Genomic DNA, 72,089 nt, shown 5'->3' on the forward strand with positions numbered 1-72,089 from the left:
TTTTGTGAATCTAGATGATTTTTAATCATTGTTTCATGGCAGTATATATTATGTTAGGACTATTGGCTTTTGTTTGCTCTTCCAATGGCCTTTTCATGTTCCATGCCATTAGAGTAGCAGTTTTGCTGAGAGGCAACCTCAAACCCTCAACATCAAGAATTGATTTCTTCATATAGTTTCAAGGAATCAAAACAACAAGCATATAAGCATTTTGGGGAGCTCTCTGTTGAATTTTGCAGGTAACGCAACGCATTTGCCTTTGTCCCACTGTCCATGTTGGGCAATCCCTACAATCCCTGATGTCCATGAGACGCCGTCCAATTGAGACATTTTGTCAAACAATTGGCGTGCATCTTTCAAACTATTGTATTTGGCATACATATTGATAAGGTTGTTGAAAAGAAACATGTTTAACTGGTATACAAACTTGATAAGGTGGGCGTGAATTAGATTCCCTAGTTTTATATCTCTGTTTTCAATGCATCTTTTCAGCAAGCCAATGTACTTATTACTGTCCATCAGCAACTCAATACGTTTTATCAGAAACGTTGAACAGAAGCAATATCAGTATGTCATAACATTGCAGCCAAAGTGAAAACATTTTGAGTCAATTCCAACAACTAGCTAAAGGCTAGGTCTGATCTCCACATAGGTGTTTTTGTATAATTTTAGTGCAATTGTTTTTAAAATAGGTCATATTTATAGGAACATGGTCATATTTGTGGGAACTTGTTTTATTTACAACTTTTAAACAATAGCTTTAATTGTGTCATTTTTTTCTTTTCAAAAGTTTATGTTTTGACATTTTTTACATATTTGGGTCTATTTTCATTGTAAAACACACTAAATTATAAAATTATAAAATGTTAAAATTAAGGAAAACTAATGTAAGTAGTAAGTTAACATGTGATAAGCATCCAACATAGCCTACCTTTGATCTTTTTTTTTTTTTCTTCATTTGCTAACATATTGATCTTGAAAGAGCTTTTAACCTCATTTGTAATGTTCCTTGAAATTTTTTCAATACATCAAAACATACTAACATAAGGTAAGAACAATCCGAATGCTAGATTTTAAGGAAGAATTACCCTTTCTTTCTTTTTCCAAATTTTTTCATACATTTGAAATAATGCGATTATAAATTTGTAACCATTTTTGAGTGAACAGAGTTGGACTTGACCACATAAGCTTAGTGTTTTCTAGGTTCTTTGTGATTGACATGAGTAGAACACGATTATCTAATTTATCTATTTGTCATTTTTTTAGAGCAAAAGTCAATGCTTCTAATTATACAAAAGAATTTTAATCACTAAATACTCCAACAAAGTGTCCACTGAAATTGTATTGTGTGCCACTTGTCATCCTTTGATTGCTTCCTTTTCTCTTCAAAATGCCTATTTTACATTTGAAATAATGTGATTATAAATTTGTAACCATTTTTGAGTGAATAGAGTTGGCCCTGATCACATAAGCTTAGTGTTTTCTAGGTTCTTTGTGACTGACATGAGTAGAACATGATTATCTAATTTATCTATTTGTCATTTTGTTAAAGCAAAAGTCAATGTTTCTAATTGTGCAAAAGAATTCCAAAGCATTAAATACTCCAACAAAGTGTCCACTAAAATTCTATTGTGTGCCACTTGTCATCCTTAGATTGCTTCTTTTTCTCTTCAAAATGCCTATTTTTATATAAATGACATAAGATCCTTTTTAACTTGTGGCTTTGAGTATGTCTTTGCTCCAAACATAAGAGTTTTTTTTTTTTTGCTTGTCCTTCTTATTTATATTGCAAGCATACCTATAAGTTTCTCATAAATAAGGGAGATGACATAAATAGTAGTGAATTTTGGTGTACCCCATACTTCAAAATAAGCTTTGGCTTTAAATCTTCATGTAAAGACAAAATATGAAATACATCCGTATTTTAGAGCTTGATAATGTTAGAAAAAGTCAATATATTGGTCATGTTGATTTTCAACATGTTAATAGGTAATTTTTTGGCTTCACAAAACCATTCCAGGTTTCTACGGAAATATGATCATCTGTACGCAAAGTGTAATAGTTATTCCACAAGTTTTTTAAAGGAAAGGAAACTCACAAAGTATCAATATTACATTTTTTCTTGGTTTTAAAATGAATTGATAGTAAATTAAGCAAATTATCTAGAACATCAACATCTATTGCCTTCAAATATAAAATGTCCAATTTTGCTTGTACCTTATTTCATTTTTGGCCTCCAAGAAGCTTTTTGGTTCATAATGTTGATAGGTTCTAAGAGGATTCTCCTGGTATATGTTAAGGTGAGTAATCAACAATCCTAACTTTTTTCAATGGATAGATATGCCCCGAGTTGGACCAATATTCATATAGTCGGACCTTGTGTGAGAGGGAATACAAAATGAAAATACAATTTAGATGAAAGATTACAACGTTACTTGGTACAAAAAAGAACTAAAATTCTGAAATTTTATGTGTAGCAACAATTGAAAAAATTTTGACAAAGAAAATATAGAATGTAAAACACCATGTTGATGTTTCAATGTTAGATTGCATCATGCAAAGTTGTGTACAACAATTTGTGAATCAAATGTTCTATTGAAGAGATGTCATACCCTCAACTATTTTAAAGTGTGTCCAAAGAAAAACTGTGTTACATTAAAAAATGAGGGAGAAGTAGAATTGACAAGATACTTACAAAAAAGTCAACAACTCACTTTCTATTCGTTAAATTTCTTTGTTTTGACACTTTTTGCATACTATAGATCTACAACACCAAAACTAGCAAATAGTATCGAGATATAAAGCATCAAACAAAATTAGGGCTTCATAGTATGTCTTAGATCTTGTTTTAGGATAACCTCAAAATTTGTAGCAAAGATAAGTCTAGTCCAAAGCACCATTGTTGTACCATAAAAGAATCAAAGTCCTAGCTCATCCTAGATGAATTCCATGGACAGACTAAATTTCTATATTATTCCAATATATAGAAATGAAAATACATGTTTGATTTGTCTTATTATCTGCCAACAATGAATTATACATTTTCTCTACAAGTTGGATAAGAAGCCCCATGATATAGCAAGGCCATCAATACTTGCTTACAAAACAAAATTATATTGACTTCAAACAGAATCAACTATTTTTCCATTATATATTGTGATATTTTTACACAAAATCTAGATTTTTTTTTTTTTTTTTTCGATCGGTAATTGATACTTTATATTGATATGTCAAAAAGTTATAGTCTTCTACATTCGGATTTACAACAAAACAAAATAAATCCACCATCCCTCCAACCACCAAAAAACTAAGGACAAAATAAGTTTGATAATTACATACATAGTCTGCTGAAGAAAACAAAAAACATCATATCAGAAGTCTATTGTGGTGCACTAGCCACCACAATCTCCTTGCCTTTCTCGCATCCATCCAGAGTGCGCTCATGCTGATCCTCTTCATTGACATGGTCATCGTGGGCTTCTGGGGGGAAGCCAATCCACAACGACCTACCACCCATGGTATTCTTGGATCCCCGAGGCCTTCCACGCTTCTTCTTTCGAGAGGAGCCCGAGCTAGAATCCCCACCCACTCTCCTTGCGGTGGAGGGGTTCCATTTCTCCAACTCCATGCGAATTTCCACTCTTTCCCATGCTCGGATGTATTCCTACACTCCATGCATTCCAATTTGGTTTGAAGTCCTACAAACTTCCTTGTTGCAATTCACGCTCCATAAAAGAAAGGGGCGCAAAGGGGGCTGAAATCACTCGAATGCAACCACACACCATTCGGGCACACAAAGCCTTCACCATCCCACACCATCTGAATGAAGCTCTCCAAGTTGCCCCTCCAGTCCTCCTTAACACTGCTCGACACCAACCAGTGAACTCTATCCACCCCAACCAACTCAAAAGCCCATGTAGCAAACATTGACACGATATCCACATTAGTGCGATATTTGAATCCCCCCCGCATGTATTCATCTCCAAGCACAATATTTACTCTATTGAGAAAGTCATGGTCTTCAAACCTGAAGACATTAGAGAGTCGCTCATAAGAAATGGTGCCCCAAAAGGCCACCATAGTGATAAAATCTGAAAAGATTATAAACCCAGAAAACTAGTGCAAATGAATAGATATCTAAACTATGAATGCAAATAATATGAAATCAAAGTAGCAACATAGAGTTAGTCTCCAAGAGAGTAATGCAAATGCTAGAAGCAAAATAACATTAAGAGGATGCAAAATCAAGAGATGCCAAATACAAGCCAGGTAGCATGCTTTTATAGACCAGGGAGAGGGAAGAGGTGGCAATACCGACCAATCAAGAGCAACCATCTCTCGGACTAAAGATAGCAAATATCTTCCCAAGATAGAAAATGGATGCACACATGTAGGAAGGTGACACCTCATAACCACTCACCTAATTAAGCATGATTTATTAACCTAAGAAAGATTAAAAGAAGTGTAGAAAAAACCTAGGAATATAGGGAAAAAATAAATAACCCACTAGGAAATAAAAACCTACACTAACACCCCCCCATAAGCGAAGCTTAGGTGGATGTAGAAATGGGTCCCGACAAATCAAGCCTGATGAGGTACCCATTTACATAAAATTCCCCCAAAAAGAGAGAGAAAAGAGACCCCCCAAGAGTAGAGAGAGTCAGGACTTCAAATGAGAGGAAGAAGCCCCCCCAAAAGATGGAGCATCCCGCACCCCCAGCAAAGCTCGCAAATGAAGGAACTTGCTCTCGGTGAAGGGTTTGGTGAAGATATCAGCAACCTGCTCGGAAGTCAAACAATAGCGAAGGTCGATGATGTGGCCATGGATGAGCTCTCGGATGTAGTGCATGTGGATCTCGATGTGTTTGGTCCACTGATGATGGACTGGATTCCGTGAGATCTGAATGGCACTTTGGTTGTCACAAAATATGATTGATGGCTGTCTGATCTAGATACCAAACTCAGTGAGGAGATTTTGATGCCAAATGGCCTCAATGGTGGCATTCATAGCCCCCCTATACTCGACCTCAATAAAAGATAGAGCAATAGCAGACTGCTTCTTGCTCGACCAACAAACAGGACTTGAACCAAGTGAGAATCTGTAACTTGAAGTAGACTTGTGATCTTGAGAATCGCCCGCCCAATCTGAATCTGTGTAGCCCACCAAGTCAAGCTCAATGCCCGTTGCGTAGTGAATCCTAAAACTGTGAGTACCCTGAATGTAGTGAAGGATTCTCTTGGCTGCTTTCCAGTGCAACTCATGAGGCTCCTGCATGAATCGAGAGACCATGCCTACAACATATGAAATGTCAGGTCTCGTACGAGTCAGATAAATGAGACTCCCAACAAGCTGTCGGTACAAAGTGCCATCAACAAGTGGAGAAGAACACTGAGCCTCAAGTTTGACTCTAGAAAGAAAGGGAGTCGGAGCAGGCTTACAATTAGCCATATGAAACCTCGAGAGAAAATCTAAAGCATACTTGGACTGGTTGATGGTGATCCCAGAAGAAGACTGGTAGATCTCAATCCCGAGAAAGTAATGCAACAAGCCCAAGTCAATCATCAAAAACCTGTCATGAAGGGCAGTTTTGACAGCCCCAATAGTGGATGGAGAACTCCCTGTGATCAACAAGTCATCAACATATAGAACCAAAAATAGGAGTGAATCATCCTGTTGCAAAATGTAGACATTGGGATCAGAATGGCACTGAGTGAACCCAACTGATAGAAGGATGGAGTCCATCTTGGCATACCAGGCCCGAGGAGCCTGTTTGAGGCCATAGAGAGACTTCCGAAGACGACACACAAGTGAAGAACCCTAAAGGAACCCCTGTGACTACTCCATGTAGATCTCCTCCTGAAGGTCATCGTGAAGAAAAGCACTCTTTACATCCATATGGTGCACTTCCCAACGATTAGCTACAACAATGGCAAGAACAAGTTAGATGGAATTCATTCGAGCAACTGGCGCAAAAGTCTTAGAGTAGTCAATCCCAGGAACCTGGGAGAATCCTTTGGCAACCAAGCGAGCCTTATACTTGTCAACCGACCCATCTGTTACAAATTTTGTCCGATAGATCCACTTACATCGAACAAGTTTTCTTCCCTTAGGAAGAGGGACGAGATCCCAAGTGTGGTTCCTCATTAAGGAACTATACTCCTCCTGCATAGTTGTATCCCACTCAAGAATACCAGAAGCCTCATGAAAAGACTGTGGATCTGAGGCAGTAGCAATGAAGACATGCAGAGCACCCTGGAACTGTGAACGAGTCCGCCTGGTGTCTAATGGATCCCCAAACCAAATACCTGTAGATTGCAAGGTCTGTCTAGCCCAAAGTGGACCAAAAGATGGAGAGGAGATCTAATGGACTAAATGATGACTAGGAGAGGAAGGAGGTGAATCCTCTGAATCGCTCTCTGCATCAAAAGTGGAGGTAGAAGACTGCTCAGGTGAATTTGACTCAGAATTGCTCTCTACATCAGAGGAGCTGTCATGTATCCCAAGTGACTCCAATGTCAAAGTAGAAGGAGTTGGAGAAGTGGTAGAAAGTGAGCTCGAGGAGCCCTCCTCAAACTGAACACTCCTCTCAATGAACAACTCATGTGTAGTAGGGTGGAGCAATCGATAACCCTTCACACCATCAGGATAACCTACAAATATGCAAGGTCTGCTCTACGGATCCAAGGCCTTTCGTTTCTCTACAGGAATGTGGGCCCATGCAGGAGAACCAAAAACTCGGAAGTGCTTAATTGATGGTTTCTGACCGCTCCAAGCTTCAAAAGGAGTGACTCCCTTCAAGGCTCGGTGAGGAACACGGTTTTGGATATAACAAGCACAATTAATGGCCTCTGCCCAATACTGTGGTGCAAGAGATCTGGAGTGAATCATGCAATTCGCCATTTCGTTCAAGGACCTATTCTTCCATCCTGCCACACCGTTCTGCTGAGGATTGTATGGAACTGAATGCTGCAAATCAATTCCCTCTGAAGTGCAAAAGCTCTCAACTCGATGGTTGACATACTCACCACCATTGTCAGTGCACACAAATTTGATGGCTTTCCCGGATTGCTTCTCTACAAAAGTTTTGAAGTCCTGAAACTGATCAAATACCTCAGACTTCTGTTTGAGAAAGTACACCCAAGTATATCGAGAAAAGTCATCAATGAATGTGAGGACATATCTGGCCTTGCTGAATGAAGGATGCTAAAATGGACCAGTCAAATCATTGTGAACTAACTCCAGTATCTGTGAAGCTCTCCATGCCTTTACTTTATCAAAACTTTTCCTTGGGATGCTTACCAAGTATGCAACCTTGGCAAACACCACTTGAAAACTGAACTGAAGGCAACCCTGTGACCATACTCTGTTGGTTGAGCTGCTGTAAGTAGTGGAAGTTAAGATGGCCAAACCGCTCATGCCATAATCTACTCACATCATTGGAATGAGTGAGTAAAACAGTTGAAGGAGGATTAGGAGCAAAGTGAGAAAACAAATAGAGTCGCGACTGATGATCTGCTCTCCCAACTGCAACTGTAGAATCATTGTGCAACTCATGAATCTCCACTAAATCAGGAGTGAATTCAACCCTCTTGCCTGAACCTGTGTGAGTGATCTGGTATACTGATAGGAGATTAGTTGATAATGAGGGCACACAAAGAACATCATCAAATGTGCCATCCCTCACATCAATAGACCCTCTCCCACACACCTCAATAGGAGTGTCATCACCCATCAAAATAGAAGGCATAGTACACGGCTCCAAAGATGCAAATTCTTCCTTAGATGAAGCCATGTGGTGTGAAGCACCCGAATCAAGAACCCAAGTGGATGGTGAAGAAGAAAATGCAACAAGGGCCTTGCCCTTTCCTTTCCCCTTGCTATTTTCTGTTGCCTTGTTAGACCCCTCACTAGAACTCTGTTTAATTGATTCAGGAACACTGATATTATTCTTCTCAAGAATGTGTGTCAAGTGATCAATTTGTTTCTTCAGACATTTATGTTCATCATGACCAGGTCTTTTACAATAGGCACATTGGACCCTCTCCTTCTTAGGCTTGTCGTCCTTGGAAGATTGGGTCGCATTAGTTGCTTAAAGCAAGTGATATCTGATCCTTCTTCTCCTTGCTATTATTTTGTTTCTTATCCTTACTATTGTTATTACTACTTTGTCCTTTCTGTTCTTTTGTGCCTTGGTTGGCAGCCAGGGCATGTGACTTAGAGGACTTAAGAGTGCCCATCTGAATTAGCTTATCCTGTTCCCGAGTGAGAGAGATAGCAAAATCATCTAGAGATGGCATGGTAAATTGTGTACCAAGTGCACCCTTAGTAGCATAGAAGGTAGAAACAAACCCAGAATATTCTGAATTTAGCTTAGAGAGAATACTAAGAATCAATTGTTCATATTTATTTTCAATTCCACATTGTTTTAACTGCAACCTTAGTGATTTCAATTTAGTGAAGAAATATTGGATTGTGTTGAAATTGCCTGGACTTAAACTAATTAGTTCATTTTCCAACATATGACCCCTCATTGAATCTTGTGTGCCAAATAGTGTTTCTAACTTTTTCCAGATTTCATTTGGCGAATTTAAAGACTCAATATGAAAGAGAAAGTTAGGAGAAATAGACAAACACAATGTTCCATATGCCTCATCACATTTGTTAAACCACTTAGGCTTATCTTCATCTTTAGCAGGTTCAGTTTCAAGCCCCATAGTTATCCTATGTAATCTAGCTTTCCTTAAGTAGATTGTCATGCATGATTTCCACTCAAAGTAGTTATATGGAGTTAGGATAGGCACTATTGTCTGATCCATGATGAAGAAGTGCAAAAAAAAAAATGCCGAAAGGAAGAGAACACAATCAAGACAACCCTGCCCTTTTCACTCAATCAAAGACCCCCCCCCAAAAAATAATGATTTGGCACTTTATATTAGTGCGTTTATAACTACCACTAGCAATAAATACTAAGTGGTCTTGATTTCAATGCATTACAAAATCCTCATGAAAAGCATATGTTGAGAATGAACTTTTGGCACAATATCCAAAAAATAATAAATAGCACCACTGCAATCTACACGAAAAATCATGCACTTTCAAAAAAATAATCACCTCGATACGAGGTCATATGTGAAAGTTATGATCCTTCAAATTTCACAAAACGAGAACTATGCAGTGTTAGGACTGAGAATTTGCAATTTCGGAAAAATCTCTACATCAAAATAAAAAAATGGCTGCACTAGTGCATAGAGCACAAAAAAATATCTAGAATAAAAAAAAATTCATGGAAAATGGAGTCCGTATGAGCAAGAACGAAGTATTTGAAAACAACCTTCAAAAATGCAACAGCCAACGGAGAGGGGCCTTGCTATAACTTTCTGATTGCATTTTTGCAAAATATACAATCTGCATGCAAAAAATAAAGGATACCCAGATGGTTTTTTGGTGCTGCGAACAAAACCCAGAAGACATTGTTCTTTTTGATGTATAGAAGATGTAGATCCAGTGTAAATAGAACGACTTTAGATATAAAAAATGACCCCAACAACCAAAAAATGGCATGCAAAGGCTGAATCAGCTACCAAAGTCAAGAGAAGGAATGTTGGAACCTGCAATATTGATTGAAAACACCAAATATGCAAGATGGTTGTCAGATTTGATCTTGAAACCCTAGTTTTGCAACTGTGTATGATAATCTCTGATTTCGGTGAAACAAAAGCCAGATTTTGACTTTCTCAAGCCTCCTGGACGCGTTGGAACAACCACAGATGCTTCCAGTATAATCAGAAATGCTGCAATCACCCAGATTTCATAAAACACATGTGCAAACCCCAACGATAAAAAAATTCTGTCAAACTTTTCTGATTCTCAAGATCATCCAAAGATGTAAGAGAAGAGCATACTGGGTTTTTCAAACAACTATAATAATATTTATTAGCCCCCCCCAAATCTCTCAAATATGGAAACTAAAATCTACTCTTGCACATAGAAATGCTCTGATACCATGATAAAATTTGAAAAGATTATAAACCCAGAAAACTAGTGCAAATGAATAGATATCTAAACTATGAATGCAAATAATACAAAATCAAAGTAGCAACATAGAGTTAGTCTCCAAGAGAGTAATGCAAATGCTAGAAGCAAAATAGCATTAAGAGGATGCAAAATCAAAAGATGTCAAATACAAGCCAGGTAGCATGCTTTTATAGACCAAGGACAGGGAAGAGATGGCAATACCGACCAATCAAGAGCAACCATCTCTTGGACTAAAGATAGCAAATATCTTCCCAAGATAGAAAATGGATGCACACATGTAGGAAGGTGACACCTCATAACCACTCACCTAATTAAGCATGATTTATTAACCTAAGCAAGATTAAAAGAAGTGTAGAAAAAACCTAGGAATATAGGGAAAAAACAAATAACCCACTAGGAAATAAAAACCTACACTAACACATAGGACGCGTCGCCTTGAGGGAGAAATTAGGCTCCATAACAACACAAAGAAACTAAAACCTTCACTACCAACTCTCCCTGAATTGCCTTTCAACTTGCACACTACGCTACGCCCGATAACCAAGACCAAACTTTGCTTCCCTGACACGATATCACCCTCCTTAAATCCATATCTTCCTCCGATATACTTTGAAGCATACCCCGACTGCACATCATAAATGCATGTACCATCCTTCAAATTTGCTTCACATTTGGCCAACTCTCAACTCTGCCACCTACCATCCTTCAAATTTGCTTCACATTTGGCCAACTCTCAACTCTGCCACCCTGCCCAAGAAAGCTACCTGCAACACGGTGGAAGGCCGAAACCGTAGACTAACACCCCGTACCACTGCCAAGTTCACTCAACCACCAACATTAAATGCTCATCACCTCAAGGATAACGGATATCTTCTGACAAAATTATGCCCACTGAAGCCACTCCTAATCAAACACTGTTAATCTCATCGCACCAACCTCCAAGACCATCACCTCATTTGCACATCTATTTGCCTCCATATTTCCACCTCGGAAGATGTGAGATATCTTGAAATCTTCAAAATATTTCAAGATCGACGTGATCATATCAATATCACGATTAATTTTCCAACTAAGCGAGAAGCCACAAATGATTGCATTGACTATCACTTGGGAATCCCCTTCCAAATGGAGCTTGGTCACCCCTAATCTTCATGCAAGAAGCAAAGAAAGTATGACCGCTTTGGCCTCAACTTCATTGTTAGGGCCATTTGGCAACCTTTGCCAACTTGCACCCACTTTGACATCTAGGGAGTTCTTCGCCACACACCGACAGTCCCGGGTTACCCCTAGATGCACCATCGAGATTGATCTTTGTCCATCCACATTCTGGGGGGTCCCACTCAACCACTCTCTCCCCTTTGTCAACCGGATTAACCTGATCAAGCCCATTAACGAACAAAAATCTAGATGTTTTCTCATAGTAATAGTTCTAGATGTTTTTCAAACATGTATAGAAGTAGCCCTTCCTACAAGATGAATCAATTTAGTTATACAAGACAATGCTTACGATTTTTTTAGTTTGAAAATAAATTGAATGTTGTACTCCAAACATACATTTTGAAGGCATTAGGTAAAAGAATAATCTAGGGAGCATATACCTCATACAATAAGAATATTGTAAAACCTAAATAAAAAATTTCAAATTTGGCTCTAGTAGAACTATCTAATTTTTTTTTATCCTTGAAGAACTTTCACCCTCACTTAGAATCAAATCTTTAATCCATGCAGAGATTTAAAAACTAAAGTTCACTGAGACTGTGTCAAGTAACATTCCTCAAGATTTAGCACAAATTGTGCCCTACTATCAATGATGTTGATGAGAAAATTGGATAGAGTTAGCAAGAAAAAATAAGGAAACCCTACCACAATATAATATTTTTAAATGAGATAACTAAAGTAAATCTTTGTAGAGATGTTGCTTCAATAGATTCATAGTAAATGAAAAGTGGATCTAAAAATAATGGTTTTTAGGGCTATCATATTTTTCATGATTGAAATACAATTTTCTTCAAATAACTACATTAAAAGAAAAAAATATTTTCAAGTGTGTAATTCCAAGCACGTAGAAACTTCAAAACATAAAACTCATTGAGATCATGACAAGAAACTAACCTCAAGATTCTGCACAATTTGTTGATGATAAAAATGGGTAGAGTTTGCAGAAAAAATTCAGATTCCTTACCATAGCAAGAGACGAACCAAAACTAATCTCCATATAACCGTTCTTCAATCATTTCATAGTAAATGAAAAGTTCATCTAAATTATTGGGGTTTAAGGGCTAAGACTTCATGACCAAAATCTAATTTGTTGTAGAGATCTATACAAAATGTGAGTCACAATTGTTTTAAGGCATGAGGGGGTGAATGTTTCAAATGGTTGGAGCACCCTAAACCATGACCACAAAATCATTTACTAACAACCTATTTTTAGGTGTGAAATAGGTTTGAGGTGAAAACCCCACACAATATAGCCTATCAACCAAATTTTTTTTCTTGCCTTTCACAAAATTTCAAACCAAATCTTGAAGACACTGAGAATATGGTTAGGAACAACATAACCAATCATTTGAAACTATTTGGATTAAATGCAAAATTGGCTAACAATGGGCCTCATGAATCCTTAAATTAATTACCCTCTCTCCTTGTTAAAACCCCTTGTCATGCTAAATTAATTGATTATATAAAAAATAATAGTTATTTTTCTTAGGATAATGTACATGCCTTTAATTTTTCTATCATTACTTAATAAGGGTTTAAATACTAATAGGTTGGTATGAAAGCAAACATGTTTAAAAAAAATAAAACATATAGATATAATTATGCCGAGAGGCATCTACAATGGCATCAAAATGTCCATAAAAAAAAATTAATTTTGAAATAACTTGACATGCAAATGACGGGTAAAAGCATGAAATATGCCATCTTTTGGTTTTTGTGGAGGTGTTATTTTAATACTCCAAATAAAATAAAACCCTCGCCACTTGTCTCTAACTATATGAAAATGTTACATTCAAATGATAGTGGAAGAGTACCATACTATTTAAAAGGGAACAATCAATAAAATCAAGTATCATTGAGATGTTAGTGGAGGAGTGAGCTTGCAATCATAGATTCCTTTCTATTATAAGATATCTCTCGGCATAATTTACCTATATTTCTTAAATATAGATATACTAGTAAATTATATCTAGACTGCCATAAAAGGTTCATTTGGAAGGATCATGCAAGTTTAGAGGAGCTTGCTCCTATTTTGATGCATCTCCCATAAATAGTGCACCCTGTCACTTCTTCGTGGGAAGATAGTAACACATCATGTCTTAGTTTCGTTAATGTCAAAGAGAAAAACTAAGTGGAGAATATAATCCCATTAAGGGTCAATTTCAAAATAGTTTCCTTCTTGTATGACCATTACATGCTCTATAGACTATTCCATTGATAATGTTTTAAATATTTCTATTAAAATAATTTAAAGGCAAGCATGCATGATTGACCCAATACTAGTAATTAGGTCTTTTTATAATATTTTAAGTGGGATGTGATATGTATATATAGACACTCTCACACACATCAAAATTAATGTTAGATGGAGAATATAACGAAAGTTTAATTTGTTTTTATCATCTTTCTAAAAATATAAGAAAACAAAAACCATAAAAATCTTATAGAGAAGAAACAAAAGACCCTCAATCAATTTTACTTTGAAACATGGTGGATATACATTTTGGAAAGATCTATTATGAAATAATTTTTACATTCTAGTAAACAATCTGTAAAACAGTATATTCATTTACAAATCAAAATTTCCTCTACACACTAAGACACTACACTTATGCAAATAATTTTTTTTGTCCAAAATAGTACTCCCAGAATCTCTCTAAAAAATGAATGGAGAATACACTTAAATAACTAAAGAAGATCTAAAGTTATTCTAAAAGAGACACTTGGCATCTTTAACACCCTTGATATGCATCCACTAGCATAAAGGCATATTTTATCTTCACACCACATTACCTTTCATCTACTTTCATTCGTAGTTGAAAATTTGTCTTCAGCCCTTCAGTCTTCATTCCTCTACATATCTTCACTTGAGTGTAGAAATACTTTATACTGCTACATCATTGCTATGTTTGAAATTTTGTCATACATTTGACATGAGGGCATTTTCTGCAGCATACATTATTTTCTCATGCTTTGCAATTTGCTTGTTAAAATATCATCTCTACAACATCCACTTTAAGTTCATGTAATTTGAACACCTGTCCTAGTTCCATCTACCAAGTCCCTCACTAAACTAATCTCTTCCCTTATTTATTGCATTAGAAGATTTTAATACAATAATATGTTTTAATTGGGATCGAGGTTGTGAAGTGAACTCTAGATCTCTAACAATGCTGACTCTGCCTTTATCGATCAAAAAAAAAAAAAAAGTAAATTATGCCGAGAGATATCTTATAATAGAAAGGAATCTGATGATTGCAACAATATTAGTAGTATACAAGAGTTTCAAAAATATGGATAATAATAGAGTTGATTATTCCCTTTTAAATATTATGGCACTCTTCCACTATCATTTGAATGCAATGGTTTCATATAGTTGGAGACAAGTGGTGATGGTTCAAATTTATTTGGAGTAATAAAATAACACCTCCACAAAAACCAAAAGATGACATATTTCATGCATTTACCTGTCATTTGCATGTCAAATTGTTTCAAAATTGAATTTTTGTTTACGTACATTTTGATGTCATTGTAGATACCTCTCGACATAAAAACAAAGAAATTCTCCAAAATTCTCAAGATTCATATCATTTGTAATCCAATTATTATCCCAGACTATGCAATGAGTTCCTTTCTAATGCCAATAGTGATTATAATATAAAAATCTAACTTTCTGCCATAACTGGCACATCTTTTGACCACATTACAATCACATTCATCTCCACAATGACTAACCCTACAACCAATCCAAGCAGCCCAAATCTACATGTGTTTCAACTTCTAGTTAGTTTGATCCATCTCTAATTTGATACCAACTCCTCTGAAAATGCTTTCGATCTATTAGTTACCATATATGGTGTTGCAAAGCTTGCACACTCTTCATCCCATGCTTCAAACTAAACAATACCTGTACCAAGCATTTAAGGAAACTGCAAATCGGCATTGGTTTCCTTCCAAAAGTGGACCTCGGCGCTAAACTTTTCTCATGCTTGCCATGTTTGACTATCTGCCTTAAGCATCAATCTCTTTCCACGCTGCAAAAGAAAAACACCAAATATCTAAATTGTATGCAAGAAAAGAGATGCATGAATCACATCTTTAACCCTTTTGCATTGCTCTTCCTTAATTTGACCAAAAACATAAATTCATTCCATAAAAGGTTATCATTTCACAATGTTTTTTTAAAAGAGACTTCGTTCATATATACCCATTAGAACCCACAATAACATATTTAAACTATTTTTAAACGATTTAAATAGCTTTGCACTAATCCTAAAACAAAGAAATCGGTGATCATTTATTCCTTATTACTGAAATGGTGAAGCCCTTATTATTAGGGCCATGGCTAAACTCGCTTCAAAAAGTCATGAAAAGTTAATAACATGAAATTTGTCAAAAATTATAGATTGTTGATCATAATCAGCAGAATTAGCTATGACTTTGATTTTTCGAAAAAGTCAATAACACGAAGTTTATTACCACTTTTTGGAGCCAGTTTAGTCGCATCCGTTCTGAGGTGAAATGGTATAAAAACAAAACAAAAAAAATCGGAACCCTAGAGGGTCTAACATGCATAAGGGGTTGTCATAGTTTGACCCATCAAATGGAAAAATTTGAGTAACGAGTTTTAACAAAACTCTCATGTTCCTCTGTAGGGGTTTGTACAACCTCTAGCTTACTGGCTCCAAAAAGTGGTGATAAACTTCGTGTTATTTACTTATGGATCAAACTATGAGGACTCCTTATGCATGTTGGAACCACTAGAGCTCTGATTTTTTTGTTTTGTTTTTATACCAACCTCAGAACCGCCACAAAATTGGAATTGCACTTAGGACCCCCAAAAAATAAGGTCACCTTTAGAATTGAGAGATTTGAAACTTTTTCTAGCTTACACATAATTGGAAATGCATTAAAAAATGTGTTAGGGGACCACAAAATTGAATTATCTTACTAACATTTGTACAATTTTGTATGATGATGTATGAGTTATGAAATTTTAATCATCAAAGTGTTGGCATATGCACACTCCAATGAGACATTGTAGGTGATTGAAGGTTTTGCCATTGATGGCAACCTTACAATCCTATGACACCGGCAAGGCAATCCATCGGCACTAGCAAGTTCAGACTCTACACCGACACTCAGACCACCGGCACCGACAGTGAAAGGAAGCATACCGGCACAAAGGCCGACAAGATTTTTGTTATAATATATTTTGTTTATTATTGTAAAATCATCTTAGGCTGACTTGGTAACATTGTAAAATGACTCATATATATAAGAGATCATTGTAGAACATTTAGGTATGGATGGAAGAATGTAATTAGGCGAAATAAGACATACCTATTATGCAAATTATAGGTCAAGGGTTTATGTAAGAAGCAGATCAGAAACCGGTACTAGATCTAGCATTATAGATGCTATTTTGAAGCAGTACAAGACACTAGATTTATATAATCCATTTTGTAAGTCAGTGAGACTTCCCATTTTGTAATTGAGCAGTGAGCTCTAGGCACTTGGCCTTCCTGCATGTGCAGGCCCTCTTGTAGCAGTAATATTCTCTTATTGGCCAGTAAGTGAATATTGTGGGTCACAAATCCCACCGAGGTTTTTCCCACACCGGGTTTCCTCGTTAAATCTTTGTGTTATGGTGTGTTTTTCATGCGGTTGATTTTATCTTTGATTATTGCATTACTTTATGTTTATCGGTATACTGCATTAATATGTTCTACATGTTTTAAGTTAAGAAAATCTTATTACCAGTTAGATACTGATTCACCCCCCCCACCTCTCAGTATTTGTGGGAATCCTAACACAAAGTTGGAGTTTTATGTAGATATGAAATGGCCTATACACTGATTTGCATTAAGAACTTGGGAACTTCCAATACTGCAAACATGCCAATTTTGTTGGTGCCAACATGAGATTTAAAATTGTGTAAATGTGGCTATAGGTTAGTGGTTGAAGTTTCAATAGCAACATGTTAATTTATTTCTGTAAAAAATATTAAAAACGAAAAGACAAAATGATGTAGGAGCATCCTCGGTTCTTGGCAATCTTGCATCAACCAAAAAATATTTCTTTCTGTTTTTCTTTTTTGTTTGCAGTTTCAGCACATCTTTCTATACTTTCCACATTTGGCTCAATGAAACCCATGGAGTTGGATTTTGCGTGAAGACTTGATCATCTTCCTTTTTCCCAAACCGCAGAACATTTGGATCATTTTTCAACAAGTTATAGCTACTTGTTTCCAAGATAGTTTTCTGTTACCAGTTGCCTGGACCTAATTACATTTGTGATCTACCAGATCCTTTTCATAGCTTGCAAAGCCTTTAGCATTGATTCCATTGTTCCTTGGTGTGTGGTCGACCTTCCCTTTGATCCTCACTTCACCCTTTAGATTTTCTGGAGGAATTTCTTTGGTGGAGGCTGACCTTATTGATTTTACACGTTAGGTCTTGTTCTTCGGGTTTTGATCCCTTTTTAGGCTGATCGGATTCCCTTGGATTGTATAAATCATTGTAATAGAGCATTATAATGTATCTAAGGAGTCAGACAGAACATAGAAGCTAAATCTTAAGTTTGAGGTCCTAGTTGTGACTTGTTCTATATTTTGAGTATGTTTTAGCAGGCCTGTGAGCTGGTTTCCATAACCCGGTTGTTACCGGTTGGTTGTAATCAGTTTTCATGATATAATTCAATATGTTTTTCATTGCCTCCATCATATCCTCGTGTTTTCGTTGTGTTTACTCTTACCGACCAGTCCAGACTAATCTCTTTGAGGTTCCTCCTATCCGGTGACTGCACCAAGTGGTATCAGAGCGATTTCGTTCTGGAGATTGCATTGTCCTAAGAAATCTTGTTGTGAGGTGGCAGATTGTGGATCCGACCTGCAGTTGCAGAGAACTGGCATGAAGATGGCGCGAAGAGGAAATAGGAATGGTGGTGTGCGTGGGAATGCAGACCATGTTGTGATAGAAATGTTGAGAGGAATTGCAGCCCGATTGGAAGTACAACTCAAAGAAGAGGCCAACATATTGAAGATGTGAGTGAAGATGAAGGAGAGGAAGCCCTGATAGAACAAGCAAATCCACCACGATCGATCTCGATGAAGAAAGGTTTTTGAGGGTTTTGAGTAGGGCGAATACTAAACCACATTTTACCCCACCAGAATATGATGGGAATTTGGATTCAGATGAGTTGATGGATTGGATCTTGGAGATGGAGAAATATTTTGATTTTGAGAACACCACAAAAGAAAGGAAAGTGAAGTATGCTTGTACCCGTTGAAAGGTCATGCATCTCTTTGGTGAGAACATTTGTAGGTTGATAGATACAGGAGAGGTAAAGAGAAGATCAAAACATGGGATTAGATGGTTGCGAAGTTAAAATCCAAGTTTATGCCAGTTGATTATCAAGTGAATCTATTTTGGAAGTTGCAAAATTTGAAGCAGAAGGAATCTAGTGTGAAGGAGTACACCGAAGAATTTTACAAGTTGAATATCAGATCCGAACATGTTGATGATGAAGTTGAACAAGTTCCCAAATATTTGAATGGATTACAGATGTCTATACAAGATGAACTTAGTTTGATCAAGTTGCAGAGTGTTGAAGAAGCTTATCAATATGCCTTAAAAGCAGAAGATAAGCTGAACAAAAGGTATGGACAAAGGCATAGAGGTAGAGGTGGAATGTTTCCAGGAGGAAGATTTCAAGGAGGAAGAGGATATATTGTAGGAAGAGGTACCTGTACAATCAGAACAAGGACAAGGAAATAAACAAAGATGGTAGTTCATAGCGGAAGGATGAAAGAACTTTCTACTAGAGAAGAGAACCTGATGGTTACCAGAATGAGAATTTTGGAAAAGATGACAGAAGACAAGACAAGAGAGTGTTTAGAGGTACTTTCTTTAAGTGTGGAGGGGAAGGACATCGTGCTTTTGAGTGTAAGAAGAAAAAGAATACTGGGAGAACAACTTTGGTGGAAGAAAGTCCCACCGGATCAGCTAACAAACTAGAAGATGGAGAATTGTTGATGATGAGGAGAGTTTTGTGTCATACCAAAGAAGATGAAGAGCCCTTGCAGAGGAGAAATTTGGTCAAGACCAGATGTAAGGTATCTGGTAAGTGTCGTAAAGTTGTTATTGATAATGGTAGTTCAGATAACCTTGTTTCAGAAGAGTTGGTGAATAAGTTGAATTTGGAAAGATTGAAACACCCCAAGCCTTATCAGATAGCATGGATTCAAGATGAACATAAGTTGTTAGTAAGTGAGCAATGTTTGATAAAATAAAAATTGGGAATTATCATGATGAAGTCTTGAGTGATATTATGTCTATGGGTATTTGTCGCCTTTTGTCAGGTAGACCTTGGCAGTTTGATAGATAGGCAATACATGATGGGAGGAAGAACATATACACTATTCTGGCAAATGGGATGAGGCAAATCTTGTTACCCTTGGAGGAGTCTTTGAAGACTGAGGTCTATACGAATGCTAGGAAGGAAATTCCTGGATGGAATGAGACATGAGAATGTATGTTTTTCCTTAGTTCCTAAGGAGACTGAGAACCCAAAACCTGAAGAAGAACAACCGGAGGAGATAGAGAAGTTGTTGGCAGAATATGAAGACATCATTTCAGAGAATGTGCCTGATGGATTACCACCGGTAAGAAGTATCAGTCATTGTATGGACCTGATTCCTAGAGCTAGTTTGCCTAACAAAGCTGCACACCAGATGACACTGACAGAGAATGAAGAGTTGAATAGACAAGTTCAGGAGTTGCTGAAGAAAGGTTTGATAAGAGAAATTCTGAGTTCCTGTGCAGTACTAGCAGTGTTAGCACCTAAGAAGAATGGAGAATTGAGGATGTGTATCGATTCCATAGCAATAAACAAGATCACAGTGAAATACCAGTTTCCTTTTCCTAGGATGGATGACATAATGGATTGTTTGAGTGGAGCCAAAGACTATACAAAAATAGATTTGAAGAGTGGATATCATCAGATCAGGATCAGAGAAGGTGATGTGTGGAAGACAACATTTAAGACAAACGAAGGACAACATGAATGGTTGGTGATGCCTTTTGGGAAAACTAATGCACCGAGTGCTTTCATGAGGTTAATGAAAGAGGTATTGAAGAAATTCTTGGGTAAATTTGTTATTGTCTATTTGGATGACATTATGATTTTTAGTAAGACAAAAGAAGAGAATTTGTTGCATTTGAGACAAGTTCTACAAAGGCTGAGAGAACAAAAGTTATTGATAAATCTTAATGAGTGTACTTTCATGAAGGAAGAGTTAGTCTATTTGGGATTTGTGATATCTGCTAATAGACTGAAGATGGACACTGAGAAAGTAAAAACAATTGTTGAATGCCTTACATTGGAAAGCATTGGAGAGGTAAGATCATTTCATGGATTAGCTAGTTTCTACCGAAAGTTTACCAGAAATTTCAATTTTGTTTGTAGCCCTATGACTGAGACAATGAGAGGGGATAAGAAGGAATTCAAGTGGACCACCAGAACAAACAAAAGTTTTGAACTATTGAAGCATAAAGTGACTGAGTAGTCTGTATTGCCTTTACCAGATTTCAACAAAGTATTTCAAGTAGATTGTGATGCAAATGGAACAACAATTGGAGTAGTCTTGAGTCAAGAAGGGAGAGCAATAACTTATTTCAGTGAGAAGTTGAATGATGCCTAGAGGAGATATTCAGTGTATGATCAAGAATTCTATGCCATAGTTCAAGCCTTGAAGAAGTGGAGACATTACTTGTTTCCTAAGGAGTTTGTGTTGTGTACGGATCATCAGGCCTTGCAGTATTTGAACAGTCAGAGTAAGTTGAATCAGAGACATATGAGATGGGTAGAATTTTTGCAGAGTTACACCTTTGTGTTGAAGCATGGAATTGGTAAATCTAACAAAGTTGCTAATGCATTGATTAGAAGAAAGAATTTGTTGACAGAGATGAGAGTGACATTATTAGGATTTGAGGAATTGAAGACCTTGTATGATAATGACCCAGATTTTGCAGAACCTTGGAAAGCATGTGAAGAACCGGCTATGGCAGATAGGAGTAAGTGGTTGGATTATTTCATTCAGGATGGGATATTATTTAGAGGAGTTCAATTGCGTATACCTAAGAGTTTTATGAGGAAAATTTTGATAAAGGAGAAGCATAGTGGAGGACTAGTCAAACACTTTGGTGTTGACAAAACAACAACATTGGTAAGTGAGCATTACTTCTGGCCCCATATTCATAAAGATGTTAGGAAATTTGTGTAGAATTGTAGGATTTGTCAAGTTGCAAAAGGGAGTAGTCAGAATGTGGGATTGTACAAACCTTTGACAATACTGGTAAGACCTTGGGAGGATATAAACGTGGATTTCATACTTGGATTGCCTAAAACACATAGAGGAAATGATTCAATATTTGTGGTTGTGGATAGATTCTCGAAGATGGCTCATTTCATACCTTGTAGAAAGACATCAGATTCAGTACATGTAGCAGACCTATTTTTCAAAGAAGTGGTGAGATAGCATGGATTGCCTAAGAGCATAGTTTCAGACAGAGCTACTAAGTTCATTAGTTATTTTTTGAGAACACTTTGGAAGAAGATGAAGATAGATTTGGGATTCAGTTCTCCTTTTCACCCGCAGACTGATGGACAAACAAAGGTAGTTAATAAGATCTTGGGAAATTTATTGGATGTTTAGTTGGAGACAAAACTAGAAGTTGGGATTTGATCTTTGCACAAGCAGAGTTTGCTTACAATAATTCAGTGAACAAAAGTACTAGAAGAACACCCTTTGAGATAGTTATCAGAGCACACCCTAGAGGTATATCAGAGTTATGAGATATCAACAATGAGGATAAGAGAAGTGCAGAAGCAAAAGACTTTGCTAATCGCATGGCAGCCTTGCATATTCGGGTTAAGCAACATTTGGAGGACATAAAAAACACGTATAAGGAGAAAGCAGTTGAGAAGACAAGACATAAGGAATTTGAAGTTGACGATAAAGTGATGGTGTATCTAAGAAAAGAGAGATTCCCGGTTGGAACCTATAACAAGTTGTAGATAAGGAAGTTTGGACCTTGTAAGATCTTGGGGAAATTCAGTTCCCGAAATACATATGAAGTGGAGTTACTGGATGATTTGAGTATTTCATCTATATTCAATATTGCAGACCTACACCAGTATCATGACCTAGAATTAAGTGAAAACGGTATTGCAGACTTGGAGAAACAACTGCCCCAGAAGGAACTGGATCAAATTGAAGACATTTTGAATAGTAGGATTGTGCGTTGTACTCGGAGCAATCAGTATAAGGAGTATCTTGTAAAGTGGAAAGGCAGACCAGTTGAAGACTCATCTTGTATTTCTCAGGCAGAGGTAGACCGCCTTGGTTTTCCTTTGACCCCAGCAAAGTGAGAGACTCACTTTTTCAACAACCCCAGATGTCTGATGCAAGAGCATCCTTGGTTCTTGGCAATCTTGTATCAACCAAAAAATATTTCTCTGTTTTTCTTTTCTGTTTGCAGTTTCAACATTTGTTTCTGTACTTCTCGGATTTGGCTCACCGGAACCCGTGGAGTTAGATTTTTCTTGAAGACTTGATCATCTTCCCTTTTCCCAAACTGCAGAGCATTTGGATCATTTTCAAATTTTCTAGCAAGTTATCACTACCGATTTCTGAGACAATTTTCTGTTACTGGTTGCCTCGACCCATTTATATTGGTGATCTACCAGATCCTTTATGTAGCTTGTAGAGCCCTGAACATTGATTTCGTTGTTCCTTGGCATGTGGCCAACCTTCCCTTTGATCCTCACTTCACCGTTTGGATTTTCTAGAGGAATTTATTTGGTGGAGGCCGACCTTGTTGGTTTTACATGTTAGGTCTTGATCTTCAGGTTTTGATCCCATTTTGGGCCAACTTGATTCCCTTGGATCGTATAAATCATTGTAATAGAGCATTAGAATGTATCTAAGGAGTAAGGTAGAACATAGAAGCTAAATCTTAAGTTTGAGGTCCTGGTTGTGTCCTGTTTTGTAATTTGAGTATGTTTTAGCAAGCCTATGAGTCAGTTTCCGTAACCCGGTTGTTACCGGTTGGTTGTAATCAATTTTCATGATATAATTCAGTCTGTTCTACATTGCCTCCATCATATCCTTCCATTTCCATTATGTTTATTCTTGTTGACCGGTCTAGACGGATCTCTTTGAGGTCCCTCCTAACTTGTGACTGCACCAAGTGGTATCAAAGCTCAAAGAGATCAGTCTGGACTGGTCAGCAAGAGTAAACACAACAGAAGCACAAGGATATGGTGGAGGCAATGCAAAAAGATTGAATTATATCATGAAAACTGATTACAACCAACTGGTAACAATCGACTCACTGGCCTGCTAAAACATACTCAAAATACAGAACAGGTCACAATCAGGACCTCAAACTTAATATTTAGCTTCTATGTTCTATCTGACTCCTTAGATACATTCTAATGCTCTATTACAATTATTTATACAATCCAAGAGAATTTGATCAGCCCGAAAAGGGATCAAAACTAGAAGAACAAGACTTGACATGTAAAACCAACAAGGTCAGCCTCTGCCAAAGAAATTCCTCCAGAAAATCCAAAGGGTGAAGTGAGGATCAAAGGGAAGGTCGGTGACATGCCAAGGAACAATGGAATCAATGCTCAGGGCTCCGCAAGCTACAGAAAGGACCTGGTAGATCACCAATGTAAATAGGTCCAAACAACTGGTAACAAAAAACTGTCGTGGAAATCAACAACGATAACTTGTTGGAATATTATCCAAATGCTTTGCGGTTTGGGAAAAAAGGAAGATGATCAAGTCTTCAAGAAAAATCCAACTCCACAGGTTCCGGTGAGCTAAATCCAGGAAGTACAGAAAGAAATACAGAAACTACAAACAGAAAAGAAAAAGAAAAACAAATATTTTTCGATTGATGCAAGATTGCCAAGAATTGGGGATGCTCCTATTTAAAAGCACAAAACTGTTTCACATTTCAAGCTAACTTATCGGCACAAGTGAATTTAAGTAATTCTAACTAAAAAATATTTTTAGTCAAACATACGGTCTATATAGATTCATTATATTTAAGTTATATATGGGCCACAACTTTTCCAATTGGAAGTGTCTACTAAATGTATATTTTATACTACTTTTGGTCTAATTACAAAAAAACAAAAAATTTGATGTTTCAACAACTCCCACTCTTATAAATAATAGTTTTTTTGAAATGTAAAAATACCCTTTTGTAGATCTATAAGTGAATTTTCCAAAAAATATATATCTTTTAATATTTTAATTAGTTTTTTATATTTTATATTTTATTTTATTGAAAGTAGGTCATCAACACTAAAATATAAAGTTGATTATCTTGTCAAGGAAAAATAATAAAATTTATTAAAAAAATTTGAAAAAAATATGACACAGTAGAGAAAAGAATCTATATCAAGATGATATAATTCTTTTCTAATTTGGATAAATAATTAAGAAAAAAGGCGGTGGGAATTGGAAAGAGTTATATTTCAGCACATGCAACTTTTCAAACTGATTGAAAAATATATATTTATAAAAAAATAGTAAAAAATATATCCATGCACTAAAGTTTCAAGTTATCAATATACAAAAAAAAATTCAAGAAAAAAAGATAAAATTTACTAAATAAAGTGTGGTGGTTTGTGTAAATTCTATTTAAGCATTTATTCAGCAACTAAATTATAGTATTTACTTTATAAAAAACTACATTCAAATAATTTTTTAAATTTTTGTTAAAATTACAAACACAAAATAGACATAAGAATATAAATTTTATTAGTTTACATCATTTCAAAATTCAAAACATATATTTCACTTTCTATTGATTAAATTTAAAAAGTTGAATCAACATTGATCATTTCCTTTATAAAAGTGTGACACAACTTTGTACTGCATCACAAAAATATTAGAAATCATAAACATTCTTTAATTTTTTTTACATTTGGTTTTGTTTCACTAAAAAGATTAAAATATTAATATAAAAATTTATTTTAATAGTATAGACAAGTTTTTTTATGGATTTTATAGTTGGATAGATGCCTAAGTTTATTTTGAGTAATTTCTTTCTAAGTGATTCTATAGTTTAAATTTAATTTTATTAAAATAATACTTCTATTTCATAGTGTAGACACCTAAAATTGTCCTTTAATTAAATAAATATTTATTATTTATTTCATTGTTCTATCCTAAGGTCTTCTATTAATTAAAAAATATAAATAAATATTTTCGACTATTTAATTAATTTACCAAGCCTCTTTTTTCTAGTTTAAATAAATATTTATATTTATTTAATCCTTCCACCTCTTTTCCAACTTAAATAAATAGTTTATTTTTATTTATGTGGCTTTTATTCTATTAATTAATTAAATATTTCTATTTAATTAATTAATTAATTTAGCTTTTTCTTCTTATCCACATGACAACACTTCTTCCTAAATCACTTACTCCTCAATATTAGCCCCTTATTTCAATTTAACCTCTTAATCCTATTTACCCTCATCCTTCACCACCTCTTAATCCTATTTACCCTTATCCTTCACCTTTCCACCTCTTAATCTCCTCCCTTCATCTTTACCTACCCTTCAATCTTATTGTGTTTGTTTCATCTATGTGATCCTAGCCATTCATCTTTTAACCTCTTAATCTAAACCCTTGATTCTTTTGGAGATTTCTATAAAAGAGGATTCTTCCTTCCATTTGAGGCTAATCAATCAATCAATTCATCTACAAGCAATCATACTTATATTATGCCAAAATCATTCTAGCATATTTCATCACAAGCATACACCATCACAACTACATCCATTCTTCTTTAAGCTCTTGTACAAGTGCAATACAAATATGAGAGCAACAACATTAAATACAAGATCATGGAGGATAGGAGAACAATGGAGACAAGCCTACTTTGTATGTGAATCATATAATCTTTGTTATTTCATTCTTATTTACATGCATGGTAGATCTCTATTGACATTCTGTTGAATTAGTTTATAGATCTAGGTTAGTGGTTGGATATTTAGGGTTTACAAATAGGATTCAAATTTAGCATAAACATATTAACACACCTGGTGGGACTCTTGTCCCTTATTCTTAGCGATTTTGCTTGAGTTTTAGGTATTTTTTCAGATTTGCAAGTCAAATTTTGCAACCATTTTCTTTCGTTTCTACATTTGTGATAGTTTTTGTTTCTTTTCTGTATATTCTGTTAGAAATATTTATCATCATGTCTCTAGCCTATTTTGGCATATATACAGTCATTGTTGGCACATCTGTGACATATCTTGCCATCTTTTTGGTCAATTAGGTTTTTCTACAGATTTATTTTTTCCCTTCTTTGACACATATTTAGCCTTTGTTTCTACATATATGACAATTTATGACACATATGTGGTCGTTATTGCCACATTTTTAGTTAACCTAGGGATTTTGTAATATTGTTAATTTTTGTTTTTGACACATTTTTGGTATATTTTGCCACATCTATGGATAATATTGTGATGTCTCTGGTTAAATATTGATGCATATGTGGTCATTCCTAACACATTTGTGGTAGATCTTGTCGTGTCTTTGGTTTTGCAGGTTATGAATTTGTTCTATATGCGTTTCGAGAAGGTATTGCAACATCTTTGGTTTCTGTCATTTGGATTTTGTATTTCATCTTTTACATTTTTAGATTTGGCTAACCCTTGTTGGTACTAACAAAGTGGTGCAAGTTGTCAATTGGTTGTAGAAGGCCCCATACTGTCTTACTAATCTTTTCTTGTAGAATCTAAAGGGGTTGTTTTTGCAAATACTAATTTGTGGTTTTGTAGGGGTAGCTAGTTGAATGTTTGTGCCTTTACACCTACGACAAACAACAATCCATATGAGTTTTTTTGTATTGGATCTTATCTGAAAAGTTGCAGATGGAAATTATTTGTATTGTCACCCTTTATTTGGTATCAAAATTTGAAAACTCAAACTCATTGTGGACTCAACAACCCAAAACAGGCCTCAAACTTGGGACTCGACAAAAAAAATCAGCTAGGACTTGAAAAAGAAGAAAACCATAGTTTTACAAAAAAAAGAAAAAAAATTAATGCATTTAGAGAACATAAAAACCACAATTCAAACATTACACATTTCATAATCTTCAAACACTCAATATTTGAAATTTCATCATTCATGAATCATAATCAATTATCATACTTATAGTTTCAACTTCCAAACTTTCAAATGTATGTTAGCATCATAAGTTTATAAGCATTTACATATAAGTCAATGTCAAAATGAGAAAACAATCAAATAAATCTACATCCTTCTCTTTCCTCTCCTAATGTAATTCAATTTTTAAGGCTTCAAACTAGAAGGTGCTATGGGATGAGTTGCTTCTTGTTCTTCAAAATCAAAACTATCTTTGTCCTTCTCCATTGTATTCAATTTTGTTGCTTCTGCTTCTTCTACAACTTTTGTCCCCAATTTGGCAAGGTCTTCTTCAATAAAAAGCATAACATCATCATTTTGTTCATTGACAATCCATCCACCATATGGATCAATATAATCCAAGTTGATGGACTCATGTGAAACACCCTCCACCTTTCTAGTTTGAAGGTGAAGGTTGTACTAGATGAAGACATGATCATTTAGGCATTGTTGGGTTAACCTATTTCTCTTCTTTGTGTGAATGTTCTCAAATAAACTCCAATGGTTTTCACACCCATAAGAACTACACGACTTGGACAGAATATGAATGATTATCTTTTGAAGATTAGGCATGCCAACACCATAATTCTCCCACCATAAATCTAAAAAAAATCATTTAGAAATATACAAATTAAGTAAAAATATATATATCTCATTTTTTCTTGTAAATGTAGTATTGAACTAAATTTTTTATTTGGTTGTTTTTCTCTCCTATCAACTGCTTGAGTTGAAGAAAAGAGTCTCCCCTCCGCACCCTTGTAGATCTTGAATAGATAAAAAAATAACAGTATATCAATTATGCATGTTTCTAGATAGTCAAGACTCAACATTAAAAAATGATAAATATGATAAAACAAAATTGCAAATCTCACCTTCAACTCATCAAGAACCTTGTCTTTCAAATCATGACCAGGTGCCATCTTATCAATGCATGCAATAACACCTACCATGACCTCCTCATCGACCTTAAATGTATTAGCGAAGTATAATTTTGGTTTCCAAAAGTAGGCCAGGGCATGTATCAGCTAGTGGACTTGGTTTGTCCATCTATGATCAATGATGCACCGAATGATTTCATATTTTCTCTTGTTTCCATCATAGTAATGTGAGATAGGTTTCTTTGGCCCTATATATGGCCTCATAAATGAAACCCATTCATAAGCCCTCTCCATCCACCATATGAATAACCCTTACCAGAGGTTTTTTCACCTAAAAAAATAAAAACAAATGTTAAATTATTACAAAATTCACCCCTAAAGAAACAACAAATATATTATCTTATATAAAGTTTATGTTTGTGTTTGTTACTTACCTTGATCAACTCTATATTTTTGTTGAATATGTAATAAAAAACAACACTTCCAATCTTCTGCACTTTAGCTTTTTTGGAAAATGTAGACTCCAACCAAGCATTAGACACAAACATTTGCTTCAGATGAGGAATGACACCAAGAATGCTTTGTAATGTGAGGGAGTGGCTAGCAAATTGTGTCACTCCTAGTTGCACAAGGTCCTTGCCATTAATATGTTTTCTCATCAAAGAAAGGACTCAAGTTGTAGATAAACTTGGTAACATTTTTTGTATCTTCAACCCCACTTTTGACCCATCCAATCTTCCCAATGTCCTCTAACAACAAGTCCAAGCAATATGTAGCACAAGGACTCCATGAAATTGTAGGATGCATGTCCAAAAACATTCTACTTGGAGCCGATATACATATGCAGTGCGTTGCCTGTGATAATTTGGACAATATTCTCAACACCAACTTCTTGAACCACCACATCTAATAAATTGCACAAATTCTTAGCATTTTTTATTTCATTAGAGGCATCTATAGACTTTAGGAACACCAATGTACCATTAGAAGCCACTAACAAGTTCAAGAGAGTCATATTTCATATATTTGTCCATCCATCTGATAAAATGTTGCATCCTTCTCTCCATTTTTTTTTTGCTTATCAACCACAAGTCGTGCATTTGTTATGGGTTCCTCTAGTAATAACCCACTCAAATCTTTAGTTGTTGGGGTCTTAAATCCCTTGTCCACAACTTTCAATGCATTTACCAAACCTTCCCAATATGGGATGTTCACCACATTGAAAGGTAAATTATTGTGGTACCAAAAATGTGCTACTTCTATCCTAGCTTCATGATGTTTTTCTTTATTCCATTCGGTAACTTCAAGTGAAGGTTGTAATCTTGAAACATTGCACGGAATAAAGTAATTTAGTCTTGATGAAAGAGGAATTTGACTAGCAGTAGAGAAAGAACCCTCAAGACACCAAAAGATGAAAATTGTTGACGGATGCTTCAACTTGAGATTTGATGGCATAGGAGTGGCTACATTCTGAGTCATCACTGTTGCTATGGCTTCCTTTGTTTTTTTCTTTTCTTCTTTTATCATCTCAAAACCAACAAAAAGGCCTTCATCTCTCTAACCATCTTTAGATTTGATGCAGAGCATATCTCGACATTTTGTCTAGGTATTTTTCCAATGTGGTATTTTAATCTAATGATGCCCCCTGTCATCCATTTACCACATTCAGTACAAGTGACCTTACCCTTTTTATTTCTCGGTATCCCATACTTCCATGCTGGGCCTTGCTTTTGGAGTTGAAGTTGACAATACTGATTAAACATGAAAACATAAAAATATCACTAGGGATTTGTGTAAAAACAACAAAAAAAAATGACAATCAATCATTTGAAAAAAATAAAATTCGAAAACAAGTTAAAAATACTAGAAAAAATGTTATAAAGGAAAATGGAATTTTTTTTTGCCAATATTTCCCCTTATTTTTTAAGATCTTTTTTAATTTCAAACGAAGAAAACCAAAAAAAAAGAGAATAAAAATCACTTACCGAGCTCTATTTTGATCTTGTATATTAATCTTATCCTCTCCTTCAAACGCTACTTCACAATACAAAGCTATTTTGGGCACCAAAGAATACAATGAAAAAAGAATAAAAAATCATAAAACTTTATATTATTTAAGCTGCTGGGTGTTTTCTGTCTAGCGCAAGAGTCCGAGTTCGGGACTGTGAGTCCGACCTTAGGACTCGTGCAAATCTTGTTCTAAAAAATGCGATTTTCTTGCTGGGACTCAGTCGGACATGGCCCGCGAGTCGACTCGACAAGCTGACGGACTCACGAGTCTCGCAAGTCCTGGCGAGTTTTGGCTGAGTTTTCAATCTTTGTTTTGTATAGGTCAAGTGGCTTATATTTTGTTATAATTTTGAGTCTAGAAACTATTTGTATCCTTTGGCTATTATATTGTATCCTTTTGTTCACTATTATGCAATAAAAAAAACTGCAACATTATCCATGCGGGTAAATGATTAGGGATTTCTTGATAGTAAATCTAGAACTACAACAACTGCTTTGGAAACTTGACGTCTATCCTTTTTAATTCAGAGACCACAGAAGGCTCTGAGGATGGATACCATAATGGAATTTGACGTTATTTCTTTGATGACTTAGTTTCTTAAGTAGTGAAGGAGAATTGAACCCACATTCTCTGTATACAAGTTGGAACTATGCTGAAAATCTAACCTTTAGGTAGAGAATAACCCAAATTCAACAGATTGGACTGCATAGTCAAATGGACATATCAAACTCAAAGAAAACGAAAATCTGCTCACTTGGAATGAAATGGAAGTGCCTGAGCCAGCCTAAGTCAGCTTATGTCAACTTTGTATGGTTCTATGGAGGTTGGCAACCAAGGTCACTTGGCTGGCATGCACAAGTTGAATGTGCTAGAAGAGATAGCATTAATATATGTGAATATTTATTAATTGTTTAATCGTTGTGTAATATGATTGCTAAGATTGATGCTCTTTCCAGTTGACGCTATCAAAGAAAAGTCTTTGTATTATCTCCCTAAAGAAAGAAATTTTTATTCAAGCATCCTTCAAGAATTACAAGGAACATCACCAAAAGTGGCTTCTGGATAAGCGAATATTAGAAGGCAGAGTGCTGCTCATTGGGAATTTTAGTCTACTGCTACTGGCCTAATTATGTTTTAGCTTGGCAGTGGCAAAAATCATCGAGTGGGTTGAATCATGGCATCGAAAATGGTAAATGGGGAGTTCGTTGGTCAACTTGTAAAGACAAATTTGTTGATCGCATAGTTTTAATATTTGTTATTCTGATATCAATAGATGCAGTGAAGGCTCTGACAAGGAGAGCACATTAGATTCCTGGTGATTTTCTTGTGCTCAGTGCTCAGTGCTTTGTGTAAGTGCAACGTGTTTGTGCACAGGTGTGCATGGATGCCATGAGCTGGTAAATTCTACTTACATGTGGCTTACATTTATAGCTGATACCAGTCTTGTACATATTTTTCCTGCAAAACTTTACAATATTCAAATATGCATACTTCCTCGTTTGGAGCTGCATGTGTTAAAAAGCTATAGACACCGCACATGGAGGTTTGTAAAAGCAAGGTGTCACCTGTAGCATGATGTTATTTTATGAGACTGCTGAATCTTGTTTGCTAGGAAGCATGATCGTAGGGAGATTTTGAAGAGTGTGAGGGTTATGCCTGCAAGTAGCATGTCAGAAGGCTAAAGCAGCTGGTAGATAAGTAATTTGGTTATGATAAATGTCTTTGGGACTCCTTAAGTGGATTGAGGCCACTGTACTGGAAGAAAATAAATCCCCAAGGAAGAAATGGATGTTAATTTGTTGCAGAGGATGCAAAAGACTCAAGGCCTGTACTCACACGTGCAAGATCATGCACATGGACACATTGACATGATAATGAATGAAACTGCCTTTCATGGTGAATTAAGCTGTGCTAGAAAGATGCAATTAGTCCCATAGTGTACTGTTTTAATAAATTAGCCAGTCAGTATAAGATGGGGAAGAGGATTAAAGATCTGAAATCTAGGATGAGTTCTACTATTCAAACTGCACAAGAGCTCAAGCTTGTTCATCAAGTGTTGCATTTAAATCAGCGAGGAGAAACTATGTTGGAGACAGCTTAACAATCTACAGAAGTCTAACAAAAGTAAAACATAAGCAAAAGAAAATCATCTGCAAGAGTAAAACACTAAAAATTGAGACAATAAGCAAACCTTGATATTTCTATTCTTCAATCATGTGCTACAAACTATTTGTATTTATCCGTATGATTTAGTCTATTTATAGACAAACTTGGTGGTGATCTAGATCCAAATCCATAAATGCATTTGCCTACTTCCGAAAAATGCATTTCAAAGAAAATCTAATATCTGATACGAATCATCAAATTTATACAAGTGAAAAAAAATTGATATGACATTTGAGATATCTAACTGAGGTGCCAGAGAGTGAAATCTACCAAGACGTACTCTGTATTTACTCAACAACATTCAATGTATTCAGTTAATTGGCAAGTTAGCTTTGCCTTTTCAAAACTTGTTTTTGGGATAAAGATTGGTAGTTTCCTGTGATAGAGAAATATTGAGATTGATAAGTTGTTTATCAGCGGGCATTTTCAGGCATGAGACAACAGATAGTGTTGGTAGTAGCTTTTCTTTTCCAGCATGAGACAATTTTACAGGCATGCGACAACTTTTCCAGCTTGCCCTGTGCGAGCTTCCTCGCAGGGGAAGCCTATCAGCTAATTAATCCACACAATAGGAGCTTACAATATGACTAAGGTTGGACTACAAATCTATTAACAGATGCTCTCATTTCATCTCCAAGATTTGAATTGATTGTGAACTCTTCTCTCATATTTCTTTTTGCCAAGCAGCATTGCATTCCTTCGATCATCTCCTTTTGTTTTTCATTCTACACTACCTCTTCTAGCTTTTCTTTCCAGACGTTCAGAGTTCATGAAGTCAACAGCACGTTATAGATCTCCAAGCACTAGAAAAAAATTACTCTTTGAAACTGAAGACAAAACCTGTTCCCTTCTTCATCACTGCGTTTCTGACAAAATGCTTCTTGCTACCGTGCAAGCCTATGTTTACAGATTGCTTCACTTCACTTCAAAAATAATCTCTGCAAGAACTTTGTCCTTCTTCGAAATGAATCATGGTGTAATTGATTTACATCTCTTGCACCAATTTGTCTTCGAATAATCTTGGAAATAAACTTGGCTGTAGTATGGCAGTCAACATACACTCAAATAGTTCCTAGGACTAGTTTTTCCAGGGGTGTGCTTATAAATTTGAAAGCGACTGCAACTTCTCACTATGGTGGCAGAGATATAATTCTTTTTCCTCTTTGTCCATGCCGTTCATTAAATGAATTGAATCTAGAAAATACCCTGCCACCTTCATCTCTCAAGACAAGTTTCTCTATCTTTACATAGATAGCCTATGTCTATGGGTGTGAACTGTCTCCTACACAAAAATGCATGTACCATTTTATGGCTTTCAATCCAACTACATCCTGGTAATTTTATAACTCCTCTCTCTTTCATCAATCTCCGTATCATTTGAACATCACGCCACCAGCCGATTTCCGCATAGATGTTTGACAGAAGAACATAAGTTGCAGCATCTTTAGGATCCAGCTCCAGAAGAACTTTTGCTGTAAATACTCCTAGTTCTATATTCTTATGTGATCTACAGACAGCAAGCAAACAGGTCCATACTACCTCTACAGGTTTTATTGGCATTTTGATGATAAAGTTTAGAGTTTCCTCAAGATAGTCACCACGGCTAAGGAGGTCGATTATGCACACATAATGATCGATTGTAGGCAATATGCAATAAGAGTCACTCATGAAATTGAAGTATTTACAGCCCTCATCTACTAAACCTGCATGGCTGCACGCAAATAGAACACAAGTGTAGCTTATATGGTCAGGGTTCATTCCAGAGTATTTCATTAGTTCAAAGAGTTCTAAAGCATCTTTACAAAGGCCATTTTGTGCATATCCTGCAATCATGACATTCCATGAGATGACATCTCTATGAGGTATTTTGTTGAACAGTTCACTTGCCTTGTATATGCTTCCACATTTTGCATACATGTCTGTCAGGGCATTTGCAACTATAACATCTGACAGAATTCCACTTTCGATTATCCTTTGATGGATACCCCTACCCTGTTCTAAACCTCCCAATTTGGCACTGAGTGGGAGGATGCTGGCAAACGTTGTAGAGTCTGGCTTTACAGCTGCCACAATCATTTGCTTAAAAGTCTCCAAGGCCTTCTCAACAAACCCATTTTGTGCATATCCTGCAATCATCGCATTCCATGAGACCACATCTCTCTGAGGCATTTTGTCAAACAGTTCATGGGCTTTGTGTAAGCTTCCACATTTAGCATACATGTCTACCAGGGCACTTGCAGCTACAATATCTGGCGAAAAATTGCTTTCAATTATGCTTTGGTGGATGCTCATACCCTGTTCTAAAGCTCCTATTTTGGCACAGGTTGGGAGGATGGTGACTAGGGTAGCGGAGTCTGGCTTTAGACCTGCCAGTTGCATTTGTTTAAAAGTTTGCAAGGCCTGCTCAACAAACCCATTTTGTGCATATCCTGCAACCATTGCAGTCCAGGAGACTATATCTCTTTGAGACATGTTATCAAACAAGTCGCGTGCCTTGTGTATATTTCCACATTTTGCGTACATGTTTATCAAGGCATTCACAACCATGACATCCGACGAAAATCCACCATCGATTATGCTTTGATGGATGTCCATGCCCTGTTCCAAAGCTCCCATTTTGGCACAGGCTGGGAGAATGCTAACAAAGGTTGTGGAGTTTGGCCTATAACCTGCCAATTGCATTTGCTTAAATGTCTCTAAGGCATTTTCAAAGAACCCATTTTTAGCATAGCCTGCAACTATGGCACTCCATGAGACAACATCTGGTCGAGACATTTCTTTAAAAAGCTTTAAAGCCTCTTCCAGAAAACCATTTTGTGCGTATCCTGCAATCATAACATTCCACGAAACCACATTTTTCTGAGGCATTTCGTCAAACAGTGCACGTGCCTTGCATATGCTTCCACATTTTGCATACATATCTACTAAAGCACTTGCCACAACAACATCTGACAAAAATCCTCTTTCAATTATGCTTTGATGGATATCCATACCCTGTTCCAAAGCTCTTAGTTTAGCACAGGCTGGAAGTATGCTGGCAAAGGTGAACTCATCGGCTTCAACCCCAGTTCGTTGCATTTGGTGAAACAATATCAATGCCTCGCGAGAAAATCCATGTTTTCGGTAAGCTGCGATTATGGTATTCCATGAAGAGACGTTTTGTTCTTTCATTTCCTCAAACATTTTACGAGCATCTATCAAACTCCCGCACTTGACATACATGTCGATAAGCTTATTTGGAAAAGTTGTGCGTAAGGAAAATACAAATCCCCTGTGAGTAATGAGAGAGTGGATTTGCTTACCTAGTGAAAGCACATTCTTGGCAATGCATATCTGCAATAGCTGAAGATACGTATTAGAATCTCCAGGGGGTTTGTGGGTAGTAAGCAAAATGTGTAGCGCCTCCTTCAACCGACCCTCTCTGCATAATGCTGTCAGATTGAGATTAGCATAGGACGGCATTGACACTGTATAATTGTAATTGAATCCGGGGAAAAGTGCATTGTTATTCAATCTATTTGTACCCCAATAACAATTAAACACTGTCACCGTCTTTAACCTCTAAAGTGGTTTCATGGCTATTTCTTTCTTTCAGTGAATCACAATGACGTTGGCACTGGTACTTCACAGACTTGATTAAAATTCTGAAGTTACATTCTTTGAGAGAAGCACCAATCGCTCTACTGCAAGAAAACCCTAGAGTGCAGGGGTAAAGAGCTATTTTAAAGACAAAAATACCTATTAAATTCACATATATAAGCATACCATATCACCCCTGTACACGCACATAAGGTTCTCTATTGTGGTTTCATGCTGGGTGCTTGCCACTGTTCAATTTTGTAGAATATTTTGTGGAGTTGATGCTCTTAATGACTTTTTTTTTTCAGTTTTTTTCTGAGAAAAAACGATTATAAAAACATTTAAATAAAGAAGATCTTATATTAAAGCAATTATAATAAAAATAAGAAGTAAATAAATAGATATACACCATTATATGTAAGCACAAAAATGTAATTAAAAAAACAATGATATTTCAAATATGAATAGTTAGATCATTTTATGGAGTAAATAAAAAGTGTATCCATCATTTCTTTTAGTAAAATGGTGTCCATATCATTATTTGTCGAGGTCATGTTCTATTGGACATACTAAGAATATCACAAAAATAAATATTTGAAAGATTGATAGATTAATTGTCAAAACAAATTGTTTATATGGGATATTAGGAAACTCCTACTCAGGTTGGATTTGTTTGTTACTGACCATTCTTATAGGGAGGGTAATATGGTTGTTGACGTAATGGCAACTTTGGGTATCCAAATTGAAGCTATCAAATGCTGGAGAAATATTGATTGTATTCCACTGCATGTGAGAACTCTCCTAAAGGGAGAGAGTAAAGTAAATCATAATAAGAATGGGCATTAAAAACTATGGCTATGGTTTACCCTGTTCTACATGTTTTTGTTGTTGATTAGATGCAACATTGATAACACTTTTAAAAAACAGAGGTGGGAGAAGTGTATCGGAGATAGGAATTTGAAACGAATGATAAGGCAGAAAGGGATTGGGAGAGGGCACACTTACGTGGAGGGGTCCTTGTGTGGCTCGCTAAGGTGGCACATTCGGGATGATAGGTGCATGTGAATACTTTGTAGGATGTCCTAATGATGAGATGAAAACAAAAAAAATATCTAAGCATTTTTGGATGGGGAAAGGTAGCGAATGATTTGGAAATCTAGACCATCTTTATTACCTGTAAAGGAAGGTGTTGCCTGCACAAGTGGGCTTTTATGAGACAAACAAGGAGTAATAAGGACATAGTTGGCACGCATGATAATAATTTCAACCTTTTTATCTGGTTATCTATGTCGGCTTTCCTTTTCACTACGAATCGTGGTAAATAAAAAATCTCTATGGGGCTATCTATTACAATTGTTGAGACTGATAGAATGGACGGGGACAAGGTTTGAATTGATCCTAGCAAATATGAAGAATTCAAAAACGACACCATGCTCTGACATAAATGCTATGAAGGAGATGTGTCACAATTCATAGAAATCATCAATGAGTATTACTAGGGCCTCTCCATACAGTTCGCAACCTCGCGGGTGGACACAAGGGAAACAGTGGGCACAATATCATTTGAGGTGAATGAAGAGGTTATTGTGCAAGTGACAAGGCTATCGACCATGTGTCGGGAATGGAAAGACATGTCACGTTTCTGATAATGATAGCCTCAACCAGTTCTTTAGGGGGAATGAGGGCCCTATCAAGCTACATGGTGGTTTTGAAAGAGAGTAATTGTCGTCCCTATGGAACTAGGTATGCCTTATGATAATGAAATGCTTCACTCTAGAGGGTAGGTTTAAAGTGTATTATTTTTACCATATGCCCCTGCTTAACCATTTTAGGAATCAAAGTCTCATTTCCCTTGCTTTTATTCCTCTTTAATTCCTTGGATTGTTCTATGAAAGAAGTGGTTGAGAATGCTAAAAGCTAGGGGAAAGAACCCATCCCGCTCCACCCAGGCCTTATTTACTACCTCTACCATTTCTACCTTGGCGTGTGCCCCCCCAAGCAAATCAATGTGCAAGAAGCCCCAAAATCTGCTTCTCTTATCTCGACTAGCATTATTGATACCCCTAACCCTAGCAAGAAAAAGTGCATTTGATATCTGGGTGTTGCCAAAATTGCCTCCTGACTTGGGACTCCTAAAACCCCCACACCCCTGGTGTCTGAAAAGGAGCCCGAGGACCTTAAACACAAACCCTTGCTTCCTAGTTGTAGTAAGAAAAGGGGAAAAACTTACCCTCTCTACTAAAAAGGCCAAATTGACCATCCAAGAGATTGTTAGCGGGGAGGAGGAGGAAGTGAGGGAAGAAAATAGTAAAAATGAAAGTAACCCTAGGAGGTCACATAAACTGGCTACTCATTCTACAAAGAAAGGAAAATTGAAGAACCTAGTGGACTATGATACAAAGAAAGAGGAGGTAGTGAGGATGAAGAGGAAATAAAAAGTGAGGAAGTCAACAAAGCGGGGGAGAAGGAGGATGAGAGGGAAAGCCTTGATATTGAAGACAACTCCACCCATATTTAAGAGAATATAAAAACGAGGCCAATTGATCTCACAAATGATATGATGGTAGAAGAAGAGGAGATGAACAAACCTAGGATAGAAGGGACTTATAATGCCTAGTAGGATGGGGCCTGTTCTGAATACAATGCTAATGATAATGAGTTGGAAAAGGTCAAAGCCAAGGTCATTGCACTTGAAAGAAAACTTGGGAGTGTTTATCGGTTAATCTTGAGGGTGATGCACAATTTTTCCACCTCCCTATGCTTGTTGTAGAAAAAGATCTTGGGAACTAATGAGAAAGATGAAAGAAATTACAAGGAACTCTTTAAGTTCCTCACTGAAGATTCATCCAATGTCCTCTACCAAGTTGGTTGCAAACTTAAGGATGTTCACTAGGGATAAATTCCCTTTATTTATTTTTTGTTAATATTGTTTATGGCCCTAGGTGGCCCTATGTCTTAAGACTTTTTTTCATCTCTCTTTTGGGGAAGATTTTTGTCACACTGGGGTTCCAAAAATGGCCTAGTGACTAGGATCCATCATCATTTTTGCATCATTTTAATTTTTGTATTACTCCCCAAGTTGCATTTAAGGGGGGTGCTTATATGAATGAGGTGTTTTACATAACTAGTTCACCTAGTAAGTCCTATTCACATGTTTACTAAGGTCCTAGGAATATTTCTAGAAGAATTAGTTGGAATGAGACCTTATCTTATCTTTTGTCGTTTAGTTCTTATATTTTTGTTCATTTAATATTAATTAGCTCAAATCATAGGATTAAGTGTTAGGATAACCAGTGAACAACTAAGAGGGGGGGGTGGGGTGAATCAATTGTTAACAGATTATAACTTTTAATCCACAATACAACCTTAAACAAATCAAGTACCGGTAAAGCATATATAGATGTCGGTAGAAACAGATACTAGTAAACAATACAACCTAACAATTAAATAGATAATCAATGCAAAGCAACCATACCACTTAACACCGTGTTTTGTATGTGGAAAACCCAAAAAGGGAAAAACCACGGTGGGAAGCCTACCCACAGTCAGATGATACTTCTGCAGAAAGTATGTGTTACAATGAGGGGCCTACACTTGCAGGAAGGCACACTGCCTAGAGCGTATTGCTCATTATAAAAGAGTCTCACTGACTATAGAGAGGCTACAACCTTCTTTGTATAAATGGACAACAATCCAATAGAGTGAACTGCTAGAAATAACATCTCCCATGCCTGATTATAGTCCCAGTTAAGCTCAGTGCCGGAGGACTAAATCCTCATTTGATTCCAATTCGATCACCAATCATCGATCAAATCCTCTGCCTGAATGATATTACAATATTCACACATTACATTCCTTGACCATGACCTTTTCAATAACCATGATACTTTACAAAGAGTTTCTACCTCTTATTTATACAAACCCTAAGGCCTAAACCAATTAGGTTGGCCACCTAAAGATATTATAATAAGATCACTACATAATTCCATTCACAATGATATGCCATGCCGGCTTAAGACCAAAACAATAATAATAAATTCATAAATCATCTCGAATCATCCCAGTAACGTGTAGAGTACACGTTAGCATGATACCGGTCCATAACCTAGATAGGTACCGAACCTATTCTGGGTCCACCACGTCAAAGCAATGTCTTCAAACAGTTGAAGCATGATCAAAGAACATCTTCAACATCCTGAAATCCATGAAGAAGTTGCACCAACACCAATTATGCATCCTATCACGATTCCTCAATGAAAGCTCTACTGGTAAAGACTTGAATCAGTGTCGGTAAGGGTTCACCAGAGTGTATGATAGCATTTGATTACCAGGCCAATACCAACTGACCAAAACATGCTCATGGAGCATATAACACATGAAATCAAACATACTTCACTGATCCAAACATGTCGGAAGTGTCCAACAGATAGTCTCTTCTGCCGGTAACCAAAACTTGCCTATCGGTAACCAACTATAATAGCTAGTGTTGACATCAATGCAACACATAATCAAATCATTCATAATGCCAACAATCTCCCCCTTTGGCATTGATGACAACACTAGATGTGAAAAACATCTAAGTACCAATAAATGCCAAACAAGTCTCCCCCCGTGGAAGACAACCAACAATCAATAGCTCTCCCACTGTGAATGATATCTATGTAAGGTTCTGAATGATTTTTCACATTACTATCACTCCCCCTTTGACATCAATGCCATAAATATGAAAAAAATATCAAAGCAATGATATAAACTTTGGAATTTCAAAGCTGACTACTCCCCTTGAGTAGTAGCACCACTCATCAATACCAAAATGAATAGTATCTCTGATAATACATGCTAGACTGATGACAAAATTCGTCAATCAAGTCTCTGCCGGAGGGGCATAAACCCCTAACCTGTCTCTCAAATGCTCAAATGATTCCTTAGACATCAGTTTAGTGAATATGTTTGCAATCTGTTCTTTAGTGTTCACATAACGGGCCAATACCAACTGACCAAAACATGCTCATGGAGCATATAACACATAAAATCAAACATACTTCACTGATCCAAACATGTCGCAAGTGTCCAACAGATAGTCTCTTCCGTTGGTAACCAAAACTTGTCTGCCGGTAACCAACCATAACAACTAGTGTTGACATCAATGACAAAACATCAATGTAACACATAATCAATTCATCCATAATGCCAACATTAAGACACTCATCATGATCTTGTCTAATCTCATGTATCACCTTGGCTATATAGCCAATGGGTTCACAATTCAATTTATTGTAATGTATTAAATTTTACAACTTCTAATAGAGTAGTATTACTCTCTCATATCTAATCTCTATTGTGTTTTTTAAAAGGTACTTGATCTTGGATGGTTAAAATATTTGGCGAAACCTTACATGGAATAGAGCATTCTACATCAAATCTTATATATACATGTTCATTCTAGGAACCAAATAACCCTCAAAATTGGGAAAAAATGTATGATAAAATTTATATACCCATGTTAGCTCTCCCATTTAGTTTTGCACTATTTTTTAAGAGATTTCTTAATAGGTCAACATTGATAAATGACATATTTTTTTGTAAAGATGTGCTACCACCCCATGGAATTGTCCTACCATGTTTCATATATTTGTATACACCTAACACTTACCCCCTTTCATATCTTGACATTGGATGAAATAATTTTAAACCTATGTTATTATTTTGTATATATCAATTTTTTTAATAGTTTTGATTAAACGTAGTTGAGCTAATAAGTGTTCAACCAATCCCTCATGTGGAATAGACATGGTGACATTATATTCAATGGATTCAATCTAGTCATTGAAATATAAGGATAAATAATTAACATCTACATGTTGGCAACAAAAATGAGGGAAAACTGAGAGGGGGGCTAAATCAGTTTTCATTGGTTGAAACAATTTAAACAGAATTCCAAATATGATCAACTGCAGTAACAACAAAGATAAAAATAACAACAACAACACACATAACACTAAGATTTTGACATGGAAAACCCAGTTAAGGGAAAAAACATGGTGGGAACCTACCCACAATAAGATAATACTCTGCAGTAGTATGTGAAAATATTACATGGGGAATGCACATGCATTTAGGCACATTGCCTAGAGCTCACTGCTCAAAATAAGAAAATACCCCTAAAGGCTACAACCTTAGGGAAGGCTCACTGCCTTACAAAGATTTAGACAACGATCCGGTTTAGATGAGTTGAAAGAATAGCATCTCCTAATGCCTGATGACGGTTTTGGTGAAGCACATTTGTTTGCCCTACAACAAACTGTACTCTATACTTCACACCAAAAGATGAATTCAATTGTTCACACATATATAAATCTCTGATAATGTAGACACTACAACCCATCCCCAATTACATGATTGTAACACCCATTTATACAAATCATCAACCTTGACTACAAGGTCGACTCAACCCTTAAGACCTAATAATAAAATTACACCACACGATACATAAATCAACCACCAGACCAATACAATGTCGTGATGACATAACATGAAGCCAAATCAAATCCTTGAACATGCAACACCACCATAAATCCCACCAAGATCATCCACAACATGCCTCACCATTGAAAATATCGAGCATAACATGAAGATCATCACCGAACCCATAAGATCTTCAATAATGTGCACAATGATCAATGCAGACCAGCAAAACAAATAGGAAACGATTAGGAAACATCGACAAGCGTGTTAGAACCATCCGCAATAGCTGCACCAACACCACTTAATCAAATTTACATCAATCAACATGCTAATACTCAAGAAAACTCAAACAACAACAACTGGGACTAGAAAGATAACTTGGGGAGCACCAAATCATGAACCATCTGAATTGAAGATACACATAAACATCCCAAACACTCTCCCAAATCCGCAACTCAAGATATAATCACTCTGAAGCACAATGAACCAAATACTAGAACACTGCAACACTGAACACTGAAAAACTAATCCTCATACTAGAATCCATAACTCGATCAAATCGCAATATATCATCATGAAATTATCACTAAATCAAGTAGAGATACTTCATTACTGAAATCACAAATCCGCACAAACACATCTGCACCATACCAACCAGATCAACTCTCTACAATCATCAAAACACAGGAATAAAGGAATATGTTGACATCAATGACAACAACATATCCTAGCAGCAACAATATCCAACACTACATACTTCAATTATTGCTAGAAAAGGAGGATAGTATTGTATAATCATTCTAGAAGAGACATTGTTTTTATATTGTTTAATTTTAATGGGTTGATGAAATCATATTTCCATAGAATCTAGATTGTATCAATGACAACCCAATAATGACATTCATCAACAATGTACATATTTTTTAAAATTTTAGAAATAATGGCATAGAAGATGGAGTATTAATCAAATTTGTAGCATAAAGTTGCTCAATCTATCAAGACTAATTCAAAGCACAAGTTTATATTGCCATGAATTACTCCCAGTCTAGTGAATTTTTCCTTGAATAAGACATAGATCTAGTGTATAATTTTGAGTGGTCATAATGATACAAGGACATAATTTTTATGGTTTTGTAACAGCATAAGTTATAAAATATTATTCATTTGATATTAAATTATACCCATCTCATTTTTTTTTCTATTTACAATTCCACACGTCAATAGTTCAACATTTCCAATTCCTTTTTTTTTGGATAACATTTCCAATTCTTACTTCTCTAGAGTCCTAATTAATTAGTCTAAGTTAATTATTCTTATGTGCTTAAATTTTATTAGATTGAATTGGAATAAACAAAAAGAAGCCTTATTTTATTAATTTAAGAGTTAAATTTTAATGATATTTTTTGAGGGATTATAAATTGAATCTTCAACATGAAAACCTATTATCTTACCATTTATGAACAACCACTTGAATTATTTTATTTATATACCATGTTCAAATCTTTTTATTCATTTATTTTCACTTTTTTAAAATGATTTCTTTAATCTTCTTATATATAAATATTTAATTTTAATAGTTATATTTTACTTAATTTATTATTTTTAATTTCATTGTTGGTGTAATCAAAATAGAGTTTAAATAACAAGAATATTATATTCAATTGATCCATTTGTAGATCACACTTGCATACTTACACATTGTAGGGTTTTTCTCATAGTTTTCTTTAAGAATTTAGGAATATTACATTATTTTAATAATATTTTCATTAAAATACATTCTTATCATATTTGTTGTTATTTTGGAAACAAGCAAGATCCGATTAGACACCTTATTAAAATTATTACATTTAGGTGTGATATATTTAGCCATAATGATTTTGGAGAGAAAGATATTGAATATAATGAAAGAAATGTGAACTTATGAATGTACAACATTAATAAGTTTAAGAAAATAGAGACATTCCATCTTGTTGAATGAAAAAGAAAAATATTTCACTTTTTCAAAAACCAAAACTATTAACATTTTAAATGTTGTTGAAACTTGAATGTTTATTTAGAACTAGATTGTTGGTGGTGCATCAAGGTTTTTGTAAACATTATTTTTTCATATTTCTAAACGAAATGGACAATTTTTCAAAATTTCAAATCTTTCAACATAGGTATAGAATCTCTTTATTGGATGTAGGTCCTAAAATTATGTGCAATAAATTATGGTTTTCAAACATTACTTATATAGAGTCTTGATTTGGCACAAACAATTAACTTATGTCTAGTACAACAATATGATGGGTGAAGCTACCAATAATAACATGTCTTCACTAAAGGAAACACACCAAGAAGCCATCCTAGGCAAAAAAAGACTCCGACATAAAAAGTTTTATGTTAGTTACAATAAAAAAATTCCATTATTCAATTTAAAAGTACTAAAGATAATCTACATTAATAGATAGAATAGCCAATGAGAATTTGTCTAAAAATTGAATTACTAATTTCTTATTAAATGTTAGCATTTGAAGATTTTAAATTATGACAATTGCTTCAAAGAACCAAGAAAAGTCACCTTTCAATGAATTACAAATGTACCCCCTTATAGTGTCAGGTTCTTCATCCATGGAAATAGAAGTTTTAGGACCATATCAACTTTTTTGAAGTATTTCCTTCTCCAACTCATTTTTATCATGAATAATGACACCACTATTGCAAAAGCTACTCCATATGACAATCTCAATGTTATCCCATACCATGGATATTTAGTGCTTTCATTTCCTTTGTTAATTGAAACTAAAGGAGGAGGAGGAGTAAATTGTCTCCAAGAACAATTTCTTGGTAGGGGACACCCCCATAAATTAGGATTCCCTAAATAAGAGGATTCTCCAAATGTGGTCATCTATGCTCCTTGTGGTATGCTTCCTGAAAGGTGGTTGTTGGATAAATTTAAGAAACCTTAAGAGCTTAGAGAATTAAACTCTCTAGGGATTTGTCCTGAAATATTATTTTTTGAAAGGTCCAGTGACTCTAGCTGGCTCGTTTCTCCCAAACTGCTTGGAATGGTCCCATTCAAATTGTTCATTGAAAGGTTCAAAAACCTTATCCCCTTCAAATTCCCAAAATTGAAGGCAATTCCTCCTTCAAAATCATTATTTGAGAGATCTATAGATGTGAGAGTGAAAAGAATATATACATAGTGCACATCTTTTCCTTTTGGATTCATATCCAATTCACCTTTATATAAACCCCCATAAGTAATCATTGTAAAATTTCCGTTGCTATCTATTTTCATTGCTTGCAATGATATGATTGTGTGTGGAATTGAACCTCACATGTGATTGGAAGAAAGGAGCAAGATCTAGAGGTTAATTCCTTAAATGGCCCATTGCTAAAGGAATATGACCTGTAAACTTGTTCTCCTTCATCACCAATACTCTTAGATTTGACAAATTTCTAATCAATGGTGATATTTCACCTTCAAATAAATTGTTACCAATATCAAGAACTTGTAAATTTGAACAATTTACTATCAAGGAAGGGAATGATCCCTTCAATTTATTATTGTGAACAACTAATGAATGCAATTCACTTAGCTTACTAAACTCATGTGGTAAGCTTCTTTCTAAACTATCATTTCCCAAATTTAGGACAACAAGGGAATGTTACTACTTATCAAATTTCCATTAGTTTCATATCCAAAGTCATACTATATTCTAGTCGGTTAGTATTACCAAATCATGCAGTCGGTACACATAGAGAAGTTGGTATGAACAGTCTAGTCGGTTACTGAAGAAAGTAGTCACAGAACACAGTATTCACCGAGCTGTTTACCGAGTAAAGGTTCATGGCTACCGAGTGGTAAAATTAACTCATCGAGTGAAACATTTTACTAGATACATTGAACTTGGACATGCACATGAAAATGTGTTACAAGATCGAGGCACATCTAACCATTTTTGCATTGGAAATTGCACTATGAAATTATGTATGATTACAAGGCCAATCTAACCTATGAGATATTTTCTTTAGTTATTCATTCGAAGAATCTATTTTGTAAGATTGAAGCAATGAATCAGATCACCGTTGTAAGAGATCTATATATACAACATGATTCTAGGGTTAGAGATATGACATGATATGATGCAATAAGAGATGCAATGAGATAGCAGTGCGTATGCATGAAGGAAGACTGTTACAGAGACACAAAGAGGTCACCGAGAAGGTTATCAGTGAACCGTTGAAGAACAGAGTAAACAAAAGGGTTTACCGAGTTTCATTATGGGTTATCGAGGTATGCTACAAGCTAGGTAATCTTATTCAAAGCACATAGAATTTGCTTTAGCATTTTAGATGTAAAGTTGCAGATATTTGTAATGATTATATTGTAATATTTTGAAGTTGTAAGAGAAACCTTTAACAGGGTAAAAGGCTCTAACCAAGTCTATAAATTGTAAATCCTTTAACCAGGTGCTACACTTATATAGTGTTGTAAAAATCCTTTAGTAAGGTAGATCTAACTGATCTTAATACTCCTAACAGGGTAAGCTATTAGAAATAGCTAAATGTAGCTCTAACCGAGCATTCTTTATTATTGCAGTAGTGAAGTTGTGGGTGCCATCTGCACCGCAGTTTTTCTCTCTAACCAAGAGTTTCTGCGTGACCAAAATATATGTGTTATGGAGTGAATCATGTATGATTGTTATCTGTTGATTATAGTTTTATTTAATGTTACTGCACTATTTTGTTTATGCATAACAGTAAGGTTATTACAAAAGAAAAGTTTTGGAGTACTGATTCACCCCTCCCCTCTTAGTACATTAGCTTTCTATATTGGGCCTAACAATTGGTATCAGAGCTTGAATCTTGGAAAAGGGTTTAACCACCTAAAGAGAAAGATCTTAGCAATGGAAGGCTACAAATAGTCTCAAAGGATTGTGCATCTTCAAGAAGAGTTGGATAATGCAAATCAAGTGATTGCTGACATGTAGAGGCAAATGCAAAAATCTCTGAAAGTAAGGAGAAGATTATCTGATGACCTGCAAGATTCTCAAGAGCTAGTGGAACAAATCGAGACATCATCTGAGAATAGTATATTTGAAGAAATTGAAGAAATGATTGGAATGTTGAAAGAAAAGAACAAAGCATTGGCTGATCAACTAAAAGCAATGAAAAGAGAACATGAACATTTCAGTACACAAATGACTGAAAATCTAGATGCATTAAGGAGAGCTAAGGATGAAGCAAGAGATCTACAAAGAGAGAAACAACAACTTGAAGCTCTAGTATTTGATAAGGATGATGAAATCATAAGGTTAACTGGTATTCAACAAAATATGACAAATCAACTAGGTTATGCTCATCATGAAGCAATTCTGAAGAATGATGAAAATCAAACATTGAAACTTGAAGTATCAAGGTTGACTGGTGAACTTGAAACAAAAAAGAAATCCAAAGAATCATTGGAGAAAAGTTATGAAGCATCAAAGATGTTGGATGAGCAACTGAATACAAGAAGACTATACAAAGATGGAGGACTTGGTTACAAAGGAAAAGACTCTACCGAGAAAGGAATTACTACTACCGAGAGAGGAGAATCATCAAAACAAGCTGGAAAAAGAAATAACATCAAAAGGAAGAAGCCTATTTGCTACTACTATGGAAATCAAGGTCATATTGCCAACATATGCCAGATCAGAAAAGGTAAGCAACCAAATATCTCTAAATCCAATGGATATTGTTATAACTGCAAAAAATATGATCACATACCTAATCAATGTAGGACAAAGTTTGTTAACAACCATCAGAAGGCAAAATTCAAAGGGTTTTGTAAAAACTGCAATAGATATGGACATAGTACTGAGAAGTGTTGGTTTAAGCAAAAGAACTACATGAAGTATCCACACTGAGCAAACACTGGAGGTTACCGAATTCACACGGATTCTTACCGACAATATGCAACAGTACCATGGGATTACAATACAAGGATATGGTGCGAATGTTGTGGAAGATATGGACATATAAGTGCCAACTGTTTTATAAGGTTTGGAATGAACAACCGGAGATCATGGAGAAATCCCGGTATGGCATGTTTTCATTGTCACAAATATGGACATTTAGCTGGAGATTGCAGAGATCAACTGAGAAGATACACTAAGGAGATAAAAGAAAAATTCAAGATGATTTGGAAAAATAAAGAAATTATGTCTGATGAAGAAAGCACCTTACCTACCGAGTTAGGTGCACCTATTTCCAATTAGTCAAGAAAAGGTATGAAGGGACTGCATTCTTTAAAAGTTAAATCATAACAGTTCCTATTTTATTATGAACAAAATTCAAAATCTGCATAGTTAAGATGCAATTAGTCAGCTTGCATACTATATAGGAAACCTGTCAAGTTGGTTAACAAAGCAAAGTTGGGTACTCGGTGAAAACAGAAAATGAAGTAAATCGGTAAAAGGTGAATCGAGTGCATTTAATATCTTGACCTAACTTGCACGGAGCCCGATGAGGTATTTTTGAGTACTTAAAAGTGTTTTCCCGGTCATTATCAATCACCCAAGTTTTTGAGAAGCAGAGCACAGAGAATCAAAGCGACCAAACTTCATTCAGAGCAAATTTTAAGGTATTTACATCAATCTATTCACACTGTTTAGCTGGTTTATGATCTAGTCAAATTGCTAGTGTCTACCGAGTGTCAAGAGTAAGTCACTTGTAAACCCTAAGGATAACCTGTCGAATTTTACTCGAGATCTACCATGGCGCCCAAGATCCAAGACCCTGTAGTTGTCCAAAATGTGGAGAAGCCATCTCTGAAGTATTGCCTAACTCCTAAAGTCGCCTCAGAACCGGATGATAAAACTGCATTTTCACTCATCCCAGATCGAGTCTTATTGGTAGAAGATGTCAAATTCTTTACCAAGTGCCGTGTTGAGGAACTTGGTCATGTAGAGATTAGTGACACATATGATGAACTGTGCATTGACGACAAACTAGATAGTAAATTTGAACATATCAGAATCAAGGGATTAACTGAAGCCCTAGTCTATCCTTGTGTGTTCAAACCCCAATGGGTTAAGTTTGTATTGAGCAGAGTACATGACGATTTCATGTGGCTACAAGAGCAATCGTTCAAGATCACAAAGGAAGTCATTCACCTGATCACTGGATATCCCATCTACGATCATGCTCGTGCACAAAAAATGATATCACAAAAGGAGATAATCAGTCTAACTAGAGTAGAATCCGATTACCGAGGACTGAAATTGAATAATGTCATTGATGCTGAACTAAAATTTGCAATCAGAGTCATTGGTTACTGTTTCTTCCAATCTGCAAGGGAAAACAGTGTACCATGTGTTGCAGTGGACCTGGCCTACAAAATAGTAAAGAAGGGAATGAAAGTAGACTTATGTGAAGTGCTGCTAAAGAACTTATTTGAGAACCTGAACATAATAAGGAAGCCGAAGAAGAACAACTCAGCAAACACACTCAAGTTCGGTTCACTACTTGTTTGTATGTTTTTCTATTTTGAAAAGTTCTTTCCCTCAGTCGGTAAAGTAGTATGGGAGCTACACCGACCTATCACCCATCAGATCAATAATTACATCAAGAAGTTAGGAGATAACTTTAATGATGTCATGGATGATTACTTTAGCAAATTCCAAGAGAAAATGCACAACAGGTATAAGATCCCACCACAACTGGTCGAAAAATACAAGGACAATATATGTTTTGAAGTCGACATTGATTATTGCTATGTAAATGTTGTTGAACCAAGGATTCAGTCGTTGCAACCAATGGGTTATGAAATTGATTATGATATTAGACAACAACAAATTGATGCCTACCTATCATTGCCAAGGCATGCAACTGAACTAAGGTATGGAACCTATAAAGAGGTGAAGGAAAAAGTAAAAATGAGCATTGTAGTTCCTAAGGCTACAAGGAAAGCTACAAAGATGATAAAAGCTTTATCTGAGAAATTCGGAGAAGAATCCTCATCTACACCTGTCAAAGGTAATCTTTCCATTACCGAGGAAGAATCAGAAGTACAAGAGGCTGCAATAACATTGAGCACAGAGTTGCCAAAGGGAAAAGTCCTAAAAAGAAAGAAACAGGACATCACAAAGGCCTTGTCGACTCCACCAACAAAGAGACCCAACACCAAAGCATCAGTTGCATCACCGAGCAAGAAACAAAAGACTGTTTCTATTCCTAAGGTAACAAAGACTTACAAGAAATCTACTCGGAGACTCATTTTGGCAAAGAGTCGAGTGATACAGAGTCTAATGATGCTAACAAATTCCAGATTGTGAAGAGCAAAAAGGCAAACATTCACAGTGTTGAAAAATTTTGTGCCAATCTTAAGGAATACGATGGATTTGCAGGATTCAGATATGTTAAGTATGTCTAGGAACAATGATGAGAAATGACAGATTGAAGAAGCTGTCATATGTACACTTCTGAAGTTTTGGTTAGCAGCATTAGAACTAGCAAAGTCACTTCCGAGTGAACTCTACTCACATATTGATAACAAATGGAAATATGCAATGGATTCAGAGAGACAAATAAGAGAAAGAAGTCTTGTCCATTTGTTTCCTGACATGTCCGTAGCTGAAATCAAGGAGCATTTGTCCACATACAATTCAAAATTTCTTGTGAAACAGAGAGCCTTAAAATTGATGAATGGGCTATATATTGATGTGGAGAATGAGACTAAGGCCAAGTGGCAGGAGATCTTCAAACAAAAGGATGTCGGTGAACAATCTCAAATTGAAATTTTTGATGTCATCGAGCAAGATCCAGATGTCACCGAGCAAGGTCCAAACCCGGTTGACACAATACAAATTGATGAAGATGTAATGGATGAAGCCGCACAGGAGCAAGAAATGATTGAAGGCACCACATATGCAAAACTTGTGTCTAGTGAATCGGTCTTAGAACAAGTTCAACCTTATCCGCTGGTGAAGCCAACAGTCCCAACCGAAGCTCCCAAGGACACTGAACAAGTTATTGAAGGTAACAAGTCTGAAGTTGCATCAGACACAACAAAAGATCAATCGTCTCAAGCACAGATAAGCACAACAAATATTACAGCAGAGACCCCTAGCACTGAGCCATCCAAAGACACTGCAACTGCTACAGGAATAGTGCAAAGTGTTGCATCTACCGAGCAACCTATCGAGGAACAACAAGCCTCACAAGAACTTGTCTTAGTGCCCCAAACAAAAGGAAAAGAGAAGAAGGTGAGAAAGCATGGTTTTAAATTTGACTTATCTAAACCAATCATGTTGCCCAATGTCGACATCTCCAAATTAAAAGGGCAAGCACTCACTGAATTCAATGAACTATGCAAAGCAAAGGCCGAACAGGAGAAACAACTGGCAATACAAAAAAAGGACATGGTACTTCAAAAGGTTAGGACACTGCTCACAGAAATGCTACCATCAACAACAGTGTCAACCGATGCAACCATCCATATTCAGTTGAATGAACTCCTTAATCAGATTGAAACATCTGGAGTTGATGCATCTGAATACCTAAGAAAGCTCAAGGATAAAGAGCTCACAACAAAAATGATAGAGGAAGTCCAAAAATCAATTGCTGTTGGCAAGGTAAAACTTGTCAAATTCATTGCTGAGTTGTCCCCTCAACTCAAGCACATTCTTTATTTATTCCATAAATTGTGTACATTTTCTTTATTTATTAAAGACATCAAAAATAAAACTGATGCAATTGAGAAAGAGATCACCGATCTCTCATCCAATTTGACCATTGAGCCTAATTTAGTTCAGAATTTTTACAAAAAGCTACAACAGCTCATGGCTCAACAGTTAGAACTGAGGAATGAAGAGCATAAAATTAGGATGGATATAATGACCCTTCAAACATTATTCCTTCCTCATCTCTCATCAGTCCAAGAGTAGCTCAATCAAGCTACAAGCTTATCAACTACCCAAGAGGGAAGCACTCTTGATGGCTTGATATCACTCTTATCTGATATTCAAACACATAACTCATTAATGGAGTCTCAAGGACTCACTCTCAGTCGCCCTCACTAACGTCCGAACCAAGTATAAGACTATTTTTGATCAGTTACTGCCTCCGGATGCAAATTAAGTTTTTAATGTTTGTCAAAAAGGGGGAGTAATATTATGTTACTACACAGAGGAAAGCCCAGCAAAGGGGGAGTAATTCTACACTTGGAGAGTAGTACAGTTTTGATAACACAATTTTGAGTATTGTATACAAGGGGAGTATACCGAGCAGAATATACAGAGCATTCAGAGCACACAAGTACAGAACATAACCAAACATGAAAAATTCAAAGTTACGTACAGGATAATGATAAGGGGAGTATATCTGCATATACTATTCAGTATAGTCATTTTGTCAAGTATATATTTTTTTGAGTTATGACTTCGTAAGTAGTTTTTGTCAAACATCTCAACTAATGTCAAAAGGGGAGATTGTTACTACTTATCAAATTGCCATTAGTTTCATATTCAAAGTCATACTATATTCTAGTCAGTTAGTATTACCAAATCATGCAGTCGGTACACACAGAGAAGTCGGTATGAACAGTCTAGTCAGTTACTGAAGAAAGCAGTCACAGAACACAGTATTCACCAAGTTGTTTACCGAGTAAAGGTTCATGGCTACCGATTGGTAAAATTAACTCACCGAGTGAAAAATTTTACTAGATACATTGAACCTGGACATGCACATGAAAATGTGTTACAAGATCGAGGCACATCTAACCATTTTTGCATTGGAAATTGCACTATGAGATTATGTATGATTACAAGGCCAATCTAACCTATGAGATATTTTGTTTAGTTATTCATTCGAAGAATCTTTTTTGTAAGATCGAAGCAATGAATCAGATCACCACTGTAAGAGATCTATATATACAACATGATTCTAGGGTTAGAGATATGACATGATATGATGCAATAAGAGATGCAATGAGATAGCAGTGTGTATGCATGAAGGAAGACTGTTACAGAGACACAGAGAGGTCACCGAGAAGGTTATCAGTGAACAGTCAAAGAACAGAGTAAACAAAAGGGTTTACCGAGTTTCATTATGGGTTACCGAGGTATGCTACAAGCTAGGTAATCTTATTTAGAGCACATAGAATCTGCTTTAGCATTTCAGATGTAAAGTTGTAGATATTTGTAATGATTATATTGTAATATTTTGAAGTTGTAAGAGAAACCTTTAACAGGGTAAAAGACTCTAACCAAGTCTATAAATTGTAAATCCTTTAACCAGGTGCTACACTTATATAGTGTTGTAAAAATCCTTTAGTAAGGTAGATCTAACTGATCTTAATACTCTTAATAGGGTAAGCTATCAGAAATAGCTAAATGCAGCTCTAACCGAGCATTCTTTATTATTGCAATAGTGAAGTTGTGGTTGCCATCCCCACCGCAGTTTTTCTCTCTAACCAAGAGTTTCTGCGTGACCAAAATATATGTGTTATGGAGTGAATCATGTATGATTGTTATCTGTTGATTATAGTTTTATTTTATGTTACTGCACTATTCTGTTTATGCATAACAGTAAGGTTATTATAAAAGAAAAGTTTTGGAGTACTGATTCAACCCTCCCCTCTCAGTACATTAGCTTTCTATATTGGGCCTAATAGGGAAGAGAAATTGGACAAGCTTGCATGAATCACTCCAGTTATGTTGTTGTTTGCAAGATTTAATGGCCAAAAATGAGATAATTTTCCAAGGCTTGAAGGAATATTGCCACTGATCAAATTGTTTGCAAGATTTAATAGATTGAGTTTAGACAATTCTCCTAGGCTCTAAGGAATAGTGCCACTGAATAAATTGTCATTGAGGTGCAATACTACAATATTAGAAGGCCACATTGATGGAATGTACCCACTCAACCTATTGCTAGACACATCTAGTCGTTCTAGTTGCAAACTTATTGAAATATTTGAAGATGGGCTTCCTTCTAGATGATTCCTAAAAGATTTAGATAATTAAATACACCAGTTTTCCATAGCCAAGAGGGAATTACACCCACAAGACTGACATTAGTTAAGACCAATTCACAAAGTGAGATTTGTGTTGAAATCCAGGGTGAAAATTCACCATCAATCATACATGAAACTAAAGATATCTGAAATAACTGAAAGGGTGGAATCCAGGTTGTCCTAATATTTAGCACACAGTTAGATAAATACAAATTAGTTAGGCTTGTAAGGCTGTGAAAGAAAGTTTTTGAAATTGATTGGTTGTGGTTTAGTGAGTATGTAAAGAAGGTGTAAGTGACACATAAGAGATTGTGTCTTAATAATTTGTTTTAGCTATCAGAATAATTATCGTGCACTTTCTACAAGTAAGCTAAAATTGGATGTCTATTTTTGGACTGCATTCACGCAACAATGCTGAAATTTCTTTACATTTTACACACCAAAATATGTTCATACAACAATGCTTAAATTTCTTTACTTTTTACACACCAAAATTTTACCTTGCTCTCTAATAATTTCACTGCATGTAATTAGGGGAGTTGATCATGTATGAATCGTCGTGAAGGTTGTTGATATCTTTTGTTTCAATAATAGTACAAATAAAAAGTATTGTTCAAAACACAAAATATCAATTTTTGTATGTTTATATATTAGTAATTACAATGCATTGCACCAATAGTTGTGCCTTGAAAGTTGTTAATGCTATGATATGTACCATTAGTTGTAAAAAGAAACCAATCATGTGATGCCACATCAACTACACAAGTATAGGGGCTTCTTTTGTATGACTATTGGTCTCACTTTTTTTTTGGGTTGTTTTGGACACCTTGACAAAAAACATGCTAATGTGAGCAAAAAACTGGGAGTGATTTGAAATTTCTACGTAGGATTTTGAGAAGCGCGAAGTTAGGGTGCACAACTATTGAGTCCTCTCCCCTATTCACATCCTTTAGGAAATAATTTTTCTTTTCCGATTTACAGCCAAATTTATGTAAAACTACTTTCTATCTTTACTATATGATGGGTCATGATGACAAAATAAAATTAGTAGACATGAAAAGTTCATATTTCTTATGTGTTATTATAATACTTTTAAATTTTTAATCAAAATAAAAATATCAATTAAGAAGAGTTACTTTTGTAAAATAATTATAATTCATTTGTCTACATAAATTTTTCATGTTTTACAGATGTTTATATTTGTAATAGCAAAATTTGCATATTCATGTCATTTTATTCTTATTTTGAAGAAAACACTTTTATATACATTTACACACCTTTATACATTCACCATATCCACTTATTCATTAGTCACATACCTTCTCTTATTTGTATGCCCATCATTACTCCCATCCACATCCTATCATCCTCTATAATCTAACCCTTATTTTCCACTAAGATTGTTTCATTGTTCCAAGGTTGCCTCCATAGTCTCAAAATCATCCTACTCTAATTTTATTTTATTTTAATTCAAGTTTGATCTACTTCCCTTCTTTCCTAAAAGGATAAGTAAACATAATTTTGCATGATAATCTACAATGTCCTTGTATTTTATAGGAATTTAATGATTTCATCATATTCATTGTGAGATGATTAGATAATATGAGTATTATTTGTATCTAAGAATCTAGCATTGTATATTCATTCTAGAGATATTTATTTGGCTAAATAGTGTTTCTTTTGATATTGTTCAAGTCCAATTATAAAGAGTCTGATGCAGAGCACCTTCTCTTTTCAAGCAAGGTTCTAACCATGGTAGTGTTCACATGTTATTTTGGTGTTGTAATAAGAAGTTGGATCAATTATCACCCTTGATGTAATAGATTGCCTATTTGTATGGTCAATAATCTCTTAGGTGAGCATATAAACCTAGAGGTCTATTAGACCATGAAGGCTTGGAATTTGGATTTTAGTGTTGATAGGTCTAAGATGTTTTCTTAGGTGTTTGGAGTCAAATAATGACCTTGGAGATGTTCCCTAAAGGTCTAAGTTCTTAATTCCCCAATATTGTCCAAGTTGCAAAATGTTGCATTTTGTTGTCAAGCAACATTGAAAAGTTGCCGGTGGGATGACAACTACCTCTCCAACATTCATAACTATTAAAAAGTTGGTTATGGATGTTGAGGAGGGTTTATATATGTTTGAACAACCATGGGGAAAGGTGTGGAAGAGTTTTTGTAAAGTTTGGTGGAAAAAGTGAATAGAACAAATCTGATTTTTCCATAATAGTGATAGTTACTTGTACTGTTCATACAGGGTGTGAAATCTTGTGATGAAACTCTAAGTTAATTGGAAAGTTCCCTAAATTACCTTTCTAATGCACTAGGTCTAACCTCTTGAAGTGAAATTTGGAGGAAGTTATAAGCGGTTTACTCTTTGCAGGTCTAAAACCCTCCATTTTCAAGGGTTACCATGCAAATGGAGCCCTAACTTGCAATCTACCTATTGGAATCAAATGGCCATTGGTAGAATGCAATTTAGAGGCATGTATTCTAATATTCCAAAGGAGAAAGGTTAGAGGAGTTGGTTTGGTAATTTTACCACCAAGCCCAAGTCTAAATTGTTTGAGGGTTTAGATTAGCCTATAATGGAATTCATTGTGCACACAATGAAGAATGATGAAATGAAGAGTTAATTGATAGATTGGGAATATTGGGATATAGAAGAAGCCTCCTAAAGAGTTAGAATCTTCCTGTGACCCCATTCTCAGATACTTCCTTTGTAAAATAGACCTAACTTGATCACTTAGGCCTGTGAACCAAGTAGGTGTTGGAGAGTGCAGGAATAGGTTGGAAGGCTAAAATTTTGGATTTTGATAGTATCCCCAAAAGGGTATCTGAAACCCAAATTTACTTGGTATGTTTTTTGGTACAATTCGGAGGGAAAACAAAAAAATCAGTAAAATAGGGCTACTAGGCGATAGACCTATTCAAGCCCTAGGACCAATACCCAAACTTATATTCCAAAGAATTGTTGTGGAAGGTATTGGTGAGTCTTAAGGAGGGAATGGGAGTTTTATACCATCCCTAGACAAGGGTAAGAATCCTATTTCATGTTGGAGTGGGTTCAGACCTTGAGAGGAAGCATAGGCATTGCAAGACCTAGGACTGTGTGTGTGGGTTTATCACCCTACTGCTGCCAACCTTTGCATCATAGTCTATCTATGCATAAAATATTTGTCCATGTGGCTTAGTCATATCTAAACCTAAAAAAAAAAATTATCAATATCAAAAACCATAGTAATATCAAGGAGAGCATAAGAAATTGAGGTATCTTCATAAAGCAAAAGAAAAACATCATACAAATGCCATAAGTCAAATTTATGAACATGGGGCAAGTTTGTTGTTGTGAATTTAATCTTCACACCAAGAGTAGACCCTACATAGATACTAACTAATATTTTATTCCTTAAGGGAAATTCATATCTATTAGCTATTATTCTAATTTTACTACATTTTTATCTATTTATATTTCTCACATTTAGCTAAATTACCAATTATCAATAGCGAATTGTCATTTATTTACCTAGGATTATTTATGCATATTCATATGTATTTTACCGAAATAGGACCTACACAACATTAATAAATGTTTATTTTGTTCATAATTGGTTCCTCTTGTTTTGGTGCTTCCATCTTAGTGAGCTACTGTTATAGGTGTTGGTGAACATGCCTAGCCATACATATCCAATCCTTTTCTTAGTTTTGCATTATATTATCTTGTTTAGACCTAAACATATTTAAGATTGCATTTTTTTTCCTAATATATTGTTCCATTATACATTGATATTTATTGATTTATTAATTTATCTTTCTCCTAGGTCTTGGTGTACATGTCCACATGTTCTTTCTTATACCCACCCTTTGATTAGTCTTAATGTTTATATTTTATCCATATTTTAGATTTAATTTAAGATCAATATTATGATATAAAATTAATTATACATAATTTTATATCATTTATTTACTCTAATTAGAGTCATGAAGCATCAATGCATACTCATTTGAATCCTATTTTTTGTAAATTAAGTAGACATATCTATTGTTAGATTATAGATTCACATGACCTTCTATCCCTCCTTAATACTCCATTACCTCAGTCAACGTAATATGCCTCAATTTTATTTTATCAATAATTAAAAATATTAATAGACATAGAGGGTTAGATAAGGAGAGATATATAGATATAAAGGAAAGGGGGGAACAAGTGAGAGAAGATATATTGAGGGAGAGATAGAGACAAAGAGAAATAGAGTTACAAAGAGGGAGATAGGGATATTGGTAGAGAGAGGAGGTGAAAAAAAAGTGAAATCAAATATAGGAGAGAGAAGTAATAAAGAGAGATAGGAAAAATAAAGAAAGAAATATTTATATAGAGTGAGACACACTAATAGAAGAATAGAAAGTGATACCTAAAGAGAGAAGTAATAAAAAAGAGTGAGAGGCAAAAATAGAGAAAGATGTTGGCATTTTGATGATGTTTTGATTGTCATTGATGGACACACACTTTCTTGATGTATGAGTTATGCTCAACTGGTAATTGTTCCAACCGGTATTGTGTATTATTGAATGAATAGTCTTTAGACTATCGGTATTTTGCAGAAGATGGTTTACTGGTCACAGTTTGATGGAAGATCCCAAGCAGTATGAAGACCCCAAGCGGTTCGAGGATCTCAAGAAGTATGAAGGACCCAAGCGGTAGTTAACTTTTGATCGAAACACTACGATCTTCCAGTCCTCATTTTTGACAACCGGTAATCGGTAAATTGTATTAACCGGTATATATCTATGACAAGTTACCAACCGGTATTACTGAAATGTGTGATGAGTTATCATCCACTGACACTTTGGCGGTGTGTTTGTGTCGTGTTACCAAATGTGTCTAGATGCACTGTACCTAGGAACTTGTAGTCTAATTCTATTGGACCGACATGAAATCAGATTCCTTTATAAGGACATCATGTCTAGGGTTTGCATATGTGAGATATAGAATAGAAAAGGTTATGTGAGATCATTGAAGAGAAGATTAGGTCTGTGTAAAGAGATAGAGTGTGGAGATATTGAAGACTGAAGTAATGCTGAAATGCATTAACAATGAGCTGTCAAGGATCTAATTAAGCATACTGTTCTATTATCTAGATCATTCACTTGTTGATTACTCACATCTTCGACAAGTCTGAAACCCTTAACTGGGTAGGCCCGGCAAAGCCTTTGTAAATCCTCTAACAAGGTGGTTCACAACTGTGGAGCTGAAATCCTTTAACAAGGTAGTCTTTAATAGGACTTATCTCCTAACAGAGATCTAGATTCCTAACATGATATGTTCTAGTGAAGAACATTGTATGACCTTAACCGGTCTGGTTACTATTCTGCAGATAGTTACTTGTGAGTTTTTGCTCACCATGGTTTTTCCCATTTGGGTTTCCACATCAAATATCTTGTGTTATGGTGATTGTGCTTTTGTGGGTGAATGCTTTGTTTGCTATTTGGTTTGCACTTATCTTAACCGTTTTATTAGTGAATTTGTTGCACTGGTTATTTGCTAAACTGTTTAAATGATTGATTACAATATTCTTTGGTATACTAATTCACCCCCCTCTTAGTATTCATCAATTGGTATCAGAGCCAACCTTTCTTTAAGTTTAACCACTTGGAAGGAGATATGGGGGAATACAGTGTGAGGGAGCTTACTCATCGTCTCACTCAGACTGAGAGAGCTTATGATGAACTCAAAGTCAAGTATAAAGCCTCTTTGGCCAAAAGAAGAGAACATGCTGAGAAACTGATGGAACTCACTGAAAATAGCTCTTCTGATGAAGCTGACATGGATGCCCTAGTTGAAGAAGTTGAAAAACTAAATGAATCTAAAGTCAATATGAGAAGGGAGTTGGAAGGACTGACTATCAGAATGAGTAAGGAGCTTGAGAATAGAAGGAAAGCTAAAGATCTGGTAAAACACAAAGATCATGAGATCTCCAAGATGAAGCAAGAAATCAGTACCCTTACCGCTCATCTCCAAGAGAGTAAAGTGGAAAAATAAGAAATGCAAGGTGAACTAAACATGGCCATTTTTGAGAATGCAACCTTGATGGAATCCAATACTGCTATTTCCAAGGAAATTACTGAGTCAAAGGAGATACTTGCCAAATTAAATCAAAGTACTGCTAAGCTAGAGCAAAAGCTAGAATCGGCAAAGCCAGTAAAGAATACCATAGACTTGGTTTCTCTAGGTATGAGGAAGGTGAGACCTCTAGAATAAAAGTTGAAGCATCAAAGAAGCAACCAACATCCAAGGGTAAAGGTAAGCAAAAATTTAAACCTATTTGCTTTAATTGTCTCAAAGAAGGACATACTGCCAATGTGTGTAGAAGCAAGGCCTACAACAATTTTCCTTATTTTCAAAACAATATGCCTAGATCCAATAGATTCAATGGAAACTGTTATGTATGCAACAAGTTTGGACATAGAGCATTTGAATGCAGGTCGGTTTTGCACAACACTGGGAGATATCCTCCAAGGACTCAAGGAGTTATTCCAGAACTTCCTGTGAACTAGAATCCCAACTGGTACAATACTTATGACCATCGGTCAGTCGGTTATCAAGCGGCAACTAGTTGGAAAGCAACTTGTTTGTTCTATCGTGGTAGTGGTTACACTGCTGCAACATGCAGAAGGAAGAATGGAATTGTGAATAACGGACCATGGAGAACACCTGGAATGGTATGCTATCATTGCAACAAACTAGGACACACTATCAGAACTTGCAGACTGAGAAAGAACCTATCAGATGATATACCAATCACTCCAAAAGGGAAGATTGATGTTGAAACTGTTCAGGTGGAAATGAATAAAACTTGGAAAAAGAAATCAGAAGAAGAGTTACAGGATGAACCTTCTTCTGCACCTAGTGTGGAAGTCTCTGAACTGGCAAACTGAGCTTCAAAAAAGCTTAGGGGGAACATATCGGTGAAATATTTCGAACCCCCAATTTATATCAGTAAATACCTTTACCGGTATATGTTACCTGTCAATCGATAGAAGATCTGAAGTGGTAAAAGGCAAAATTAGGGTTTGTACCCTAGTAGTGATGCATTTATTATGGTCAGTGAGAGTTTGTTTAAAAGGGTTTTTGGCATCATTTTCACTTATCTGTTTACAAAAGAAGAATCTTCAAGAGCAGAGCAACCAGAGCAATTTGTTTAGCATTTGGAGAAATCATGTGCGAAATCTTGCAATCATCTTCAAGCAATCAGTGAAGAACACTAAGCGGTGAACTAGCAACCGAAGTGGTGTACTATGTGCGATATTGGAAAACCTAAATTTCAGATTGTGAAGGTATTTTCCAAAAATTCTTTCTTATCATTTGGTTATGGCTTCTGCATCACATTCTAGTTCTATTGCACCTGAAGATTCACCTGAGTTTCTTCAAAAGAAAATGAGATGTAATGTCTTATCTCAAATTCCTGTTGGAGTCATTGTCGAGGGAGATATTTCAGGGTATATAGACTATAAGTTGGAAGACCTAGGATCCTTAGTAATTCACTCCTAGTTAAGTCTGTTCTATGGAGATGACAAGAAGATCAAACCAAAGTATAGCATCCTCGAGAAGATGAAACTACACAATGCAGTATACTTTCTGGAAGAATTTACAGAAGGACATATTCACATTATCCTCAGCAGAGTGACATGGTGACAAGATGTATCTCGAGCGGACCCATGACATCACACCGGAAGTGATTCGTGTTGTCACCAAATTTTGCAATGTTGGAGAAGTACCAGTTTTATGGAAGGTCACCAAAGCTAAAATGACAGAGCTCACCGATTCTATGAGTGACCAACGGGCAATGACTCTCAACATCATTTTTGATGATCTGGTAAAATACGCTTGCATGGTGATTGGTTACATAATATTTTATGCCATCATAATGAATTTTGTCCCTGCTGCTGCAGTGAATGCTTCTTACAGGATAATCAAGGAAGACTAAATATGACCTATGTACCTGCTTACAGAAGCAATTGTTGGTGAATCTGAAATCCATCAAATAGGATAAATCACTAAGGTTCAAGTTTGGCCAACTTTTGGTCGGTCTATTCTTCTATTTTCAAGGTTATTTCCCTGAAGTAGGTGATGTTAAATGGTCTACTGACCTATTGGTTTCCAGACAAATTAAGGAGACTCTACAAGCACTGGGAACTACATATCCTGAGGTTCTAAATAAGTATTTTGATGAATCAAATGAAAGATGAGCCAAAGAATGAGGATATCTGGTGATATTGTGAAGAAGTATGAAGATGACATCTTCTTCACAATAAGGATAAATGACTGCATAATGGAAGCTGTGGAACCTAGAAAGGAAGTAGTAAGCCCTATGGGGTATGAAGTGGTGAATGACATATTGATTGGGTATGCCTCTACCCTACTTGCCTCACCACTGGATGCAAAGAAGAAAAGAACCGATACCTACGTAGAGAGGGTCACATCGATTGAGGAACTGAAGCAGAAAAAGGGCAAAGCAGTGCCATCGGTATCTACACCGGTTACAACTATCAGTCTGAAAGTGACCAAGTGGTCACTAGCCAAAAAGAAACCTGAGATTATTCTGACAATAGTATTCGAGAGGAAGCGAAAATCCAGGAATCACTCACCGGAGGCAGAAGACACTGAACTGGAGATTCAAATAAAGAAGACAAGGCAATCAAGCAAAAAGCCGAAGTCTACCGGTAATGTACCAACAACTTTTGCACCAGTAAATATAGATATTTCTTCTTATAAACCAATGACACATTGTCAGAGGACAATAAAGAATATTAGGAGGAAAGTGCTTGATGACTTAAAGGAACACTTTGATGACTTTAATGATAGTGAAAAAGAGGAGGTAGAACAGGAGGTCATTAAATATTTACGTACTAATGATCGATTGCCTTCTGAGATTAAATCTATTACTCCAAATTCTTTGTATAATTAGTTGGATAATAAATGGTGCATTGCCATTGAAAAAGAACAAGAGATCAGGGAGAAATTTTTTCCACAGTACTTTCCTGATGCTTCAAATTCTGAGTTATTTGAAATTATGGATAAGAACAAAGGCATATTCTTTATGAGAAGGAGGCGACTCAGGTTACTAGAAGGTAAAACTTCTGAAGTAGAAAAGGATACACACATACATGTTAAAGCTGCTGTCAAAATACACCAAGTATCTAAAGCCACTAGGAAGGCTGATCAAGAACCTGACCTATCCTCAGGCAAACCGGATGAGGTATTCGATAGTCAAGGTGAAAGAGTGATAGAACAAATTGACCCTATTGATCTTGATTCTTTAGATAATGAGGATTTCACTCTTGAGAAAGAGAAATAGGACAAAGAGAAAGCAGAGAAAGAACAAGAGGAAAAAGAAAGGCAAGAAGAAGATAAGAGAAAAGAAGAAGAGAAGAAAAAGAAGGAAGAGGATAAGAAGAAGGAAGAAATGGAGAAGAAACAAGAAGAGGAGAAAAAGAAAGAGTCGGAGAAGAAGAAAGAAGAAGAAAAGAAAAGAGTGGAAGAGGAGAATGAAGCAGAGAAGAGAAAACAAGTAGAGATCAAGACCAAAGAAGGAGGGAAGACTCCTAAGGCAACTGGTGATCAAACCAAGCAGGTTGATTCCACCAATCTTATTTATCTAACTCTTGCATGTCTGACTCAATCAGCAGATGAGTTTGAGCTACTTCGAGTCATCAAGCTTACACAGGAGAGACTGGAAGAATTGCGGAAGAAGAAAGAACAAGATGTCATACAAATTGCAATTGACACCCTTACCAATCTAATTCTTGGTACTAACCTCCCCTAGTATCGACTCCTCTCTATCCAAGCTCAAACTTCTTTGTATTGTAGTAGAGGACCAGGTACAATGCTTGGAAGATGTTGCTCAAGCAACTGCAAGGAAGAACCATGAAAAGGCACTCAATATTTCCTTAGTCAAGCAAATGAATGAACTCGAGACACAACTATTGAAGCAACAAAATGATATCAGTGTTGCTATGGGAGAGGGTAAATTACTTTTGAGTAAAATATGCCAACCCCATTTGTTTTGTGAGGATGTGCTCAAACAGAAAGCTCAACTCCAATCAGAGTTATAGGAATATATCAACAACTTCAAGATGCCCTATTATTTATTCACTACCTATGGACAAGCTGTTCATCATTTTCAGCGTCAGACTGCCAAGATGGACCTAGAAATCAGCAACCGGACTCAAGATCTGCAGGAGCTTCAACTACTCCTATTACCTAAACTGCAGGTTCTTCAAAGATTTTTTCTCAACTTGGAAGCCATCACGGTAACTCAAGAGCTGAGTACCATCGATGCAATGGAAGAACTGGCATTCTAGATGAAGACTGAAAGTGAGATTGCTACCTCGCTACTTTAGTCATGGACATTGGACATGAAGATTTTTTAGTAGAACCTTAAATTTGTTTTTGAGAAATTTCATTCCTTATTGTCATGAACATCTACTCTATGTTATTTTATAAAAAGGATAGTTTTGCATTACTTTGTCATTGTTGGCAAAGGGGGAGTAGTGTACATTAAAATTTTGGTGAATGTTTATGCACTTACTTGTAATTTTTTCAGAGGGGGTAGTGTATATGCTTAGGGGGAGTAATTTTGATTGTAGCATCTTTTGTGTTATTATTGTAGAAACACTTAGATGTCAAATTTTTTCTAAGTGTTTCCATCAATGACAAAGGGGGAGATTGTTGGCATTTTGATGATGTTTTGATTGTCATTGATGGACACACACTTTCTTGATGTATGAGTTATGCTTAACCGGTAATTGTTCCAACCAATATTGTGTATTATTGATTGAATAGTCTTTAGACTATCGGTATTTTGCAGAAGATGGTTTATTGGTCACAGTTTGATGGAAGATCCCAAGCGGTATAAAGACCCCAAGCGGTTCAAGGATCTCAAGCGGTACGAAGGACCCAAGCGATAGTTAACTTTTGATCAGAACACTACGATCTTCCAATCTTCATTTTTGACAATTGGTAATCGGTATATTGTATTAACCGATATATATCTGTGATGAGTTACCAACTGGTATTACTGAAATGTGTGATAAGTTATCATCCACCGACACTTTGGTGGTGTGTTTGTGTCGTGTTACCAAATGTGTCTAGATGCACTGTACCTAGGAACTTGTAGTCTAATTCTATTGGACCAACGTGAAATTAGATTCCTTTATAAGGACATCATGTCTAGGGTTTGCATATGTGAGATATAGAATAAAAAAGGTTATGTGTGATCATTAAAGAGAAGATTAGGTCTGTGTGAAGAGATAGAGTGTGGAGATATTGAAGACTGAAGTAATGTTGAAATGCATTAACAATGAGCTATCAAGGATCTGATTAAGCATACTGTGCTATTATCTAGATCATTCACTTGTTGATTACTCACATCTTCGACAAGTCTGAAACCCTTAACCGAGTAGGCCCACCAAAGCCTTTGTAAATCCTCTAACAAGGTGGTTCATAACTGTGGATTTGAAATCCTTTAACAAGGTAATCTTTAACAGGACTTATCTCCTAACAGAGATCTAGATTCCTAACAGGATCTATTCTGGTGAAGAACATTGTATGACCTTAACTGGTCTGGTTACTATTCTGTAGATAGTTACTTGTGAGTTTCTGCTCACCTTGGTTTTTCCCATTTGGGTTTCCATGTCAAATATATTCTATTATGGTGATTGTGCTTTTGTGGGTGAATACTTTGTTTGCTATTTGGTTTGCACTTATCTTAACAGGTTTATTAGTGAATCTGTTGCACCAGTTATCTGTGTTGAAATGTGGCGACTGATCAGCAAAGTACTGTACACTTAGCATGTATCCTTGCTGGGGTCTGGGGTCGGGCCGAGCCCCAGGCAGGGGTTCGGGGGTGGCAGCCCTCGAGAAATTTTTTTTTGCCGTTTTTCGTTGATGAAAACCGACGTTGTAATAAAACCCTAAAAAGGCCGACTTTGTTTGTTGCCCTAAAAACGCATGTTATAAGCGGCTGGGATGCTTAAGGCATTGTAAGGTTGATGTACTGTTTTTGCTGGATAATAAGAAAGATTGGACGGCTGTGTATGGTGGACATAACCCATTCTGGGTGAACCACGTTAAATCTCTGTGTTATCTGTGTCTTGTTTTATTTCTTTATCTTTTGTATTTAAATCTGCATATAATTGTTAGTTCATATTTGCTTTGGATCTGCTTGAAACCCTAACAATTGGTATCAGAGAAAGGTTTTCTGTAAATTGACAGGACTTTCAGATTTGAGTGGGAGCAATGGAGGATTCCAAATTCAAGGTCGAAAAGTTTAACGGCCAGAATTATCAGTTATGGAAAATGCAGATGGAGGATTACCTGTATCAAAAGGATTTGTGGCGGCCATTGGAAGGAAAAGCAAAGAAACCGACCACAATATCAGATGAAGAGTGGGACATTTTAGATAGAAAGGCACTCAGATCCATTCGATTGTGCCTTGCGTCGTCTGTAGCATTCAATATAATAGAAGCAAAAATGACTGTAGATTTGATGGCAACATTGGCTAAGTTGTATGAGAAACCCTCGGCTTCAAATAAGGTATTTCTTATGAAGCGTTTGTTTAATTTGAAAATGAGTGAGGGAGGATCTGTAGCGGAGCACTTAAATGAATTTAATACAATTACCAATCAATTGTCTTCGGTAAAAATTACCTTTGCAGAAGAGGTTAGGGCTCTCTTGATTTTATGTTCTTTGCCAGAAAGTTGGAATAGCTTGGTTATGGCTGTAAGTAACTCTATCTCTGGTAAAAATACTTTGGTATTTGATGATATTGTTGGTGTTATCCTAAGCGAGGAAATGCGAAGGAAAAGCACAGGTGAGACTTCAACATCATCGGGTAGTGTTTTGAATGTGGAGAACAGAGGAAGATCAAAGGAAAGAGGAAAAGGCCTTGGGAATGAGAAGTCACGAGGGAAGTCAAAGAAAGGATGCTCTCAATCTAGAGGAAAGAAAGATTGCTGGTACTGCGGAAAGCCTGGTCATCTAAAGAAAGACTGTTGGTCTCAGAAAAACAAAGAAGGAGACAAAAATGAAAATGACAGTAAGGAAGCTAATATTGCAAGTAATACTTTACAAGATGCTTTAATCTTATGTTTGGATAATGTTAATGATTCCTGGGTAATAGATTCTGGGGCTTCATTTCATGCTACACCCCATAGAAAATATTTTCTAGATTATGTTCAAGGTGATTTTGGATAGGTATATTTGGGTGATGATGAGCCATGTCAAATTGTTGGAAAAGGAAAGATAAAGATCAAGTTGCAGAATGGTAATGACTGGTTTTTGTAGGAGGTAAGACATGTTCCTAATTTAAGAAGAAATTTAATTTCTGCAGGGCAACTAGGTAGTGAAGGTTGCATAGTTACCTTCTCAGACAGTATGTGGAAGGTCACTAAAGGATCATTAGTAGTAGCTAAAGGTGCGAAGGTAGGCACATTATATCTGTGTACTGGTAACACTTACTCTACCTTAGCTATTACAGATAAAGTTACTGTAGGGACAACAACAATAAATATTGCAAGAACAGATTCGATAATGTGGCACCATAGGCTTGGGCACATGAGTGAGAAAGGGATGAAAATCCTTCACTCTAAAAATCTATTGCCAGGACTAAAGAAGATTGATTTAGAGGTCTGTGAAAACTGTGTTTATGGTAAACAAAAAAGAGTCAGATTTCTCAAGGTTGGGAAAGAAAAGAAGAGTGAGAAGTTAGAGCTTGTACATTCAGATGTATGGGGACCGGCTCAGGTATCATCTCTTGGTGGCTCTTGTTATTATGTTATTTTTATTGATGACTCAACCAGAAAAACATGGGTATATTTCCTAAAACAAAAATCAGATGTTTTTGAAACTTTTAAGAAATGGAAAGCTTTGGTTGAGAATGAGACAGGAAAAAAGTTGAAGTGTCTCAGATCGGATAATGGAGGTGAGTATTGCAGCAAAGCACTTGAAGATTACTGTTCCTTAAATGTGATTCAAAAGCAGAAGACAGTTCCAGGAACTCCACAGGAAAATGGTGTGTCAGAGAGAATGAATAGGACCATCATGGAACGTGCGAGGAGCATGAGATTGCATGCTGGATTGCCCTTACATTTTTGGGCAGATGCTGTACATACTGTCGTCTATTTGATAAATAGAGGACCTTCAACTCCTTTGGATGGTGGTATTCGAGAGGAGGCATGGACTGGTAAAAAGGTAAATTATTCTTTTCTAAAAACTTTTGGTTGCAAAGCTTTTGTCCATGTTGATAAAGAAAACAGAACCAAGCTTGATGCTAAATCTCAGAAATGTACCTTCATTGGATATGGGATAGATGAATATGGCTTTCGGTTATGGGATTTTGAAAATAAGAAAATAATTAGAAGTAGAGATGTTATATTCAATGAGAAGGTTATGTATAAAGAACAGATGCAGGAAAAGAAGCATGAACAGGACAAACAAGAATATGTGGTGTTGGATGAGATTCCTGAAAATGAAATGCCACAGGTACCTGATGCTCAGCAACAACAGATTGTCCCACAAACTCCTGCAAGTGTTAGACGTTCTACGAGGACAAGTAGACCCCCTGAAAGATTTTCTCCTTCTTTGTATTCTATTTTATTAATGGATTCTGGTGAACCAGAAGAATATGAAGAAGCAATGCAGGTAGATGTCAAACAACAGTGGGAGCTAGGCATGAAAGAGGAGATGGACTCCTTGATGAAAAACAAGACTTGGGACTTAGTCCCTTTACCTACAGAAAAAAGAGCCTTGCCTAACAAATGGGTTTATCGGCTGAAGGAGGAGGAAGGAGGTCAGAAAAGATATAAGGCCAGACTTGTGGTAAAAGGTTTTGCACAGAAAAAGGGTATAGATTATGATGAAATATTTTCTCCAGTTGTAAAAATGACTTCAATTAGAACTGTACTTAGTCTTGTGGCTGCAGATGATTTACATCTTGAACAATTAGATGTCAAAACAGCTTTTCTCCATGGAGATCTGGAAGAGGAAATTTACATGTTGCAACCATAGGGATATGAGGTCAAAGGTAAGGAGAACTTGGTGTGCAGGTTGAAGAAAAGTCTGTATGGCCTAAAGCAAGCACCCCGACAATGGTATTTAAAATTTGATAGTTTCATGGCTGAACACGGTTATCATAGATGTCATTCTAATCATTGTGTATATTTTAAGAGATTTGATAATGGCAGTTATATTATCCTGTTGCTTTATGTTGATGACATGCTTGTTGCTGGGTCTAACATGCAACATATAAATGATCTTAAACAGAAATTAGCCAGGTCATTTGCTATGAAGGATTTGGGTGCAGCTAAGCAAATTCTTGGTATGAGGATTACACGAGACAGGAAAAATAGAACCTTGAATTTGTCCCAATGTGAGTATATAAAGAAGGTGTTGAAAAGATTTAACATGCAGGATGCAAAAGCAGTTAGTACACCTTTGGCTAGTCATTTCAAATTGACTAAGGAGATGTGCCCAAAGGCACAGGAAGAGGTTAATAAAATGTCTAACATCCTGTATTCATCAGCTGTTGGTAGTCTGATGTATGCAATGGTATGCACAAGGCCAGATATTGCAAATGTAGTGGGAGTTGTGAGCAGGTTTATGAGTAATCCGAGTATGGAACATTGGAATGCTGTGAAATGGATTCTTCAGTATTTAAAAGGAACTACTACGAAGGCATTATGTTTCAAAGGATCTAATGCTGCTCTAAGTGGATTTGTTAACTCTGATCTGGCTGGTGATATTGATTCACGGAGGAGTACTACAGGGTATGTTTTTACTATAGGGGGAACTGTAGTCAGTTGGATTTCTAGGCTGCAAAAGGTTGTTGCACTTTCAACCACTGAAGCTGAGTATGTTGCTGCTATAGAAGCCAGCAAAGAGATGATTTGGTTGCAATATTTTCTAAAGGAATTGGGTCAGACATAAGAGGATAGCCCATTATATATTGATAGCCAGAGTGCCATTCATCTTGCGAAGAACTCTGCTTTTCATTCAAGGACAAAGCACATTCAGCTCAGGTACCACTTCATTCGGACTGTTTTGGAGGAGGGTTAGTTACGGCTTGAGAAGATTCACACAAGTGAGAATCCTGCCGATATGTTCACAAAGGTAGTTCCACAGGAGAAGCTGATTTCCTCAACAGTTTCTGTTGGTCTTCTTGATTGATAATTGTGGAATTTATACCAGTCAAGTCCTAGTGTTTTATCCAGCAGATGTTGCATGTACAGTGGTGTCATGTAGTATCAGTCTCCAAGTGGGAGATTGTTTGGTGTGGAGCCTGATCAGTCTCCAAGTGGGAGATTGTTTGGTGTGGAGCCTGATCAGTCTCCAAGTGGGAGATTGTTGAAATGTGGCGACTGATCAGCAAAGTACTGTACACTTAGCATGTATCCTTGTCGGGGTCCGGGGCCAGGCCGGGCCCTGGGCAAGGGTTTGGGGGCGGCAGCCCCCGAGAAATTTTTTTTTGCCATTTTTCGTTGATGAAAACCGACGTTGTAATAATCTGCTAAAATGTTTAAAAGATTGATTACAATATTTTTTGGTATACTAATTCACCCCCCTCTTAGTATTCATCAAAAGATAGAGAAAGAGGGAAAGAGAGATATACAAATAGAAAGAGATAGAAAGAAAGAAAAATAGATATAATAAGGGAGAGGAATAGAGAGACTGTGGTAGAGATAGATAAATAAAATTTAAGAGATATAGGGAAATACAAACACGTAGAGAGTTAGAGAGATGGAGAAAACTACATATTTAATTTCTTATAAGATTTTAGGATTCTCTATGTCTATTTTCTATTTCCCATGTGATTAGGAAATAACATAGGGAGATGATCTTAGAATATCTGATTGTATTTTATTAGAAAGTAACTACTAAGTGTTTATAAAGTGGGTATCAAAGTTATGAGGATTTTTATGTTATGTAATAAAGTTTTATCTTCTTAAAGTGGCAATAGGAATGAAATTAGTAAGGATTTATTTTGAAGGAAAAATAAAAGAACTTGAAGGTTACCTTATGGGGGGAACTTAGGTTCCTAAGTGCCTATTTAATAAAATTCAAAGATAAAATGTAGTATTATTAGGTTATCAATTCATTCTCTCAAATAGTCTATACATATTGCTTATCTATCATTGAATATTGGTGGACAAAAAACTCTAGTCTAATATTGCACAATTCTAAATAGGGACTACATTTGAGATTAAATTTTGGAGTGAATGGAGTGTTTTCAAGGTAAAGATCATTATTAGGATGGCATTATTAAATTATATTCTAGCTAGTACACAATAAGTTTTAGACTACCAATTTTTTTGTTTGGGAGGGTCCTATAATGTCTATTTATCTAGGTAATTTGGGACTATATTTATGAAAAAGTGTAGGACCGACTTTTTAAATAACCCCAATTGTTTGATGTAGGATCATCCTAGTTAATCTTATTATATTTCATC

The 72,089-nt window shown here is 36.0% G+C and overlaps 1 protein-coding gene across 1 annotated transcript; it reads right to left on the minus strand.

Moving 5' to 3' along the window:
- Positions 1–9,670: 9,670 nt before the first annotated feature.
- On the minus strand, positions 9,671–36,020 carry LOC131860119 (pentatricopeptide repeat-containing protein At2g13600-like). The gene is made up of 9 exons (XM_059214487.1): positions 35,552–36,020; positions 35,228–35,506; positions 34,853–34,987; positions 34,442–34,684; positions 33,861–34,381; positions 11,321–11,411; positions 10,768–10,847; positions 10,517–10,661; positions 9,671–9,792 (listed from the first exon to the last, which is right to left on the minus strand). Exons 1-9 carry the CDS (start codon positions 36,018–36,020, stop codon positions 9,671–9,673), a joined length of 2,085 nt encoding a protein of 694 aa, XP_059070470.1.
- Positions 36,021–72,089: the final 36,069 nt, after the last annotated feature.

The sequence above is a fragment of the Cryptomeria japonica genome, chromosome 11, assembly GCF_030272615.1.
Source record: "Cryptomeria japonica chromosome 11, Sugi_1.0, whole genome shotgun sequence".
In the NCBI taxonomy this organism is placed as follows: domain Eukaryota; kingdom Viridiplantae; phylum Streptophyta; class Pinopsida; order Cupressales; family Cupressaceae; genus Cryptomeria; species Cryptomeria japonica.

Coding starts and splice junctions, on each gene's coding strand:
- LOC131860119 (XM_059214487.1), bottom strand. CDS start 36,020: ATGCCGTCCTATGCTAATCTCAATCTGACAGCATTATGCAGAGAGGGT. Junction 34,382..34,441: donor TGGAAGCATATACAAGGCAA/GTGAACTGTTCA, acceptor TCATGATTGCAG/GATATGCACAAAATGGCCTT. Junction 10,662..10,767: donor GCAGGGTGGCAGAGTTGAGA/GTTGGCCAAATG, acceptor TATGATGTGCAG/TCGGGGTATGCTTCAAAGTA.